We start from the raw sequence: 72,089 nt of genomic DNA, 5'->3' as shown, positions 1-72,089 counted from the left end.
AGAATTTCATTTAATGTTCACAACACTGGATTGAAATAAGTAATGTTATTATCACCATTTACATATGAAGAAACTGAGATTTAAGCAGAGTTAGGAATTTATCCAAGTAGAAAAAGTGAAGAAACCAGAACTCAATTCCAAGCAATCTGAGTTTATATCAAACTAAACAGAATTATTGTCACTGTGAGATGTACATCATCATCAGGGAACCAGATATTAAATATTAACTCCCTTATATTTGTTTCGTTGTGATTTGATTGTAACAATCAATCGTTATATAATTGTGATAAGGGATGAAAAGAGGTATTGCAGGTTATTAGATTCTATTGAGGATGTCAGAAAATGCCTCCCTGAGGGAGTGATACCTAAGCAGAGACATGGATGTTTATAAGGATTTAGTCAGGTAAAAAGTGGGAGTGGTGGTGAATTTCCCAGGCAGAGGGACCCACCGTATAAAAGGTAAAGGAAAGAAGCAATAAGCATTTATTGATGGATTTATGACAACTAGGCTATACGAAGCCCTTTACAAGGATCATATCTTTTGACTCTCACGGAAACCCTTCCAGGTAGATACTATTATCCTCATTTCGCTTACTCAGAAAGAGAAATTGGGCATAATTAAAGTAATGTAGCCTAAGCGTTATATCCAGTAAGGATTGGCAGGTGCCTGGACCTGGACAGTCTAGCTCTAAAATTCTATTATTAAATATATAAATGCAATTTTTAAGTGGGGAGGAACTTTGTGTATAACTGTCATGGCTTGAATAGTATCCCCCCAAAATTCATGTTCACCCAAAACCTTAAAATGTGACCTTATTTGGAAATAGGACCTTTACAGATGTAATTAGGGCCTTGAGAAGAAATCATTCTGGATTTAGTGTATGCCCTAAATCTAATGACTCATTATGCCCTTATAAGAAGAGAGGGCACAAAAGCACAGAGAAGAAAGCAGTGTAAAGTTAGAGGCAAAGGCTGGAATGACAAATCTCTAAGCTAAAGAACTGCAAGGACTGCCACCAACCACTGGAAGGTAGGAGAGACATAGAATGATTTTCCCTCACAGAAGGAACCAATCCTACTGATATCTTGAGTTTGGACTTTTAGCCTTCTAAATTATGAGAGAATAAATTCATGTTATTTTAAGCCACTGAATTTGTGGTAATTTTTATGGCAGCTCCAGGGAACTAATGCAACACCCTTTGCTACAGAAGAGCCTTGTAACAAAGTTTAGGAGGTTTTATTTATTCAACCATTTTTACTGTTTATATTGTGTGTCAGACATTTTGGCAAGAGTTATGGACAATATAGATTATGCAAATATAGACGCAATTTTCAAAGATTGCAAGGTAGAAACTGGTGTGTTATATAAAAAATTTAGATAAAGAACAATAATTGCCACTCCCATATATTAAGTATACTTATGTGTCAGACACTGAGAGGTGGCAGATTTAATCTGAAAATGGTATATATAATTCTTTCCACTTAAATAAATAAAATGAGTCTTAAATAATTTGAATTACCTTCTCCAAAGTTGTGCGTTTCTACCAATGACAGCATTAGATTCCAATTTCCAATGGGAGGATAAAGGAGGAAACTTAATTCAAGAAAATGTATCTGATATGGGTTTTGAATGATCAGTAATGATGGACACTGGTAAGTGGAGGCAAAGACAATGCCATTATGGGTGAGAATAATAGTGAGCTTAAAGACGGAGGATCAGGGCATGGAGTTTCTGTATGTAATAGAGGCTCCAGTTTGTTGGAGTGCATAGAAGAGTAACAGAGAAAAGTGAGAAATCAATTTAAAATTGTAGATTCAGACCAGTTGCTGACTAATAAGCAAATGTCAGGAGCTGGGAAATTTTTCCTTAAAGAGATTAAAGTCCTGTAAGATTTTGCTAAAACAAGTGAATGATCAGGGTTTTCTTCAGGGAGATGAATTCCTCAAGAGTGTGATAATGGATTGGAGACTAGGAGAGATTAGTGACCAGGTATCCATTTAGGGAGACAAATGCTACAAGAGAGGGGGACAAAATCCGTTCACTCCTTGGGAAACAACTCTGTGATCAAACCTCAATTATTCTTTTATTCAAAAAATACCTGTTGAGCCTTTTCCATGCTTCCCAAAGGGGGATCCATCTGACATTGTCCTGCGTTCCCATAGTAACTTAAATGCACACTTTCACAATGTCTGGAGTCCTATAGATGAAGGATGAGGATATTCTCAAATTCCTTCCAAGAATTCACTTTGTTCAAGATGCCAAGAACCTGGACACCCTCCACCAGTAACAAGCCTACCACTGAAGACTGGTCTGCAGCTCCCACTGTTCTGGCCACTGAATGAGTAGGAACAACCATTGAGAGGTGTTAAGCTGTTCTTCCATATGCTGTTAAACAGAAAAATATGAATAAGTTCAACAAAAAATAAGCATTCATTTCTTTAAAAAAAAAAAAAAACATTAAGCACTTCGCAGGGAATATGTTCCATGTGCGGAAATAGAACTCTGCATACGGTAGGCACAGTTCCTGCCATTTAGAAGTTTTCTCTAGTTGACTTAGGAGGGCAGAACAAAAAACAAAGCAAAAAACCAACAGATACTGTGGTAACCAGAATAATAGCCTCCCAAAGATGTTCTCTTCAAGATCCCCAGAACTTGTGAATACGTTACCTGATGTGCCAAAGGGGACTTTGCAGGTGTGATTATGTTAAGGATCCTGAAGTATGGCAAATATTCTAGATTATCTGGCTGAGCCCATTGAAATTAAAGGGGGACTTATGGGTGAAAGAGAGAGGCAGTAGACACAGAGGAGGAGATGTGATAATGAAAGCAGACGTCTTGCTTGTTAACTCGGGGGTTGGTTGTATCACAAGTCAAGAAATGCAGGCAGCCTCCAGAAGCTAAAAAGGCAAGGATAGATTCCCTCTAGAGTGTCAAGAGAATGAAGCCCTGCTGACAGCATGAAATTAGCCCAGGAAGCCCTATGTCAGACTTCTAATCTACAGACTTGTGGCAAATTTGTGTTTTAGTAAGTTACTTAGTTTGTGGCCCTTCCTCACAACAGCAATAGGAAAACAAAATAGACAGTAATTAAAAAAATAAGATACTTTAGATAATGATAAGTTGTAGAATAAAGAAAATTTAAAAAGGATAATATGATAGAAAGCCAGTGAAAAGGCACTAACACAGGGACACACTTGGCCTGTGTTCATGGTATATAAGAGCAAGAAAGAGAAGAGTTAAGATGATGATGGAGAGGTAGCCTTCCCTAGAAAAAAAAATGCTTCAAAATTCTGCATGTGGTCGTCTAGTCTTAGTCAGAATAAGGAAATTTAACACTTGTATAAACTCAAATATTAGAATTTTTCTGTGTGTTATGTTTCTTTTACCCCTGAAAAAGAGATGTTTGCTTCTATGTTTACACATAGAAGTAAAACAATTATCAATCAAGTGTGAAAAGGAAAAAAAATCAATTTTCAGATACACGAGTTTTCAGAGTTTACATCTCTTTTTCAGGGGTAAATATGAATGGACACAGAGTTCCAATTAAATCTGGAAGATTGAGCATATGAGTTTGTGTCCACTTTCTCCTGAGACTCACTAAAATGATAGAAAAGCAGTTTCTGAAAAGCTATAAAAGAGAATGGCAGATGAAGCCATAGCATTTAGAAGATGTTAACAGGATTTTAGAAGATGGAAAGCTGACGGATAAGGGGAAAGTGACCTAGATAGTGAAGAAAGATGAAACCTAAATGCCTTTTGGCAGAAAGCAGTTCAAGTCATGCACAAACTATGGAAAAGCTTGGGAGTTGGAATTACCAGGATTGTGGGCCCAGGCTAAAAACAGGATGGTTTGCTGCAAGTCTACATGAAGAGGATTTACACCTAGCCCAGCCTATGCAGCAAGACAAATAGACCTCACCAATCATGATAGAAATGGAAGCTTATCTCTTCAGAGTGAATCACGTAGACCCAGTCCTCAAGAACGGCAGGCTTGCTGAGGTGTGGGGTTAGATGCCTTACTGAAATCAGGAAGAAAAATCGAAGGTTGCATACTGAATGGTAAGACTCTAGACTCTATCCTTTCTACTTAGTTTCTAGAATGCTGCTTGCCAGATGTCTAATCATCTCTAGGAAAGAGACTGAATAACTCCTATATAGAGAAGCTTATCAACTTCAGAAAAAGGCATGAATTTATTGCTATCTGAGGCCCACAAGTAAAGGACTGTCAAAATAATCCCAGTTAACAAGTCTTATATACCTACAGTGCCTTGCTCTTAAATACAAATGAACACCTAAGGACCACAAGGAAAGACCCTAAAAGAAGCTAAAACAAGCTCATCAAACATGGGAAAATTAATTGGAAGAGACCAGAAAAAAATTAAAATAGTAACAACTAAAATGAACATTTTCAGGGAGAAAAGATAGTGCAGCCTTAAAACAAAAAGGTGCTATTGAAAAAAAGAAAGATTCAAAAATAAACAGCTCTTGCAAATTAAAAATATAATAGCAGAAACTTTAAAATTAATGGTTTGGAAGAAAAAGAAGAAAATTTATGAGAAAATTAAACATCAAAAGAAATAAACAATTAGAAATAAAATTCTAAAAACTGAAGATCAATCCAGAATGGCTAATATCCAACTGACAAGGTTTTGAGAAAGAATAGAGAAATTAGAGGAAAGGAAATTATTAAGGAGATGATGTAAGAACATTTTCTTTTTTTTTCCCCAAGGGATGAAGTCTTGCTCTGTGGCCCAGGCTGAAGTGCAGTGGTGCAATCATAGCTCACTGCAGCCTTGAACTCCTAGGCTCGAGTTAGCCTTCCATCTCAGCCTCCTGAGTAGCTGGAACTACAGGCACCCACCACTAAAACCAGCTAATTTAAAAAAAATGTACACATGGGGTCTCACTATGTTGCCCAGGCTGGCCTTGAGCAACCTGCAATCCTCCTGCTTGGCATCCAGAAGTGCTGGGATTACAGAAATAGACACCATATCTAGCTCACTTCCAGATTTGAAGGATATGAGAGGGTTGGCCTCTGAGTGACAAGCACAAGACTATATATATAAAAAAAAGCCTCTTCTTAAGATGTCATAAGTTTTCTTAACACTAGAGATAGAGTATCATAAAGTCTCTAGAGAGATTTAGGATTAAAAGCATACATGAGGCTTCAGGAATCAGAATGGTACTAGTCTACCCATTAGCAATACTAGAAGATAACAGGTAATGGGACAAAACTGCCAAAATAGAAAAACATTATTTTTCTTAGATTCATAGAAGCAAAACATCTGTCAATCAAGTGTGAAAAGGAAAAAAAAATCAATTTTCAGATACACAAGTTTTCAGGCCCCTGTTTAAGGAAACTACAGCAGTATATAATCCAGAAAGTTATGGGATCCAGAAAGCGAGGAGGTGACATAGAAGAGAGGTGGAGGGGATCTCCCAAGATGATGGTGACAGAGGACCCCAAATCAACAACTGTGTAGCAGGATAGAGGGCATTTAGTTCAAACTGAAGTAGAAGCGCAGAGAGCTCCAAGAGGAAAGCATCTAGTGAAAAAAGTAGAATTGATATATTATCTGACAAGTCTGATTATATTAAGGGAATTTTATAGTTCTCCTGGATCATTTTGAGATGGATTAATGATGGGAATACAGAAACATAGGATAACATTAACAAATAGAAATGCAATTACAAATCCCGGGGTGGGGAAATGCTATATAAAAAAAGAAAATGGACTGGGCATGGTGGCTCATGCCTGTAATCCCAGCACTTTGGGATGCCAATGCAGGCTGATCACCTGAGGTCGGGAGTTCGAGACCAGCTGTACCAACATGAAGAAACCCCATCTCTACTAAAGAGAAAAAAAAAAGTTGGCGTGGTGGTGTATACCTATAATCCCAGCTACGCGGGAGGCTGAGGCGGAGAATCGCTTGAGCCCGGGAGGCAGAGGTTGCCGTGAGCCGAGATCGTGCCATTGCACTCCAGCCTGGGTAACTAGACAGAAACTCCGTAAAAAAAAAAAAAAAAAAAAAAAAAAAAAGGAACAAAAAAAAAGCAAAAGGAAATGAAAACAAAGCAACCCTATGGTTTGGTTGTGAGCAATAAGAAGTGGGCTACCCGAGTTAGAATTTTAACTCTGCCACTGAATTGTGTGACCTTGAGACAATTGCTTAACAATACTAATTATATAAACAGAATTTTGATTTCAATAAAACTAGTTAAAAGACAGAGGGTGGATGTGAATGTCGGGGGTGGAAAGAGAGATGAAGAGGGAGAGACAGTTGAAAGAGAGATAGAGAATTAAATTTAGTTCCTCATCTTTCATAGGAAGATGTCAACAGACATGTAAAATATTGAAAGTTAACGAACAGGCCGGGCGTGGTGGCTCACACCTGTAATCCCAGCACTTTGGGAGGCCTAGGCGGGCGGATCACAAGGTCAGGAGATCGAGACCATCCTGGCTAACATGGTGAAACTCCGTCTCTACTAAAAATACAAAAAATTAGCTGGGCGTGGTGGCCGGCGCCTGTGGTCCCAGCTACTCGGGAGGCTGAGGCAGGAGAATGGTGTGAACTCAGGAGGTGGAGCTTGCAGTGAGCCGAGATTGCGCCACTGCACTCCAGCCTGGGCGACAAGCGAGACTCCGTCTCAAAAAAAAAAAAAAAAAAGAGAAAAGAAAAAGAAAATCAACGAACAGCAGCATAATGATCATAATAGCGAAAACATATAGTGTTAATTCTATGCCAAACAATCCTTTATGCTGTAAGATACACGCACACACACGCACACACACACACGCACACACACACACTTAATTTTCTCCTCCAAAGCGATGCCTCCTAGTAGCAAGAGTTGCCAGTAGATGGAATGAGTGAAATAACTGCTTTTATTTTTTAAAGTATTTCACCTTTACATCTTGGTACATGTATTATTTTGAGAAAATAAAAGCTAATTGAGACATAAAATATGTAATGGATTAAAGAAACTTTTGTGTTGTCTTACTTGCTATGTTAGAATAGTGCTTTAATTTCTGTGATTGCCAAAAATTTCTCTTCACATAATGGATGTAATATGAAGTAATGGGCTATTGAAAATAATTCTCCCCTCTTTCTGTCCCCTCTTTTGATATTATAGCCTCTCAGAAAGCACTGTAAGAAACCCGAGCTCCACTCAAATGGCGGGGCTACTGTTTGACACATTTTGGATGTTCTGATTTTGTTTTAAGATCCATTTCAACCTTGAAGACTTTCTCTAAAAGAATAATACAAATGGTAAAAATATAAATGTCCATTTGCTTACAAATTTCAATTCAAAAGGAGTCCATCATATCAGATCCATGAGAGCATCATCTGCCCTGAGGAGGATATTTTTAGATAATGGGCACCTTCTACCTTGGGCTAAAGTGTAGGATGAGTTAGGGTTGCTGATTGATACCATTTGTCATTGACATTTTTTTCTTTTCTACTCACTAAATAAATGTGTTAATTTTTTTCCTAATGTTTGGTGTTATAACAGAGATGAAATAGGAGACTGGGCTAAGGATAAAGGAAATATGCTTATTATAAATTAAATTAATGCACAGAAGCAATTTCCCAATATTATTTGAGTTATTATTTTCATATTGATTTAAGCAAAAGACCTGTGTTCTAATTCCAGCCCTTGTGTACCATCTGTGTGTATATGGGTAATTTTCCCCACCCCTGAATGAGTTGAAAGCTTCATCATTATATGGGAAAGAACAGTAATTTTAAAAAATATTTTATCAGCTGACACACAGACTATTGCAATGGTCATCTTTTGAACTAAAACCCCTGCCTCCATCTCTCTACACAATTTATCACATAGTTGCCTGATTAAACTTCTAAGAATGTTACTGTCCTTCAGCAAATTATTTATTTGCTTATACATTTTTAAAAAGCTTTTCAATTGACCATAAGAAAAGTTTTACATTCTTAGTGAAAAATCTGAGTTCTCTGAGAGCAAGATCTGTGACTTACTTATCTCTGTTTCTCTGGTACTCAACAAAGACTGAGCACATAGTCATAACTTAGAAATGTTAAATAAAAATTTAATTTAACTAACCCTAAAATTCAAGGCTTTCTTTTGTCTGGGTCTATTTTGTCTTTCTAATACTTTGGTCTAGAATTACTCTTACATGATTCTTTCCTCTTTCCAGTGTTTTAACTTTCTATTCTAAACTTTGATTCTGTTTATCCATCCTTCTTCCATTCATTTATCCATCTATCAAATATCTATAGGATGATATATCAAGATGTTTGCAGTTGCAAGCAATAGATATCTTAACTCAAAATGGCTAAAATATTAACAGAAAAAATGTCATTGGCTCAAAAATTTGAAAAGTCAGTCTAGTTAGCAGGACTTAGTGTGGTTTGATCAGACCTCTGACTCTGTTTCTCCATAAGGAACGAATTGAACGAATTAGCACTCAATATCAAAAGAGCTGCAATGAGTGAACAAAAACTCTTCATGCTACGCAATAAGATCTGCGCACTATGCTTCTCACCACAGTATAATGGTGTCTTTACCATTATTATAAGCCCACCAGCGGGCACAAAAGAATAAGTGGTGGCATGCTTTTTCAATGATTTATCAGCAACCCTTTCTTCTTTGTACTGGGAAAAAAGGCCACATACAATGTTAATATCATGGGAAGCATGTTTACCCACTGACTTCCAAATGATTTAAGTCAATCTTGTAGGTCTGCCTTTTAACTCAAGTAAATATTTTCCATTTTTACCACTAGCGGGCAGCAGTTAGAAAATATTAACAGTGACTACTATTGTATATATGTTTTTACTTCTTCAAAATTACAATTAGCTTGTGCTTACAGCAGTGAAATATTCCGGATCTTATATGTTCTGTTCTATTACAAAACTATGTATTCAGATTTTTTGCTTTGGAAAATTTTACTCTAAATATTATAGAAGTAGAAACCATCCCACCCTCTGCCTCTAGTAGCATAAGTAACTTAGAACATAGTGTGAAATTAAACAGAAACTTCCTAGATGCTAATAGCCAAGTGGGAAATTTCAATAATATTAGAAGCCTTCCTTCAAAGAAAATGGTATTTCACCATCTGTGACAACAAAATGTATGGCAGCCAAAGGAAGAGAATCAGTAATCTAGGATGGTAAAAGTAAAATAGGATCCCTATGGGACCTACATGGAGAGACATTTCAATTAGGTATGTTTTGTCATGTCATTCAATTTATTTATTTATCTGTAAAACACCGTAAGTCCTGGTGGTCTCTGCCTTGATCTCCTTCATACTGAAGTGTATATTTATTTTACTCTCTTTACAGGTTTGCATTTCTTTTCTATTCTTAGATTTTTCTCAAACTTTCTGTATACAATTAAATCTTTTACTTTAAGAAATTTTTTTAGAGTTGAAGACACCAATGCTCTCAAAGTCTTTCTGTAATTTATCATGTTGCTCTACGTGTATAGTGTGGAATTCAAAGTTAGAAATACTTTTCTGGCATTAGAGGAGCAGCATTTGTTCTCCATTCACTTTAAAATCTTAATTTTCCCAAGGCACAATGGCCTGTAGTGAATTAAGGCTATTTTCTCCCATTAATGCAGAAATAAAAGGGTAGAATAAGATATATACACTTTTCTCACTGTAAATTATAAATACAGAGTAGATGCACACAAAAAAGGAACCATTGCATATATGACTACATACATGTGTTTTTGGTAATTAAAATATATGTTTGAGGTAACAATATAGGCTTATTTAATACTTCCTGCTTCCAGTTTTTTAATCAGACAGTTCACAGAGAAGTCAAAAGACGTCTTATACCAGGCCACTAAATATAGCAGTGTAAAGTATTGGGCTATGTGCACAGATTGTCGTTTTTAAGACAAACTGAATTATTTCTTCTATTTCCAGCTCTAAGGAAATTATATAATGATAATTTCTTAGAAACTGTCTCTGAGGCTAACACTGCAAAGTAAAATCAAATAAAGCTGAACTAAAAATTGTCTGCTTAAAAACCTTTGGTAAGAAAAAAGTCACAGATGAATTCTAGAGCTTATTTGTATAGCTTCGACCTGAAAGAAGTGTGTAATTATTAGGCTGAACATTTACTTAGGAATTCAAAGTCAAATAAAGCCATACTGTAAAAAAGCTTTTCAAAGCAGTTTTGTCTTTAGGAATGTCCACTCTCTACATATAATATAAAAAGCTATAAGACTGTATTGAGTCCATTTATTTAATATATCCCAGAAAAGGGCCTAGCCCACAGTAAGTACAAATACCTGTTGGGTGAATATTTTTTGAAATAATAAACTGAAGTTGTTGCATTCAAAATAGCCTCAGAATCAGTCACCTTAAGGTTTGTTTTTCTCTTTTTGAGGTGGGGTCTGGCTATATTTCCCAGACTGACTTCAAACTTCTGGGTTCCAGCAATCCTCCCGCCTCTGCCTTCCCAGTAACTGGGACTACAGATGCACACTGCCACCTTGAGGTATGTACTTGAGGTATTTTTTTAAAATCAATTTGCCTTAAAAATATCCCAGGAATAGTTTTTGAATGATCTTAAATATAATGCCTTTAAAATATATTTGTAGTTTTGGTAATAAGGAGCTAAACAACAAATTTATGTTACTATTTCAAAATATTTATAAAATTATCACAATTTATTCTATTGTATATCATTTTTACCTATGTGATTACCATACCATTACTGAATCTTAATACAGTGAAGTTTCCTTTAGCACTAGATTTTGGTTAACTGGGGGATTCTCAATCAACTTATTTCTAAATACATTTAGTACTAAGACAACTGCAAATGTGTTGCCCACAAAAAAGACTTTATAGTTTCAGATGTAGATTTAATTTAACAAATATCCAAAAGAAGAAAGAAGAAAGAAAGAGAGAAAGAAAGAAAGAAGAGAGAGAGAGAGAAAACAGTAGGTGTAATTGCATAATTAAGGACCACAATTGTCTCTAAAATATTAACATATCCTTCCACCAGAGGGCAACATTTGCAAGACATTTAAATGATTACTCAAAAGTATTTCCTCACACATGGATATAAACAAATAGAAACCTATTACATTGCTGTTGGCTAATACCTTATGTACATCTTGAAAAATACTATGAATACAATTATTTAAACAATTGCATATAAAACTCAATGTATACATATAGTGAAACAACAAATAAGGTAACTCTTTAGATATGTAAAAAGATAGAACTTTCAGAAAGAAGCACATTTCTACATATTAGTATTTTTTCAGTTTATTATTAATCATTTAACTCAAATATAATAAAAAAATCTTAGGATGGGAGAAACAAAAGAAAAGAAGTTTTACATCTTTTTACATCTAAAGTCTTTACATCTAAAGACTTTACATCTAAAGTCATGAAAAGTCATAAAATTTTACAAGCAGAAAGGATAATAGATACTCCACAATGCAAGCCTTCATTTGTGCCAGTAAGAAAACTGGCTTATTAGTGTTCCATGATTGGTACAAAATTGCAGAGATGATAATCAGTGGAACTAGGACCCGAACTCAGGTAAACTGATTTCACATTTCATACTCCGAGATGCTGATGTTCAAAATGTGATCCTTAGGCAAACAGTTGTGGAAACGTGTTACGATAGTTGAATCTTGGGCACCACTCTAGACCTATTCAATCAGAATCTGTATTTTAACAAGGCCTTAAACTGTGAGAAACTCCTCTAACCTGAGCTGTTTTCTCATCACCAGTTACATGACTTCAGGTAATTACTGAATCTCACTTTCCTCCTCAATAACATGGGAATACAACTAGTTTAGTTTAAGGAATAATTATAAGGAATAAATAAGTTTATCATGTAAATAAAAGCTACTCACAAATTGTAATATGGTACACACATTATATTAGTTATATTCAGTGAAAACTTCTCCTTTTATTGCTAACAGTTCTTGACAAGAGGGACAATTCTTCCCCTAGAAGAAAAGTGGTCTAATAATGCAATTTAGGGCTTGTTAAAATTGGATGTAAGACATTGGGGATAAAGGAGGGTGTCAAGAGAAAGGAAGTCTTTTTTGATATGCTTAAATTAATATCTTACATTTAACTACTAGTGTTTCTTTGCATAAAGGTAAATCTGATGAATTTAGGGCTGCAAAACTACACATTCAGCGTTTGCAATTTGTGTCCATCCATGAAGAAAATCTGTTGGGTTAGCAAATGGTGTCTGAATATATGTTTCTTACATTGGGAGCAGCTATGGATTTAAAGCCAGCCTAAATGACATTCTTCAGTCTCAGGTGGTCTAGTAACGTTTCTTGTAATTTTCCACACATAACATTTTTCATTCTTTATGGAAATATCATTAAATACACCCCTACTGGCTGAGGTGCTAGCCAAATACCACCACTCCACCCTGCCAAACTCCACTGGGCTGCCATCATCTTTATAGAACTACATTTCTTTTAACTATTAAGACAGACAAGAAAACATTGTCTCTTGAAATATATTCTGGACATTTTCATTCCCAGGCTGGGTTATTTAATTTGTGTAATTTCACCCATAATTATTTGAAATTGTATTTTATTGTCTATCTCCCATGTAGCTTGTGAGATATTTCAGGGAGAATTCCCAGATCTAGTATTATTCTTGGCACTCAATGAATATTTTTAGAATGAGTAAATCAATATTACCAGTTATTCTGATTCAGTTGCTCACCCTGTTATCAAGAGACTAAAAGAGAGAGGAGGATGACATTCATTTCACTAAAGGTGAATATAACTGTTTTACTCTAAAAAAATGCTTTTGTGTTGGATTTATATTGCTTAGTGTCCCCTCATATCTGTGTATTGTAGACTTAGCTATCATGTTTACTGATGGTTTAGATAGATCTCTAGTCATTTGTGGTGCAACTTAAGCTGGAGTGCTTAGGAAAATCATTTCTATATCATCACCCCAGCTTCACAAATATTTGTTGTAAATTCTGTTTTTTTGTATAACTTCCCAGAATTCCAAAATCATTAATATCTCTAAATAAATACAATTTAATGAACTTAGTTATGAAAGATTTGAAAAATACAGATATTTTGAAAACACCTAGATAAGTCAAGTCCTGAGTAGCTTGAATCTTTTAATCTTTTACTTTTCTTTTTTTTTTTTTTGCAAGGAAATAGTTTAATGAGGAGTTTTTTTTGTCTCCTTATACTTGATCTTGAGAAATAGATAGTATTCTGAGGCATCCTATGGTTTTAGAGAAAAATCAAATTCACTGTTTTATTGAAGATATGTATTTTAACACAAATTTATCAAAAAGATAACAATGTCTTCATTATCCTTTTCTTTATTATATTTCACAATGGAAAATAATTTGACAACTATCAAACTTAATAATGGCAGATGGTTTTAGCTACTTTGACATTTTTTTCCAGCTATCCATTCAGTGAATACATAGCCATTATATCATTTGAACTACTCAGGTAATATTCTTATTTGATTCTCAATTTAGATCCATATTTTTGAGATTTTGTCTCAGGATCTTAAGTAAAATTGACGCCCTCTGTTGGCTTATGTGACATCCAAGGTTTTGACCTTGAAAATGTGGTTCAAGGCCAATCTGTTCTGTAAGCATTGGCCTGAATTGTACTTAAGAAGTTTGTGATTCATGTGAAAAAGATTAATAATTTACGTTAATCTAGCACAGTTTTCTTGCTTGCTTAATGAGATAAATTCATTGATGCTGTACCTATATACATAAAGCCAAAAGTCTTACATGAATGTCTTTCAAAATTTATGCTTTAGGAGAAGGAGATACAAAGAAAAATAAAATAAGATTTGAATGGAATATATGTAAATTAAAATAAATCTTTTTAAAAATAAATCTTTAAATTATCAATTACAATTTGTTGGCAAGCACAAGGTATAGCCACATATTTCATCAGTATATTGGTATTTCAGTAGTGTATTGTAAATTAGTTAAATAAAGATGCTTAAAATTCCAAGGAATTTATATTAAATTAACAGTCTTTTATTTAATCAACTTCACTGAGTTTATAGCTATTCTTTTTTTTCTCCTCTCCATACCTCCCACCTCTTTTTCTTTATCTCTCCTTTCCTTTATTCTTCAATCTCTCCCTTTCTTTCTTTCATCTTTTTCCTGTCAGGAGTTAAAACAAACACACGAACAATGTAATTATGTATTTTGTGTGCACATATTTTATATTCAAGGGAGCCTAGGTGTCTTGGAACACCACAGGTACAAGTTAAATATGTTGAAATCTTTCTTCCCTGCAATACTGGCGTCAGCGTGCTGGACAAAACCTAGCAAACTAGAAGTAACTTGTCAATTTTTAATAAAGTTGTCTTCCCTAGCAGAGCTAAATGCACCATTCTCCCTGCAAACTCTGGAGATGATGACATCTTCCCACATGGTTTCCATAGCATCCGTTCCTGAAGAGCCCCAGTATGGTCCTTGGTCAGGGCGATCCGCCCAGCTCCCCTAGAAAGTTGGCAACCTAGCTAGCCAAAAGAAGAGTCCCCTATTCCTGAAACTTACTCTGTCCGTGGTGCTGAAACATTGTACCGAGACCCGCCCAGACGGGCGCTGTCAGCCGCTGAAAAAAAAAATCTTCCCTGAGGCTGCCCAAATCAGAACTGTGTATCTTTTATTTACTCACGTCCTCAAAGAGCAGCAAGCCTTCTCCATCTTAATTTGACTCTACCGCAGAGCAGAGTTACGCTGGCGTGATGGGAGGAGATCATGGGCAGAGAGGAAAAGCTAATAGCAGCATTGCTCACCTGAGACCTGAGATGCTCCCATGAGTTTTGAATATGCTCTGCTCCTTACAGCAAAGGCACCATTTTTAAAAGTACCATTCTTTTGACTTTGCTGTTACCCAAGGCTTCTGTGATATTCCGGCCCCTCCGTTTAAAAGCCAGCAGATTTGAAAGCAATAAGTCTTCAAAACCGGGAATTTACATTGTTTTTCAGCTGACCGACTTCCAGGACAAGGACTCAACCGCATCTACCCAAATACCATGGCACTGCTTGCGCTCTTTGCCACCGGATCCTCCCCTTCCAATGAGACTTTCTGATTGTGTCTACCAACTCTCCTATTAGGAAACCCGTGGGTTGCATGCAGCTATTCTGTTGTATTCTCATTCTCACTCTCCTTCCCTTCTCTCACTCTCACTCTTGCTGGAGGCAAGCCACTACCATTCTGCTGAGAAGGAAAAGCCCACAACTACTTTAAGAGATTAAGACAATATGCGCAATCCTTGCCTTTCCTAGCAATCACTATTTAAATCTGGCAAGAACTGACAACAGTCTTTGCAAGAATGGAATCCGTAAAACAAAGGATTTTGGCCCCAGGAAAAGAGGGGCTAAAGAATTTTGCTGGAAAATCCCTCGGCCAGATCTACAGGTAAGACAAAGCAAACACTTGCTTACCTGGGGCTCAGCATGAAAAAATCTGCAGGGCCGTTTCCGTAAACCCTGGTGGCTCAGAAAGATTGTAATATGATCGGAAAGTCTTTTTGTTGCCCATTGCTTGGAGCGGGAGTGCTCTGGAAACCTGCTTATTAATGCAGGAATGTTGCACTAAATGAAACTGTCTGGTGTGTGTGTGTGTGTGTGTGTCTGTTTGATTTTTGCTTTGGTGTCTGCAGAGTTTTATCCTTTACTACACAGGATTTATCTTCTTTACAGTTAAGAAATGGCCAGCCCCTCCTCAAACAGCGTTTCTTTTGGTGCTTATAGATACCCCGAATTAAATTCCTTTGATGCAGAAAAATGAATATAAAACACAACCATCTAAAAAAATTATCCAAGAAATTCCAAAGAGTAATGGTTTATATATATATGTAATATATATGTGTTTTATATATATATATATATGTTAGAGAGAGAGAGAGAGGTCTCAGCTTCAAAAGCATAGTAGAGAATCCCCTAGTGAAATATGTCTTCTGTATTGAATGAAGAAGAATCAAAATATATCAATAATTGATAGTTGAAGCAATTCCTTTCTCTGAGCCTAAAACAATGTATATGCATTTTTAATTATTTTCGTCTCCTAGATTCTATTTCTTGCATAGGAAATGTCAGTGCCTGGAAGAACAGCCATAAATATAACAGGCAACATTACTTTGAAAGTCCTAGAAATGATTCAATTATTTAATCCTCCTGTAGTCACTATACTAATTATGCTATAATTTGCAAAACTTTAAATCATTTCAAGTATGTTATATGGATACAGCTTTTCTTAATAATTAGAGCAAAATCAAGACGACAGGGCAGACATAAAAGGAAAAAGAATTACAAAGGAGCACTAATTTTAATATTTGGGAAATTGAAGTCTCTGTAAATGCATGAGAAATATAAAGAAAATGATCAAACTCCCAGATTTTCCAAATCTCTTCAGGTTTGGCGGGCTTCCTGTAGGCACGATTATGCACCTATGCGACAGTAGATACCGCAAGGGCCCTGCAGTCCCACAGCTACCATGGAAAGGGATGTTCTTTCCCAGTACAGCTGCCATCCGGTGCAGAGTTCAACTTTGTATATTTGAGCACACGAAGCAAATGCGGGAAAAGAAAAAAAAATCGCATTGGCTGGGTTTTTTTCTCCCCGTAAAAATAAATTGCAATGTTTTCTAACATTATGATCGGACTTTAAGAATAAACATTAACCTAGCCACAAATACCTTTATGACTTATTCTCCAGGTGCTATTTTATAGAATTCGGAAGCCTGACGTTTTTCTTCTGGTGGCCTCAAACTTCTTGACAGCAGTATTCCAAGCTATGCATATTTGAAATTAGTTTAAAAATTTCACTTGCTTTACCCTTGTGTGTGAAAACAATTGGGTGTGCACATAACACTTAAAACGGCACAGGTGAAAAGCAATTTCATGTTAGATTGGAAAAAATATCTGCAAATTGTAAACGGAGAAGCTCTTTGTTTAAATATCGAAAGTATCTATTGCAAGGGGCTACGTACAGAGATGTTACCTTATACATTCCTTTTGTTTGTTTGTTTGTTTGTTTGTTGTTAATAGAAATTTCATGAATATGTTGTAGACTAGAACACTACCACCTTTTAGTAAAACCATTCCTTTTCTCTGCGTTCCCCTTTTCATTTGTCCCTTCTCCCAAGGATCAAAGCCAAAAATGAATTGACAGTTGAAATCTTATGAAACTCTATGCAAAAACAAATATTTAAGTGAGATCTTCCCCTTTGATGTGGAATATCTTACAAAAGTTGATTTGGGGGAGCCTTTGTATATCTGGGTGTCGCATTTTGCGCCTTGGTAAATGGACCCTTGACATTTTTCGGTGTTTGTAAGAGAGATAGTAATGACGCAAGATTGTGAATAATTAATTATTCATGTTCTGGCAGTAGGAAGCTTAGGTGTCGGCCATATGCTGTGGAGCCCTTTGTCTCCAACTCGAGTAATAAGGAAAAAAAAATAGTAAGAAGTGTAACAGGGGAGTAAGCATTGAATAGAGCCCTGGGGCGGGATGAAGGGGAAGGAGAATGCATGACACTCTCGGCGAGAGCTCTCAGGCCTTCTCCTCAAGCGCAGGCACTAGCCTAGAGAGGCCTTAGTCCAGGGGGTGCTCCAGGCTCAGCTCAGGGGGTGGATTGGGGGGCGGAATACCAGCATCGTCAACCTGGAAAGCTTCAACTTGCTAGAAACGGAAAAGGCAGCGCGGGTGGAAAAGACTCTCTAGTTGGGCCCGCCTGCAGCGGAGCAGCTCTCTGGTGCTGTGTTGCAGGAGGACACCGCGGCAGTCAGGGTAAAGCCCTGCTGGGCGCGGGTAGGAGTGGGAGGCGCCTACTCAAGTGCAGAGGAGGCGCTGGTAACCTCTGCCCTCGCAAAATGCAGACCCTACAGGCCCTGCAAGAAAGTTAGGCCCAAGCGGCCTGTGTATCTGAATCAGAGCGCCCAGGGGTGGATCCCGAGATGGGGACTCGCTACCTTAGGCCTAAAGGTGTTAAAGTTGAAGAGACGCCGCCGCCGCGGCCAAGGGCACCTGCAGAATGTGAGAGAGCCTGGGAGGTCTTGCAGCTTGGTGTCACCGCACCACCCTAATCCCCGAGGGTGGGGCGAGGTCGACGGCCCTCCTCCCAACCCCGATGGGTCCTGAAAAATGGGAATGGGTCAGCATCGGGGGTACCTAAGCCGCCACGTCCTTGACTCGCCCCTGCTCTGCCGCGCAGGGTGCTGGAGAAGAAGCAAGACACCGGGGAGACAATCGAGCTGACGGAGGATGGGAAGCCCCTAGAGGTGCCCGAGAGGAAGGCGCCACTCTGCGACTGCACGTGCTTCGGCCTGCCGCGCCGCTACATTATCGCCATCATGAGCGGCCTGGGCTTCTGCATCTCCTTCGGTATCCGCTGCAACCTGGGCGTGGCCATTGTGGACATGGTCAACAACAGCACCATCCACCGCGGGGGCAAGGTCATCAAGGAGGTGGGCAACATCTGGCCCCCCTGGCTCCTGCCCTTCAGCCATGCGGCCTCGCAAAACCACATCTCCTGTTTGAGCCCCGTTTTCCCCCGCACTGAGAGGAAGGTTTGGGTGCTCCCTAAGCTCCTCTCTAGCTCTGCCGTTCTAGAATGGACCCGAGTAGTGTTACCAGTTCCCTTTTCCCTCTGCTATCTGGGCCTTCCCTTCCTCCTCTGCGAAGTGGAAAAGAGGGTCTAGCTCACCAGGTTTTGTGAACTGTGACTTAATACAAGACGTTGGTGACTAGCAATGTCCACTAAGTCTAAATAGAAGTGTGTTTGTTTTACTTGAATGAATAGTATAGCATATTAATTATAGTTTTCCCAGTACTTCATTCAATCCCCGCCAAAACATTCTTAATATTCACAAGGAAACAAAGAGGAAAACAAAATCAGCTGTGTTCATATCAGCAGGTTCAGCTGAGGGGTCTTTCGGAAGGTTTACCTCCCCCAGGAGGAACCACAACGTAAGAGGGTCCCAGGATGGCAGGGAGTCGCGCCCAGAGAGCGAAGGGTCACGTCAAGGTCGCAGAACCCCTGGGTCCAGACTTCCTTCTTAGAAACCCCAGCTGCCGTAAACCAGAATAAGCAGGAGTTGAGTGGAGAAACTGGGGAAGACTCTTGGAATCCGGAAGACCTTGCAAAATCCGCTGGGTGTCAAAATATTATTTAAAGGAGAAAAAGAGTCCCCAGTTCTCAGGCAGGAAAAGCGCGCTCCCACCTTTCGGAAGTAAATATTGTGCCCCAGTTTACCTTGAGGTTCCCCTCGGGGAGTCACCCAGGCTGATCAGGGCGGAATTAGACCTCCACCTTCAGAAATACCCCTGCCCCGTATTTATTAAAACCCCTGAGCAATGACTCCCTCTCCCTTTAGTCCTCCCAATTCACCGACTACTCCAAACCCTTCAGGCCCATATCGATCCCCATTTGTGGGGACACACTTTCTCTTAGCCACTAAGAGCCCTGCACCTTTCACCTTTCGCTCCCCACCTTCCTTCCCCAGAATTTCCCTATTTAAGTCTCCGGGGTTGGAAGTCACTACACTACTTCGTACGCCTTGGCCGGATTCTTTAAGTGGATCCCTGCCAGGCGTCTCCACATCTGACTAACAAATCCCTTCATGGGGAGTCCGAATTTCCAAGACGGGGGCCCTCTAGATTCCTCCTTCATTCAGATGATTCGATCTGCCTGACAGCAGTCGGGGAGCAAAGCCAGTGCGCCTGGCTTCACTATTAATCACAACACATTTTGTTAATGAGCAAGGTTTTTTCGTTGCAAGAGGCAATTTTGTTAGGAAACGAAAATGAAGCCACTCTTATCCCCAGAATGCATGAAGCGCCCAAGCCTTGGGGGCTTTTTGGCTTGTGAACCACTGAAAGTGAGCCTTTGGCACTGACTCTACTCTTTCCCTTCACGCTTTTTTCCCTACTCCTCCATAGAAAGCCAAATTCAACTGGGACCCGGAAACCGTGGGGATGATCCACGGTTCCTTCTTTTGGGGCTACATCATCACCCAGATTCCGGGAGGCTACATCGCGTCTCGGCTGGCAGCCAACAGGTAATGCGCCAGGCGGGACTGGGGCTCAGGGCGTGTTGTTTGTTTCCTCCGAAGGGGCAGCAGAAGCTGGAGCAGAGACAGCAGCCCAGAGGGGTTTGAGGACTCCCGGGCGAAGTCTTCTAGTTCCTTGACACACCCTCTCAGGGCTGGAGCTGCTGGTGACTCCTTCCTGAATTAGTCGCCTAAACGAATGTAGGCTCTCTGGGACCGGTGCACGCGGCCTCCTTCCCTCTGCTGTGGCTGAACTTGCTTTTGGCGAAATAATCGACGTGCTGTATGGCCTGACAGGAGCTGAGGGCAGACAGAGCAGGGACAGTGCGCCTGAGTGCACAAAGGGGTGGGAAACGGCAGATGCTGCGCTCTCTCCTGCACTCCCCGCAGGCGCCCAGGCTCCCCGAGGGTCTGACCTCCTGGCAAGGAGCCTCGAAGGCCTGGCCCCGTCCCCCGCCCAGTTGGTGTTCTGGGTTTGAAGGATTTGTTTCTAGGGGGGCAGGCACCAGCAATGCGATTCCACCTGTTAATGAGCTGCGTAGGGGCGGGGGTTGGGGGAGCCCTCAGCTGCTTTCAGTGGCCTCCTGCCTTGCTGCGGTGCCCACAACCAAGGTCCTAGAGCCAGTTCCCAGAAGTGCCACCAGCGGCACCTGCAGACACCCCTAAAGCATAAGACCTAAGGACTGATGGGGTGGGGGTGTTGAGGGGAACGCCTGACCACCAGAAGTTGAGTGGCAGCTTCCTTTGCTTCACTGTGTGTATATTGATAAACAAAACTAAATGATCTTCACGTCTGAATTGTTGAACCCACATAGAACACATGCACCAGCTCTTTCCGGTCTTTCTGCTTAGATACTGCAAATAAAGACTTCCAGTCTTTATTGTACCTAAAGCTTCATTCCTCTTCCTACACCCAAAACTCACATTTTAACGGAAGAGGACTAGAAGTTGGCACCTCCCTAATAGTGGTCATATGCAACCTGGCCCTTTGTAACCTGGGCACACCTCATCTCTCAGGCCCCATACTGCGGATTTTGTCAATTACTATCCCTTTCCCTAGTGGTGTCATTTCTGCCCAAGGCTTCTCAGAGTCCTCAGGACCTGGGGAGGAATTCTTGGAAATTTATTTTAGGCTTAAGGATCCCTAGAGTGAGGGTTTTGGGGCAGTGCTTTAAAATGTCAAGAGGAGAGTGTCATACATTAGGAATAATGCCTTTTGAGTATCGTCTTTACTTGAAATACGGATGGCTGACACTAAGAGCAAGTGGTAGACAAATAGTCCCTTTAAAAAACCAGTTTATTGTGTATATGTACGACATTTTATTTATCCATTCATCTGCTGATGGACACTTGATGAAACTCATTAACTACGTGGAGAACCCCTTTTTATGGATGTGATAAATCAAAGAAAACATTGATATTAGGAAAAAATTAAAGAAATATTCTGTCAAATATTATTGATTATGAGCATGTTACATTTTTGGTTTTTAGATCCCCGATATATATAGTCTTCACTCCTTTTTTTTCCCTAAAAAGTATTTCCTAAATTAAAACAAAGTTTTCAGAAAGATACCCTAAACATACATGCATGGAATGTTTTCACTGCAGGAGAAAAAAAAATCCAACAATTCACCAAAAAACAAAAATGATACAAGATGATACAAGATGATGTCAAATGAAAATATAATGTCAAATGAAAATATAATGGTGGTGACTTTAAGGGTTTTTTTCAGAGTCGAAATATTCACCTTGTCAAATATTAAAATGCTAACATTTTCCTGCCAGGAAAAAAAACCAGGGATGCTCCAGCTTTTCCTCTTTGTAACACTAGGAGGTCAGTAAACGGGTTTTTCTGATTATTTAAATTAAAAAAAAGCAAACTCATTACTATCTGTGTCATGTTTAGCAATGAAAAGAGTGATGCTGACTCAGGTTCTAATTTATTAATTTATCTGGTAGATTTTCCTCAAAGGATTTTTTTTTTTTTTTTTTTTTTGAGATGGAGTCTCACTCTGTCACCAGGCTGAGGTGCAGTGGCATGATCTGGGCTCACTGCAGCCTCTGCCTCCTGGGTTCATGTGATTCTCCTGCCTCAGCCTCCCGCGTAGTGGGACTACAGGTGTGAACCACCATGCCCAGCTAATTTTTTTATAGAAAAAATTTTAATTTCTGGAATTCCTATTTGGATCCAAATATATCTTACCTTTAAATGGGTATTCAAGGGAGAGGCCTTAATATTTTCATATATGATATGTTATGTTCTATGATACTGAGAAAATTAAATTAAAAATGTATTGTAAAATATCATGAACCTATAGAAAATTATAAAGATCAACTACCTTATCTTGCCTGAAGATTCTGACATTTTGCTTCATTTTGAAAATATAACAAAACATTGCAAAATGCGGTTAAAGCCTTGTGTGAAAATGGTTTTTAAACATGTATAACATTTTCTTTTCAGATTATAACAGTATTGCACATTAGTAAGAAAAAAATTATAAAAATGATAAAAATTTAATCACCCTGATACCCCTATTATTAACATGGTGAATGTCCAACTAGTACTACAAATGCTACATAGAATTTTACCTTAGAAGGCTTTTAATAAATACAAAATCAGAGATTTTTACAAGTTGTTTGAAAGACGTATATTTCCTATTATGATCTCTTTTTCAAAAACAGTAAAGACAAAGCAGCAAAACCAATCTTCCACTTATAATCATCATGTACCCGTTCAAATAATCTTCTCTATATTCATCACTTAAGAATAGAAAGAGATTTCCCTTGCATGTGATATTGGGGACAGCTTCCTATCCCTCTAGGTGTAAAAAAGTCTCACTGTGGAAAGTGTTTGCCATCACTGTTGTGGGTGGAACTGAGGGAGATAAACTGAGGTGTGTGGAGACAGCCACTCAAGAGAGAAGGGCTCCTGGCTACACCTCCTGGAAAATTTCTCAATGAAAAACAAAGAGCAATTATTTGGCTTCTTCAATTTATTGATTAAGCAAAGATAGCCCCACTCTTGGTCACAATGCAGACTCCTGGTTCTTATACTACTCAGATTCTAAGCACATTTACTTTCCTGATCATTAAGAGGAGGAGTTGGAAGAATCAGGAGGGGAGTAAACCCAGTCCCAGAGGAGGGATGGCTCTTGCATCACTTTTTCCTTTGTCTTCCCTTAAAGAGATATTGCACATCATGGGCTGGAGAATTTAGTCACCTCCAGGAAAGGCCTTAGGGTGGGGGGTCAAAGGAAGATTCCTTACAAAATCTTTAATGTTTTAAGATAAGAACATATTAATATGGTAATAAAAAGATGTGTGGGGCAAATTATTTTTGTCTTTAAATAATACAGGACATGGGCTTATAGTAATCCAGATATTTACAAATATGAAATTCCTAAGGACTGGTTTTACCTTGCATTTAAATTGCTATGAAGAACCCAGACAAGTGTTTAATGGCATAAATAGCATATATATATATAATATATGAAATATATATAAATATATGAAATATATAAATATATAGAATAAATAAATATACTTTTTTTTGCAAAAGGCATAACCATAGAAGGTCAGATACAGCAAAGGGAGTTTGATGAACATTATATGTTTAATGTATAGCACTGTATCACAAAACTGTTTTTGCCTTTATTTAGGTGGTGATATTATTTAAACTCTATTTAATATTTTTAATACCCTGCTCCTGTCCTCTTGATTTCTCAAACCTGCTTTGTTTTTTTACATGGCACTTATCACCACCTGTCATACCAATATTTTACTTATTTATCTGTTTGTCTAATGGTACTTTTTCCCATGTTTTTTTTTTTCATTGCTGTATTACCAGCATCTCAGAGAGTACCTGACTCATGATAAGCACTCGTTAAATAAATAAAATAAATATCACAACAAGGTGTTTGGGGATTTAAAAAAAAAGCAGTAAGATTTAGGCTCTAAAGCCAAACTGTAGGTTCAGGCTCTTGAATGTGTTACTTAGTAACTGAATGATATAAAATGTGATTTAACCCCTTTACACCTTAGTTTGTATTTCTGTAAAGGACGGCTAATCAAAGTACCTACCTCATGTGGGTCATAACAGCTAAATATATGTAAAGTTTTTTGAAGTGCCTGGAACTAGGTAATTGTTTGCTGTTATTATTTAGTATTAATGAAATCTTAACTTTTGGGAAAAAAAGGAAGGAAAAAAACCTCTGTGACTATTCAGCTTATTTTTGTATGAATTTACCTGAAGCATTAGTAATGCAAATGGTTTATTTCTAATGTGATAAAAAATGCCTTTTTTCATGAGTCATATTTCTACTTTTAAAATTATTTTCCCATGTACGTTATTCAAATTGAAATTATTGTTCACTAAAAATTCCATAAATTTTATTTAAAGGCCTTTAAAGAGCTGTTTTAAAAATATTTTTAGCCAAGTGTATAGAGTGCTAGTGATTCAGTACATCCAATCTTTGAATTCTAGCTAAGCATAAATACACTTAGAGAAATCCATTTTAGCTTGAGGTTAGACTTCTCTATTCAAAGTTATAGTTTATTTTCCCCTACCGTAATCCTTTATTTTTGTCTTTTTAAGTATTTCTTGAATTTCTAACTTGACTTTTTCTAAAGAAAAAATACTTCTTTATTTGAATAAGACACTTAGGATCACACTTGGTTGTAGCATATAGTGAACCCCACAACAGGAAGAACCCATATTATTGCTGGACAGCGCTCATCTAATCCAACCCTCTCATTTTACAGAGCAGGAAATGAAATAGAAAATTGAAGGAGTACTGATTTATCTGAGGTCACAAAGGGATTGTGACTAGAACTCACGTGTCTGATAATACATGATGGCAAGGTACCTTTACAATGAAATTTAACATCTCTCTCTGATACTATATGCTTCATTGCAAAGTTTGCTTTCAGCAGTAGGCTGAGCCATCTGCTCTCTGAATGAGTGATTACAATCTATCATGCCCCAAATCCAGGGAAGAATTTCATGAATTAGAGAGAGAAGCCTTTAGCGGGCCCAAGGGATCCTTAGATTTTATTTTGGCAGGAGAATCACACTGAATTTCTTTTTTGTGTGTGTACTGGCTCCCAAGCTATTTGGCGACAACATAGCTGATTCTGCCCTTTTCTCTGCAAAAGGCAAACTCCACACTTGATAATGACTAAGACAAAGAATCTGATACTCTATAACAGAAAGCATGGTATTTATAACTTTTTCTGCCACTCAGACACTTTGGCAGTTTGGGCTCTTAGAACTAAAATTGCAGATATTTGAACATGACTGGGTGTAGATTAGACTTTTGTCTGCAGAAATGAAGGGATTTATCCTTGGGGTTTTGACTGATGCAACTCAATTTATATGCTGTATAAAATAGGAAGTAATTTATACTTAAAAGTGAGCAAACCCAAAAGCATGGTTTTAAAATTTACTAGTGTGCATTTGTATTTATAAAAATAAATTTTAATATACTTTAGGTAAATATTCTGGCTGGCATAATTATGAAAAATCTCGTTAGAATAATTTTCAAAAAGAGAAGAAGACATTTTAAACATAATATCTTCATGTGTTAAGCCCAGAAAGGAGCAATTTTACTGGTGCTGTTCTGTCTTTTTTCTTCAGAGAGATGCAACTATAAAGATGTGCTTTTATTTATTTGTTGGAATAAGCATTGGAAATGAATTCCTAAGCACCATCATCAAACACACATGCACACACAAACACACACACACACACATGCTGTTGGTCTATCTATATAATATTTTGTCCTCTCTACTTACCTATCCATTGCAACCTCCATTGCAAGGAGTTCCTCAATCCTTCCAGTGAGAAATATCTGTGAATTCCTTATGTGTGAGAAAATAATTCAGACTATGAATGTAAGTCCTGCTGAAAGGGACCACCATCCTGTTCCAGTGGAAATGGTTTATAAGCACCCAGTCTTTTAAGGCCAGAGGTGACTTTTTCTATCTCGTGCATCTAGCTGCCAATCAAACATCTAGCTGCCTTCCTATTGTAGGCCCCATAGGTTAGGTATCTGGGGTAAGTGAGGAGAAGCCTGCATTTTTCTGACAAAAGAAAATACCCTTTACCATAAGATGAATAGATGGATTGAGGAGGGAGGGGTCTCCAAGGGCTTGCATGTGCTTTGCCGATATGAGTTTCTCTAGCTCTCTTTTCATTCTTCAATCCCTTACCCCTTACTAGCTCTGGCTTTTCCCGCTGCTGCAGCATTCTGCTACTGCAGTGCAGAGGCAGCTTCTGGAGGGGAGGGACATGATTTGAGGAAGGAGATAGTCATGTGGGCAGCTGGTAGAGTGATGCTCTTACTGCCATATGCTACCACTGGGGCTGTCTAATCTCTCTGTCGTGAGTGATGAAGTCATTTTTACAACTTAATGATGTATCAAGGGACTCAGAGGGTTGGCTCATGTCTGTGTATTCCCTGTTTAATATGGGAGTGGGGGCATCAGATGTGACAAAGGGAGGCATCCAAGCCCTGATTTGATTAGATTAAATAGATTAAACAGCCTGAGTCAGTCTACTGCAGACCCTCCAGGAAAGAATTAGTTCCACACCTGAGGTGAGGAACACTAGTTCCCTGTTAAGCGACAATCCACTGCCCAAATGGAAGTGGATTGATTGATTTAGGGAAAATGAACATCATCTGTAGAAGCGACAAGTCACCAGTGCTCCTTTCACCTCTTCTGGGCAAATCATTTTGGGGTGGGCTTGATACTTGAGGGTGTTTGTGGCTGTGGGTCACAGAAAATATGACTACGAATTTCAAAGCTAACTTATTATGGGCCATATTGGATGCTAATCATCAGGCAGTTTGTGATACAGGTTTTCAGCAGCTGCATTTGCCTTTCCAAACATTTCTGTGTCATGATTACCACTATACCTCTTGATTTTGGCAATCTCTATAGTGGTATAGAGCTTCCTGCCATTTAAGAACATCAATGTGCATAAAATAATGACATATGATTATTTCATACTGTAAAAGAAGAGGAAAGTGTATGTGTGTGTGACAAGTAGAAGAAAAACAGAAATCAGGCTTTAACCTGATAATAATCAGCAAATTTATTTGAGAATGTTATTTGCTGCAGAGGAAATCACAAAAAAAAAACCAACAATTTTAAGTGGTTTTCAAATGGTTTATTATTTTGAAAACATCTTTAATAAGCAAATGGCCCTTATTTTATTTCACAGAGACTGTAATACTGTTCTTTGAAAAATTAAGAACACCCATCAATTTCTACGTCTTTTCTTAAGAAATAATAAAATTATTATTTTACACATTAGTTTGCACATTTCTTTCCTTTTTTTCCCCAGCCCAATTATTGATGGCCCATCTCTGACTTATATTCACACCAGAAGTGGGTTTTAAATCTAACACCTTAGGTGCCAATTATAAGGAGAAAGATCTTAAGTGAAATGAAATACCAGACTGCTTGAGATTCATCTTACTATTTAGAACTTCAATTTCAGCTATATATATGTGTGACTTCTTTATTTCTTCTGGGAAAGCCATGTTTTACTGAGTTTATTGTTAAAAATTGTGTAATTTGCTAGAGTATTTCATTGATAGTTTGTTTTCATATATAATGATATAAATATACTGCCTGATATTATATAGAACTTACTTTTCAATTTAAAAAATCAAAAAATAAATATTTAATTTTACAAAATGTATTTATTTCTAGAAAGTGCTTTTTCTAGAGTGGAAAGAGAATATATAAACTATATTATAAAATCATCTTCATAATCACCTTTGTTTTACATTTCGGGAGGCAGGTGAAATTAGAATTGAATCAAATAATAAGTATATATATATATATATCACAAAATTCGTAATGTACATTATCTTTATCCTGCACATGACTCTATAAGGCAGGCATTCTTCCTTTTATTATTATTTTAGATTCAAGGGATACAAGTACAGGCTTGTCATGTGGATAGATTGTGTAATGGTGAGGTTTAGGCTTCTAGGGTAGCCATCACCTAAACAGATAATTATACCTAAGAGATAATTTTTCTACCCTCACCACCACCCCAAGCACTCTCACACTCTTCTCTTTTGGAGTCCCCAGTGCCTATTATTTCTATGTTTATGACCATGAAGGCAGGCATATTGATACTTCTTTTACTCATGAGAAAACTGAATACAGAATCGTTTTCCCAGATACCACTAGATGGTATGAGGCAGAGCTGGGTTATAGACCCCAGGATGTCTGATTTCAAATTATATCATTCTTTACTAAACACATTTCTCTTATTAAATATCTTTACTGTGTGTTTTCTTTAAAAACATTGTATTTTACAGCTTCTTAAAAAATCACTGTATTATTTAGTGCTGGGCTAGGTCAATAGGAAAGAACTAGCCTGTGGAACAATTTTGAGAATTGATTTACTTGGGTGGTTTTCACTGCTAGACAGGTCTTTTGATCAGAGAATAACTTTAAAACATTTTAATGATGAACATCATTTTCAGGGCAGTAGTGCTGTGAAACCCAATTATAAGTGTTAAAGTTAAGAGTAATCCTAGGGATAATAAAACTCACATGAACATTAAATGTTTCTTGTTATATAATCTATTTCCTTCTGTCTGCTAATATACAGAAAATATATTTAATGCTTCTGACTTCTAGCATCAGACCAAACAAAAATGATGAAACAAGCATAATATAATATATATAACTATATTAAGTATTAATGAATGGTGAGGTTCTTTAAGAGGACACCATATCACCTCTGAAGCATTACTTCCTAATTTAATTTTGAAAGCAGAGCTTCAGAGACAGTGGTTTCAGAGCCTGATGAGGATCTAGTGATGAACAGGCAGTAACAGGCAATGTGATGGCTGCTAGTTTCAGGGGATTCCAGTGTTCCTTGCAAGATGCAAGAATGAGGCCACACTGGGCCATGCACTTCAACTCAGCAACTATCTCAAGTGAGGATTTATCTACAGGAGTACTCTAAATTATAGCCCATAGCTGTCAACCTACAGTTATTCTATGAAAATAACTCAGCTTCCTAGAATTAATAGGATACCCAGAACAGCAGTCTGTCCCCATTAAAAGCTAGAGAAGAAATAAATGATCAATTGCTTGAAATAAATATTCATAGAATAAAGATCTGTTATCACCTACATATACCTCAGGAGAGGAAGTTATAATTACCCTCAGTTGAGAGTCTTTGCACAAAAAAAATTGGATGCTCATTCCTGAGAACATGCCATATGAAAAGCACTGTGCTAGCACCATGGAGTTTAAAGAAGTGGAGACCTGGACCCAATTCTCCAAGAGAAAAAATAATGGGAGGGCTTGGGGAACGTACAACCTCATGAGTTAAGTCTTACAAAGGTGATCTACAGTAGTTCAGCAATATCTGAGAGAGGAGACTAATTGAAAAAGAGGTGTGTTTTTGAGGGTGGGGGCATGGGTGAGTATCGAAGGATAAAGTGGAAGGATACTGAGACAGTTATTGATTTAAAAAAGACTGTGAATTTTCTTTTCTGGTCATTTCCCATCAGATACTTTAGATGGACTATTGAGGCACAGACTAAGAGGCTGATGCCTTTCAATCAATTCCGCATGAATTCAGAATGGGAGACAAAATTCCCATTACATGTCTTCTGCACTTAATGAAAGCTGCTAGAATTTCAGCCTGATATGGAACAACCATGTGTTCATGGGCACAGAATTAACACTACTTAATCAGTGCAAAATCATTGTGGAGAAAAAGATGCGGCATAATCATTCTTTGAAAAGTCTATTAAAGATTAGGAAATTTCTGTATAATAATGGCTAACCTCGACAAGCCATTTATTATGGACCAGACAGTGTCCTCTTTCATAATTGATTTATTTAATCTTCATGATACTTTTTTTGAAGTATGAAAACATTTCCATTATACAGACCAAGAAATGAGGCTAAGAGAATTTAAGTAATGACAACTTGCCCAAAGTCATACTGAGCAAGAAATTGGAATTTTAATTTGGATTTTCACAGTGTAACCAAAAAAAAAAAAAAAAAAACTCTCATTCTTAACTAATACTATATCATGCTATTTAAATGTCTACAAGAAACAGACTGAGAAATGAGGCTAAAAGAATTTAAGTAATGACAACTTGCTCAAAGTCATACTTAGCAAGAAATTGGAGTTGAAATTTGGATTTTCACAGTGTAATAAAAAAAGAAACTCATCTTTTTAACTAATACTATATCATGCTATTTAAATGTCCCCAAGAAAAATATGGCAGCTGCTCAGTAAATTTGGTCAATAAGAATGGTCAAAAGCAGAACAGAGAACTTCATTTTCATTTTTGATCTAACAATCTAATATCAATTTGTGTTTTTTAAAGGACATCTTCCATTTTAGCAATGTTTCTATTCTACCCTTGCCTCTCCCTCTATAATAAAATGTAAGCCCTTTGTTTCCACTATGTCCAGCTTTGTCCAGCTTTGTTTTTTCTAGGTCTGGGTCTTCACCCCATATCTGCCCCTTTTGTGATGTCCTGGGGGAATACCTGGCATGGTACTACTAAACCAATGATTCCCAAAGCAGGACAAGCAATACTAGAATAACCTGGGAACTGGTTAGAAATGCAAATTCTCAGGCCCCAAACACATCTACTGACTCAGAAACTCTGACACCTAGCAATCTGTATTTTAACAAGTCCCAGGTTTATATCATGCATATGAAAGTCTAGAAACTACTGTGCTAAACAATTTATATTTTTTCTTCTTTTTTTTTTTTCTTTGAGACAGAGTTTCGCTCTTGTTGCCCAGGCTGGAGTTCAGTGGCGCGATCTCTGCTCACCACAACCTCCGCCTCCCGGGTTCAAGTGATTCTCCTGCCTCAGCCTCCTGAGTAGCTGAGATTACAGGTGCCCACCGCCATACCCAGCTAATTTTTGTGTTTTTAGTACAGACGGGATTTTACTGTGTTGGTCGGGCTGGTCTTGAACTCCTGACCTCAGGTGATCTACCCAACTCGGCCCCCAAAAATGCTGGGATTACAGGCGTGAGCCACCACACCCGGCAATTTTATACTCTTAAAATTCTTTTTCATATTCAGTTCTACTACTTCTTTCATTTCTTTTTGAAACCTATACTTTGTTTAAGAAAATACAAAACTTTCATAAATGAGCCTCTCCATTTAACTACTTACTTCAAAACATAGGAGAGATGGGGTAGAATTCTGCTTTCACTTCCCACTGCTACTACCATCCATCTTTCAATAAAATTTTCATCTTTCAAAGTTCATGTTATTTTATATATTGCTGTTGGCATTGTTAATACCAGTACTTATTCTGCTGCTATTACAGTAAGTAGATCTTAGTGGTTAGATATCCAGGATCTACAACAGATAAGTAATGTAAACCATAGCTCTCTACTTACTATCTATATGATGTTGGCAAGTCATTTTTACTCACTTGGACATGGTTACACCGTCTGTGAAGTAAAGATAGCAGTAAGAGCTTTCTAATATTGCTGTTCAGTAAAAATGAGAATCTAGAAGTGATATCCACACTAACAATTCAATAACAATTGACAATTACTGTCGCTACCTGACTGGCTCATAGTTATGAATTTATTGTCATATGTCAAGCACCAGACTAAGTCCTTTAGGTACACAATTCTATTTAGCCTAACAGTAATCTTAAGAGATACAATACATTAGTAGTATTATCATGCAAGTTCCAACATTCTTTAAATGCTTAGAGTGTGCCAGCCATTCTTCTGGTTGTTTTACTTCAAATAACTCATAGGTTCTGTTAATATTCCCATTGTTTAGATGAGAAATGAGGAACAGAAAGTTACATAAGGTGCTCAAGGTCACTCAGTAATAAGTGTCAGATGAACTGTGAACCCAGGCAGTCTGGCTGAATCCATGCTCTGAACCATTACCTAGTGATGTCGTTTTTAAAGACAAGGAAGCAGAAGTTTAGGGAAGTTAAACAACCTACTAGTTACATAATTATTAAGTGACAAAGCTGGGGTCCTACAAAAATTACTGTAGCATTATATCAGCCTTTCCCCCCACCCCTCCTACCGTTAGTGACTTTGACCCCTTGCTCCTCTGCAAGCCATCATCCTGCCTGAACTTAGGTGGTTGTTAACCACCTCCTGCTTCCTGGCTTTTAGATCCCTCTCCCCTCAATCCCACTAAGCTTCATACTTACCTCACTTTAGGGGTATAATTGTCACCCTCTGTGGTCACCCCAGACTCAATAATCTCCAAGATGTCACAGACTGGTGGAGTTCACCCTTCACCTTCTTGGACTATCTAACACTTCCTCAAAGCCTCCTCATCCAGCATCCCACTCCAGATGTTCTTCCTTCTCCTAAGCACCTGAGCCACTATGTTCAGCCGTTTTCAATACTTCCTTAGTTTCTGGTACAGAAGGTAACCTCTTCCGTTTGTGAAGCTTTGCTGAGCCATTCCTTGTTTTTGGAAAGTCTTTCTTCTTTTTCATATTAATCTTTGAAAGTTTCCCTACCAAAGGTTTGTGACTTGGTCAACTCAGCTGAGACGAATGTTTTCCTCTGTTGTTTTCTATCTGTACTTCTGTTGTGGCCTTTGGCACACATTGTCTCTGGACTACTGGTCTCTCCCTCTCCTACTACACTGAGGTCCATCCTCTTCTTGTTCTAAGTGCCTGCTGACATCATGTGAATGAAAGAGCACAGATTTTCACGTCAGAGAGCTCTGGATTTAAATCTGAGCTTTACTACTTGCTTTTTCTCTTGGCCACATTTTGTTTCAATTTCCTTATTTATAAAATGAAAGGAAAGTCTAACAACTCAGAGAGTTGTTGTGAGAATTAAATGAGTCAATATAAATGGAGAAATTACAGTAAATGACCTGTAAATCTTACCTTCTCCACATAATACTCTCCTGTGAATATAGTCTCACAGAAGTTTGAAGTGTAAATGCATGAATGAATATTGAATGGGGAGGCTGCTTCAATTTTGGCTGTGTGGCAAGACAAGGTGTAAAGGCTTTCCATTTAGGGCAAGAATTTTGATAATCAGAATTTTAATTACTTAGATATTAATTAGGATAAAAATTATATAAAATTAAATAAGAAGATGAGGTTTGTAAAGTTTGATGGATTCTTAGTTACAGGGAATTCAATGGATTTTGAGGTCAAGTGCCCACTAATAATGAAAAAAAGGATAGATAAAGAAATTAAGAGATGAGGCATGGTGGCTCACACCTCTAATCTCCGCACTTTTGGAAGCGGAAGCAGGTGGATCACTTGAGGTCAGGAGTTCAAGACCAGCCTTGTCAACCTGGCAAAACCCAGTCTATACTAAAAATACAAAAAATTAGCCAGGCATGATGGCGTGGGCCTGTACTCCAAGCTACTCATGAGGCTGAGGCATAAGAATTGCTTGAACCCAGGAGGCAGAAGTTACAGTGAGCAAAGATAGTGCTACTGCACTCCAGCCTGGGTGACAGAGTAAGACCGTGTAGAAATTAAGGAACTTAAAATTAAAACCACTTCAATTATGCCATGATATTGTATAATTAGAAACATTATTCAGAGTAAGAATGAAAAGTAAACATTAAAAGTAATCTATCGGCATTTTATTTCAGAACTAATAGTGTGATATCAAGTGGCTTTGTAAAGATTATCATTTAAATTTACAGTTTGAATGCTGAAGTATATTACTAACTACCTAGTATATGCATAATCAGGTATAAATCCTAGTGGCAAAACTCATTGGGTTTTAAATAAAACAGAACTGTATCTGAAACAGGTTTCCCCTACTTAAAACTAGTTGACCACCTGAACTAGTGATTTTACTTATCTTAGGTTTAGTTTCTCCATCTATAACATTGGTATATGAATAATACCCACGTTGCTGGGTTGTTAGGTGCTTGTGGAGTTTATGGCATGTGAAGTGTTAATATGGTATCTAGCAAGTCGAATAAGCACTCATTAAATTTAGCTCTGACTATAGTGTACATTCAACAAATAATTCATACTTGATTCAGCTTTACTAAGGGGGTGATTTTTCTCATAGGGAACATTTGACAATTACTGAAGACATTTTTGGTTGCCATAACTTAGAGGAGGGGTGTGTGCTACTGGCATCTAGTGAATAAATGCCAGAGATGGTGCTAATTGTCATGCAGTACACAGGACAGCACTCCACAACAAAGGGTTATCTATGCCTAAATTTCAATCATGAAGAGGTTAAGAAACTAAGCTAAAGAATGGGTAATATTCATCTCTCACCAGCTTATCACGAGACAATCGTATTTACAAACCCTTCAAAAAGGGGGAGACAGTGATGATAGAATGTTACATTCACAGAAAATAAAATTTATGCATCGTACCTCTAAAACAATTATAATAAAATAAGACACACATATTAGATAAACCTGGGTAAAAGTTTTTCCTCAAACCTTAGCATGCAAAATTATCTTTGGCTTAAAACAAAAGGACATCTATTTTGGGCAAACAGCACAGAGGAAGAATGGAGCAGAATATTCACTTCATGAGTGATCATTTATCTCAGTGGAGAGAAGCCACTAAGGGAAGGTGGATACAGGCTACATATATTTTTAGACAAAATTATTTGACCAGTATATAATCAATAGAAAAAGTTTTAATTCACTGCCGTTTAGGATGTCATTTCTCACCTTTCTGTAGCCGATTAATAATAATCATTGAGGGTCCTTTTCAGAAATCCAGGTCTTTAACAGTAACATTTAAAAGTGCCCACAAGAAAGATTAGAGCTTCTATGAGGCAACCAACATTGACTGAATTTAAGGCTCATGTTTGACTTGATAAAATTTGCCTAAAATATATAGATTAGCTCATTGGAGTTAGCATGTCCCAAAACATCTTTGCAAGGGAATAGTTATAAAGTAACCGAGCTAAAGGAATACTTTTCTTACTTGGTATAAACATTATAGAAGTGTTGTCTGTTTGTTTGTTTTTTGAGACAGTCTCACACTGTTGCCCACCCAGGATGCAATGGTGCAATCTTGGCTCACTGCAACCTCTGCCTCCTGGGTTCACGCAGTTCTCCTGCCTCAGCCTCCTGAGTAGCTGGGATTACAGGCGCACACCACCACAACCAGCTAATTATTTGTATTTCGTGTAGTAGAGATGGGGTTTCACTATGTTGGCCAGATTGGTCTTGAGATCCTGACCTTGTGATCCGCTTGCCTCGGCCTCCCGGAGAAGTGCTGAGTTTACAGGTGTGAGCCACTGCACTGGACCAGAAGATTTTTTTTTCTTTTTTTAACGAAGGAATGGAATTTTTACTTGTAGATGGACAAAAGCTTTAGCATTACGTTTCTAGCATTTTTTTCTTGAATGGTTGTATGTAGGCTGCTCGAGATGTGTCTCAAACAGAAGAAAAAAATGAGAAACCTGAGAGGGATATACTAAGTATAATTATTTGCATTATTTCAAGAACATGTGCTAAGGGATTTAATCAAGAGACTTCTTGGTTCATTTAAAATACAAGTTCGTTTATAAAATTTCTATGTATGTGCAGCTTCTAGGAAAGCTACAAGTAGTTGCATAATGTGAGGAATAACTTTATTTATGCATTCATTATTTCCAGTAACTCTTCAGTTATTACCAACTGTGTGTCAGGCACTGTGCTAAGTGTCAAGGATACAATGGATGTGAAAAACAAGCTCTTACCCTTAAGCAGTTTACATTGTAGAATGAAATAGAGTCCAAAACATATATTGATTTATTAAATATTTACAATTTGTAATTAAGTCTATAAAGAAAATAATAGTATAACCAAATGTATTGACTCCTTTTATTGTTTGATCCATCAAATATAGAATTTCTAGATGGCCCATGTATGTATTTACAATGGCTAGGCTGTCAAGTCCAGAACATATATTAGAAAAAAAAATCTACCTTAAAATTATTGGCAATTTTTTTATTACTTTAAATGTTTAACTTCACCTGAGAAATTTAGATATGTATACTTAAGATGCAGAATCATTTAAACAGTGTTTGCATCTTTTCTATTTCAGGGTTTTCGGAGCTGCCATACTTCTTACCTCTACCCTAAATATGCTAATTCCATCAGCAGCCAGAGTGCATTATGGATGTGTCATCTTTGTCAGAATACTGCAGGGACTTGTTGAGGTACGTAACTTCAGGATGAAGCTTTTTTAAGATTGGCATTTAGTTAAGAACCACCAGTTTATCTTTGTCTTTATCTATAAATAAATATATTGTATTAGGTTGTATCTAAATAGAGTTAAAATAAAAAGTGAAACACTGGAAATGTTAGACAATCAGATATTTTGTCCATAAGTGATATGAAACTATGAATGTCACTGCTTACCTCCTCTCTAGAATTGAGTGGGATTAAAGAAATATTTTAATGCCTATTTGACTTAAACAAAACAGGGACTTTTGTTAATGTGTCATGATAAGAATTTTAGAGTTTGTCCTTTGCTGCTGATAATCATGAATTAATATCTTGGGAGTTTTATACTAAGTAAGTTCCTGATGGCCTTGAATAATGATAGGAGTTTTCAGTGAAATATTTCACTGAATGCATTTTTGAGGCATCCAATTCTAATGATCATCTCTTGCTCCATCAGCCTGCAGACTTTGAAAGAATTCCACTTAAAAGCTCGAGTTCAGCCTACCAATTTCCCCTTCTCTTTCCATGGAGTATAATGGAAAGAGATAAATAATGTAACATATTAAGGCACTAAAAAACAAACAAACAAACCCTTTCTCATACATATGCAGTCGTAAAAAGGAATCAGATCATGTCCTTTACAGAGACACAGATGGAGCTGGAAGCCATTATCCTCAACAAACTAATGTAGGAACAGAAAACCAAACACCGCATGTTGTCACTTATAAATGGGAGCTGAACAATGAGAACACATGGACACAGGGAGGAGAACGATACACACTGCAGCCTATTGGAGAAGGGCGGGGTAGGGAGAGCATTACGGAAAAGAGCTAATGAATGCTGGGCTTAATACCTCGGTGATGGGTTGATAGGTCCAGTAAACCACCATGGCACACATTTACCTATGTGACAAACCTGCGTATCCTGCACATGTACCCCAGAACTTAAAAAAATAATAATAATAATAAACGAAACCAAAAAACCCGCTCTCCTTCCCCCCCAAAAAAAAGATAGGTTCAAAATAATAGAAAAAGACTACTAATTTTAAAGGTCTTAAATTTTAGACACTGCTTTCAGGAAGTGTGAGCTCCAAGGATCTAAACTTCACTTTTCTTTGTATAGATATTTATATTTGGGATTTATTGAATTTAATGCCCTACAAAATGATCTCCCAAATGTTTTCAAACTGTTCAGAATTGCAGATAAATTGATTAATATGCAGTCTTTTCTTTTACCTTAATCAGAAAAAAAAAAAATTGAGGTGGAAGGAAGTCTGAAGGGTGGGGAGGATTTGAACGGGATACTAAAAAGACTCTTGATCCTAAATGATGACAGTGATGCATATCTTCCCCCATCACAGGGTGTGACCTACCCAGCATGTCATGGGATATGGAGCAAATGGGCCCCACCTCTAGAGAGGAGTAGACTTGCAACCACCTCCTTTTGTGGTGAGTACTGTGTGCAGATGCAGCTATGGTGGGTAAAAGTTTAGGAACAACTTGAATAAGAATTGAAAATTTGGTAAACTCGCCTGTAAAACCATCTGGGTTTTGTGTGAACATCTGTGAGTGGTAAGGTTTTTGACCACCATTTCCATTTCTTTAGTTTTATTGCTTTTCTTAAATCTTCTATTTATTCTTATGTTTGTATTTTTCTAGGAATTGATCCATTTCATCTAGGATTTCAAATATATTCCTGGGTGGTTTTTATAATACTCTTATACTGCAGTACATTTTTTTGAGAACCTCAGTATTTTCTTTTTATTATACCTAGACACAAAGATATAAAAATACAAATTTTAAACACATTTACAGAGATAAAAACATAATTAGACTATGTATTTACTTTTACAAATAAATATTAAATTTACATTGAATTCTGCCTGGGGTTAAAATCTAACAGTTTCTCAGAATTTATATTTGATACAGCTATATGTTTGAATTATAGTGAATAAAATGCCTATAGAAAATAACTATTATAATTTAAATTAATTAAATTAATGTGATCTTTAAGTATTCTCCTAAGCACTGTTGCTGTAATTTCCCATTCATTGGAACTTTTATTTTTGGGATCATAACTGACCTTACTACTATTTTGGGAAATAGAATTAATCAACATGTATTAAAACTTCAATCCCAGCTTTTGAAGTGTGGAGCTCTTTCTGCTAATCTGAAGCTACTTTTTGTTCATCGCTAACTTTTAAAACATTTTAAGACAATCAGTTTAATTTAAGGTCATTTTGTGCCTGCAGAATGCACGTTTTACTCTTTCTACCAGAGCAGTAAGGCAAGAAAGCAATTCCCTTTCCAAATCAGATATTAGAGGACACATGGACACAGGAAGGGGAACATCACACTCTGGGGACTGTTGTGGGGTGGGGGGAGGGGGGAGGAATAGCATTGGGAGATATACCTAATGCTAGATGACGAGTTAGTGGGTGCAGCGCACCAGCATGGCACATGTATACATATGTAACTAACCTGCACATTGCGCACATGTACCCTTAAACCTAAAGTATAATAATAATAAATAAATAAATAAATAAATAAAAAAGAACTGCTGTAAATAATCCTAGTAATAGGAAATTAAGGCTGCTGTGATTTTGCTGTATATTTAAACCATAAGGTTAACAGTATTATTGCCTGTAGCATTTGAATTTACATGCATTTGGGTCTAAATCACAGGGCATAAATATTGCCATTCCTGTCTATATGTCTAAGACCTTTTTTTTTACAATTGCCTTTAATAACCCACTACGTAAAATTCAAAGAGATATAAATTAGTTGATATTCACTAGAAAAGCTAATGAATGCTACCTATTATCATGAGAATTGTCAGTATGTTTTAAACTGTTTTATGGGACAGCAAAGAAAACAAATTTGCCATAGGGGAAAAACGTGATAACTTACCTTGATGACATCTTCTGGCCATGCTTTGAGAACTGAAGCAATATGCCTTCAATCACGGATACTAACAAAGAGACCGCTGGCAGAGAAAAAAAATTAAAATGAAGTCAGAAAAAGCTACACAAACCTGAAACTGCATGAATTTGCTACAAGGAGATACATGCTTGAGGTGGCAAGAATAGATTTTAGGTGTCTGGTTAGTGTTGCCATACTCTGTCCCAAGTCCAGCACACAGACATGCAGGACACATGCCAGTCAGCATGTCTCCATTATTATTTTTAAATCTCTGTTGTGTCTTGGGTAGGAGGTAGGTGTTATCCACTTGTGTAATCCCGTGTTCCTGTGTATGTATAGACATATATGTGTTTGGTGGTGGTGGGTATGTGCATGGGTGTGAGGCCCATGTACCTGAGTGTGCAAGCATCTGTGTGAATCAACAAAGGAATGTGAGATGAAATCAATAATTTCTACTGATTTCACTCACCTTTCTCCCATTCTTCCTTACACTTTAGGTTCCTATGCTGGAGCTGTGATTGCAATGCCTTTAGCTGGCATTCTTGTGCAGTACACTGGCTGGTCTTCAGTGTTTTATGTCTATGGTATGTTATATTTCTATGCAACAGAGTTAAATGAAATGTTCATAGGCTAAAAGAAAATGGTTGCAGACAATGAGATCAATCACTAAATACATTTCTATATTTACTTATTTTCTTCTCTTAGGAATCCTTCCATTGTATTCTGAGAGGATTAGGAAAATATTTCATCTCTGTTATTTTTCTTAGATTGTTATTTCTTGTTTTAAAAAGCAACCACATTGCTGACAGGAACTTTGTCATTTAGTAAATCTATGTCCTTCATTATGAAAAAATATTAAATTAGCTCTTGATTAAAAGCTGATGAAAAGGGAAGAGTTAGGCAGCAGTCACCTCCCTTTGCTATTGCCTTTTGGTCATTTTCCTGATTCTGCCTCTTCAAGATTGAATGGGGGTGGAAAGCTGAAAGGGAGTGGTAGTGCTAATGTCACTATTCAATTCCTTGATGAAATACCAGCAGTTAGCTGCTGTAGCAGCATATCTCAGTCCTCCAGAATTAAAGGCAATTAAGCCTCCACATTGAAATAAAATATGTAATCCTAAATCTAAAACACTCTTGATATTCACTTTGTAACTATTTCAAAATATCCCTACAGTCTTTCTTTCTAAGAGGCACTTTTTAATAATGAGGAAAGGAAAAATAAAGGAAAGCTGGATCCCAACTGATATTGTCATTGATTAATATCATCTTTGGACATTGCCATGAGAATCTGAAATATTAATGAAGTCATGTGGTAGAACAGTATTTGGCTGCTTCTAAATTTGCCCTAATTCATTCCCATTTTGAAATGTTCTCATCAGAACAAATTATTATGCTTGTAGAAAGTTATTAAATGTCACTTATCATAGGGACTCTTTTTGTGGTTCAAAAGCCATGAATGGGTTTTTGGATCCATGAATGCCCTAAATTGCAAGCCATGTAGGTATTCGTGAACAATTTTTTTTCTTAGGGAGATTTTTTTAAAAATCAGATTTTAATTTATACTCTTCATTGGATTTTCAAGGGAGTGAATAATTCAACAAAGTTTAAAAGCATTTGTTTTATAGGATGTATTGTACAAGTTGGTATGGCTATCCAATTAAATACTTTGTTTTGTACCTTTGTCCATTACTTAATTGAAGATATGTGACCTTAAAGTAAGAATACAAATTTAAACAAGGCACTCATAAACAACCAATATCATTATTTTGAGTTATATCTCATTTGATATTTATCATTGAATGATACAAAAAGTAAACAGATAATCTGAAAATACCATATCATAGTACTTTCTTACCTGCTGTGTGTAACAATAATTTGGTCTGGAGTCACACATTCAGTTTTCATATTTTAAAGATTAAAGGGATAAGATCAGTATAGTGGAGTAAGTTAAAAAAGATAATACATATAAAGTAATTAGCAGTGTATCTGGCACTTTAGGTGAATTCTGTTAGTGGTAATGATAACTATATAAAATTACAATATCTCTCATTTTTTGAATTCTTATTTGGTGATTTATACATTACCTCCACTCTGCTTGTTGATTTATACATTACCTCCTTTAACTTTTCTATAATTCCACAAAAATGAATTATTATCTCATTTTATAGTGGAGGTTTAGAGAGATTCAGTTACTGATTGGATCATACAGCAAATGAATGACACAGTCAGGATTTGAATCTGGGAGTTCTATTCTGTAAACACTATATTATACTGAATTTTTAAGCACTATCTGAACCTAAATCATGTTTACTGCAATGTTCTGTAGTTAAAAGGAACACAGCTCATCAGAAGCTATGTATGGTGTTAGGGAACCCTTCTTAGAGATCGAATAGGCCAAAGAAAAAGTGTTGTAAGAAGCATTTAGATTGTTACCCAAGGGACAAAGAGAACAGTGTGAGGGAAAAATGAAATGGCCAACTGCTGGGAAATTAGAATAAATCACTTGAGATTCTTGCTATTATTAATGCTTACAGATTTACGTCGCACAAAAAGGACATGTTTTAATGGAAAGAGTATTAAATAAAGAATAGGATGAAAAAGGATTTACAGTTTAGGGCCTTGGAATTTATAACTTTTGTCTGCCCAAAGAAGGATCAATAGGCAATACTATGTGCTGAAAATAATATGGTATACAGTCACGTAAAGTGTTGTTACCACATTAAGTACAGAGGCCCACTTTTTATGTAATGTAGCCACTCGTGCTAAAATATTCTAGGTTTTATTTAATAGTCTGTTTGCCAGATCTGGAAGTGCTAACAGGAGAGGGAAAAGAGCAATTCTTTTCTCTGGAAATGCAACCACTTTTATTTTTTTTTTTTTTTTTTTTTTTTTTTTTTCTTTTTTTAAAATTTATTATTATTTATATATTCTAGGTAGGCAATAAAGAAAAGAATTCACCCCCAGAATAATTCTTTGAGGACAGGAATTTTTTTTCTTCATTATATTTTTCTCACTTAACCAGAGTGCCTAGAATGCTAACTGCTAAGTATTGTCGGATGAATGAATACCTTCCAAACTACACCATTTTAATAATTATTTATGGCTTATTGTATATCAGTGCTATTTCATAGAGACAAGGAGATAAAACCACAGGACTGGCCTTTAAGAAGTTTGAAGCTTAATGGCAAAAGAAAAGAAAAGATGGCTAACGTCAGTTGGAGAAACATAAGCTTGAATTCTTTTTTCTAATAGAATATGTTTGTCTTGAGATGATTGCAGCTTTATTCCAGCACATCACTGTTAAATGGAAGTGACTTTCTCCTTCTGAACTGTTGCTTGCAGGAAGCTTTGGAATGGTCTGGTACATGTTTTGGCTTTTGGTGTCTTATGAAAGTCCTGCAAAGCATCCTACTATTACAGATGAAGAACGTAGGTACATAGAAGAAAGCATTGGAGAGAGTGCAAATCTTTTAGGTGCAATGGAAGTAAGAAATTTATTATGGTGTATATTCCTATCTTATTCCCATCTCGCCTCCATTGACCAATCAAACTATCTTACAAGTTCTTCCTCAGCAAAACTAATTTGGTATCAATCATAACTTCTTTTATTTTGGTCCATCCATATTCTCTGACTTAGGAATAATAGCTATTTCCTCCATCTGTCATTTATTTTTTTTCTTTATCCTTTCTTAAGCGTTTAAAAATGTACACTGGGTGATAACTATGACTGCAAACCTAAACAATATTTTTAAACAGTTCAATATGGTCTATAATTTAAACAAATACAATAAATAGTGGTTCATTTTACATTAAAAAATCCAAGTCAGCCATGAAAAAGGCAATTTTTGGTTTATTGACCACAGTAGTCCCCCCGCATCCTGAACAAATCTATTCCCAGACCCCCCGGGTTGCTTAAAACTGTGACTAGTACCGAACCCTACATATAATGTTTTTCCTATACACACATACTTACGATAAAATTTATATACTATAAATTGGGTATAGTAAGTGATCGACCACAGTGACTAATGCTAAAATAGAATTATAACAATATACTGTAAGGAAACTTAAGTGAATGTTCCCCCCCTCCCCTGTAAAATACCTTATTGTACTGTAGAAGTAGTAACTGAAACCTTAGAAAGTGAAACCGCGGTTAAGGGAGGACTACTATATTCTAAATGTAGGTTTAATACATGTGTATTTATGTCATATGTGGTTTAGGAGATACTGAAGCATTAGAACGCCAATAATAGACAGCTGATATAAAAGAATTATAACATAATTTAATTATTTTATTGATAAAATATCATTATCTTTTAGGATTATTACTATGAATATCAAGCATTATAAAGGCAATGTTGTGAAGCCCTTTTTTCTGATGATTTGATTTCTTCTGGTTTACCTAAAAAGAGAGAAAACGTAGTTCTATTTCAATAATGCAAATGTTTTATTCCATGTAACACTGATACATTGTACATAATAATTAATACAAAAGCCACCTGATATTATATTTTAAAAAGGTGGCTGGGCGCCGTGGCTGGGCATGGTGGCTCACGCCTGTAATCCCAGCCCTTTGGGAGGCCGAGGGGGGTGGATTGCCTGAGGTCAGGAGTTTGAGACCAGTCTGGCCAACATGGGAAACCCCGTCTCTACTAAAAATACAAAAATATTACCCGGGCCTGGTGGTGTGAGCCTGTAATCCCAGCCACTCGGAAGGCTAAGACAAAGGAATTGCTTGAACCAGAGAGGTGGAGGTTGCAGTGAGCTGAAATCACTACGCTGCACTCCAGCCTGGGCGACAGAGCAAGACTCCATCTCAAAAAAAAAAAAAAAAAGGAAAACACTGTTTAGTAAAATTAGTGTATTTAGACATATTGAGGCATTTGGCGATCTGATCAATGATAGTTTCCTTATGCTAAGAGCTGAAAGGTGTCATACACTAGTTGAAGAATCAATGCCCCTTACATATTATGCATTTGTTCTTTTAAAACAAACACCTCCTGCTCCCTATTCTAGGTGTGTGTTTGATTCTAGCTCAGATTCTCTACTTCATTTGTTAGAGAATGCCTGTCTTTGACATCTCATCATAGGTTTTTTTAAAAAAAAGTCTATCACCCATTATTGTTGAGCCAAATTGGCCTTAATGAATAAGAAAAATACCATATCATATATAATTCAGAAGTTAAACTTCAATGGTTTAAACAAATCTTTACTGTGTAGTTGTTCCATGAGTTAGCTTGGCATTAGAACTTTCCCCTTTGTGTTTCCTTCTATAAATAGACTAATAATTTCTTATGGTGGCTACTCAGAAGCAAGAGGTGATATGGGAGTGGGTGGAAGATTGGTAGTATGCACTGGTGCCCACTAGCTGCAGTTATTTTGAGCAGAAGTTCTGAGTTTAGCCTCAATTTCTAGCCCCAAATTAATGTGATCAGCCTATATCCTATTAATTCATTATGTTCTTTTATTTGCCAGTTCTTGAGAGGTCATATGTCTAGATTAGAGATAAATTTTAAAAATAATCAGAAATTCTGCCTAAGTAAAAACTAATTCCTACAAATGACCCCAGAAGGAACAGCAGGAGAATGAAAAAACAGCATAATCTTCAGCTCCCCACTTCCTATACCTCACTGCTTTTGTAAACACAATATTTTACTGCTTACTGATGTTTCATATGTTCCTGTAGCTTCAAAGTAAATTTTAAAATGAGATTATGTGGGAATGGAACTTTTATTTTAGTTAATTTGAACTTTTTTTATTGTGAATGAATTTAATATACAGCAAAGGAGAAAGAATACTGACAGGAATATCATATACTCATCACATAGGTGTAACAATTATCGTCTTGTCATATTTATTTCACTTTTGTTTCGATGAACTATTTCAAAGTAAATAAAACGTCAAAATACTTTATCCATAAATACTTCATATGTATCTCTAGAAAAATAATATTCTCCTTCACAATCTCAGTACTACTATCACACCTAACATAATTAAAAACAATTCTGTATCATCATTTAACTCCTACATCATATTCAAATTTTTAATACCGTCTATATTCTAATATCTAATCTATATTCAAATTTACTTTTAGCTATTTGTTTTGAATCTGAATTTGATTAAGAATCACACATTGCAGCTTATTGCAGTCTTTTAAATCTGTTTTTCTTTAAAAATATATTTAAATATAGCATATGTACAGAAAAAAATCACTAATATAAACAACCAGCTTGCTTAATTTGTATAAGCTAAACATAAACAGCGAGTTCAATAAATAGAACATTATCAGAATACCATAATCTTCCCTTTAATCCCCCAATAATTTTTTAAGGCATAAGGTAAGATATTTTTCTATTGCTTTTTATGAAGTGCTTTACCATGTAAAGAATAAAGTTCTTAGGAAAGATGATCCTGGTATGAATGAAAGGATCTTTGCCCAGCAGGGAAAAGTTCTTTTAGTTTTAATAGTATTCTGGAGTCATTTCTTATGCTAACATAATACCATAATGCAGACATTTCTGTCTTCTGACATTTTTATTATCTCTGAAATAAGTGTACTCATCTGGAATTATTTTCCCAGAAAATATTGATTTCTTTTTAAAAACTGTATTTTTGGAACCCATTTATGTCACTGCCACTAAAATTGTTTATCCAAAGCCACAGAATTCATTACATATTATTAGGACAAATTTTTGTTTTTGTTTGTTTCTTTTTTGTCTTGCATATATTTATGATCACCACATCATAACTTCCTACTGTGTTGCATTTAAAGGATCTTTAAAGGGCTTAATTACAGCCACAACCAATACTAGCAATTATGAAGTTTTCCATTCAGGAATAATTGTTAAATCCACGTGAAAGATGTTTGCCTCCTCTTTCAGTAATTTAGTTAGGTCAAGGATCCCAAGTTAGCTTTTAACAAAGTTATTTTAGGCTACTGTTTCCTCACCAAACAGTATTTTGGTGTTCAGAATAAAGTAATTGAGAAATAACTGGGGAATATGAAAGATATTTTAATGGCTAAAAATATTAGTCTTGGGGGAGAATACATACTTGCTTGCATTTTGGCATACATTGAAACTTTAAGTAAAATTAGGTTTAATTTTTTAAAGGGGTCATATGCAAAGCTGATCATATTTAGGTTGTTAATGTTGAATGCTTTGAATATTTTAAGTAACTAATTATGTGCCAAAGGTACGCTGGGGGTAGACAAATGCTTTCACCCAGCTGTTCTGAGTTTTATAGAACCTTGAACTCCAGTGTCACAGAATTTATAGTGACAGCTACTAGCTATCAAGAGAATTTATGATTAATTGATAGTAGAATAATTGACTTAGATTGATTGGTAGTAGAATAATTGACTTCAGGTAGGGTCTAGAATACTGTACTCTTAAGTTTTTGTATCTTTCTTTTCATGAATACATTGGATTTTCAACGTTTTAAATGAAATGTTTTGGATATCACAAGCTCACTGATGTGGCAGTGAGTTTTTGCTGAGATACGATCTATCACCATTAAAAAAAATAAAACAAATGGAAAAAAAACCTTAACCAGGACCTATGCTTTTGGAATCAATTTTCTATAATTAGGTAATCCTGTATATTCCTAAAGCTGGAACAATCTAATAAGTTGCAGTGATTGAGATCTTATTTTTTTTCTCTTCCAATGATTATTTATGTAGCTAAGGTTAACTGGGTGGTTATAATTAATGCTTCACTACATCTTCCTACCTCCTACTTACGACCTGTCATATACATCCTGAAAATGCAAAGCACCTATTATTCCCATTTAAGTTGGAAAATATTTAAAATGGTCATAATGTCTCTCTTTTTGGAATTTCAGAAATTCAAGACTCCATGGAGGAAGTTTTTTACATCCATGCCAGTCTATGCAATAATTGTTGCAAACTTCTGCAGAAGCTGGACTTTTTATTTATTGCTTATTAGTCAGCCAGCATATTTTGAGGAAGTCTTTGGATTTGAAATTAGCAAGGTATGTAAAATGTATTCATATATAAATTGTGGATTACCTATGTATTTAAGTGAATACTAAATCCATTTGCAAAAATTTTTATCTTCTAATTTTCAGAGATTATTCATTTATTCATCAAACAAATAACTTCTAGGAAATAGAAGCAAAGTAAAATGTTTCATTGTCTACTGTATTCTATTGTCTGCTAGAATTGCTCTCTGGTACTGAGAATACAGGCAAAACAAACCTAGTTTCTGCCTTCATGGAACTTAGAGCCCAATTGGGGCGAGCAGCGGTGTAATCTTTTCCCTGTAAATAAACATAACTCCCTTTGAGTCTCAGGTCACAGACAATGTAACAAACAAAAAAAGTATTCCATTCAAATAGAATTGTACTTACTAATTTCCAATCTAATTATTCTTCAATGCTCTTAGAACTCTCGTCCAGCTACAAGATATGAGGATTGTAAAAAGAAAATCTGAAAACACTCTTACATTTTGTCCATTCAATCTATTAATTTAACAAGTATTTGTTGAACACAATGTGCAGAACTTTATGTGAGATGCAGAAATAAAAACATGGTTTCTGTCCTCAAAATGCTCACAGCTTGGTGGTGTAAACATGAAAGTAAGTTACCAATTAGAATACGGCATGCTAACTTCCACAGACATTTGTTCAGAGCTATGAGAATATAATCATTTTGAGATTTTCTATAAGGATAAAATGAACACAAAAATACTACTCTATATTTATATAGGAACTCGAAATTTAGAAACTACTCTCATATTCATGAACAACCTTTGCTGGTTGACCTGTTGAACAACAATCGTCATTTCTATTGAAATGATGGGGAAACAGAAACTAGGGAAAGCATTTAAATTGCTTAAAGACACGCTAGTAATGCACAACAAAATCAAGTTTAGACAAAGATTCTTTGATTTCTATTTAATTATCTTTACTATGCCATTCAAATTCAGGTAAATCATATATCCATTCAAGTATTTAGTGAGTATCTGCTCAATGCCATCTCTGTGCCAAGCCCTTTGCTAAGTCCTGAATACATTGTCTGTGCTGGCAATGGTCTTGCTATCTCTCTTCATGTCATTACATAAGTCCAGCTGGGCTCGCTATTCATATTCTATCTCTACTTGAAAGACTATCTGAAATCTGGGACTGAAGAAAACCTCAGTTTAGGAGTAGCTATTCTAAGAGCTCTTTTGTAATTCCTGTTTCTAAGGAAACTGTTTCCTCCATCCCCGAGAAGAATGGCTGCTTTAGACAGAGCTCTTCTCTCTAGAGCTAATCAAACATTCCAGGGTAGCCTTTGGGAACTCTGAGAGGTGTTATACTTCTCAACAAAGGCTGCTGGAGGTGTGAGTCCATTTTCATAATCTAGGACAAATATGATACTGACAGGCTATTAATAAAGCCAGTTCTCGGGGGGAGAGTGAGGAAGCCGACTGATGTTAATGAAACTGTGTGGTCATTTTGGTCCTGTAGCTCCAATTAATTGAGAATGCTTGAGTAAAAGCAATGGTATTTTGCAAAAAGTAATTATAAATCAACCAGCAGATGGGTTGATTTATTTCATTCATTAGTTATATTTTTAAATAAAACTGTGGATAAATTCACACACACAGATTGGTCTTCAGATACTAATTAGATTAGTTTAAAAAATTCTGACTTAGCTGAAAAAATTGTGTAGGAGATGATGGAGAACATAGAGAATTTGCTTTGGGTCTAGACTGACATGGCTTCAGATTTAAGTTCTACAACAAAGTATTGGTATATAATCTTAGGCAGAGTTTTGAATAATTATTGGCTTCAATTTTCTTATCTCTAAATAATGGTATTAACTTAATACCATTAAATAATAACGATATTATTTAAGAAGTGCAGCCAAATTTAGGTAAAGTAAGTAAAATATTTACATGGAAGGTCATTCTCTGCAACTTTAGTTAAATTGGGTATCCTACAGAAAAAAACACGAATGCAATGGCTTAATCCTCACTCTAAGTATACTGACTTAGTTCAGACAGCACCGTATATATAAATAAAATTGTAACATAGATTTTATATCAGTTAACTATATAAGTTAATTATATTAGTTACTGAGATATACATATATATCATTATATATTGGCATAGGCTAATACAATATATATCAGGTAAATACTTTTTTTCATTTTTTAAAACAAGTATATATATATATATATATACATACACACATATATATATAATTTATTATATCAGCCTATGCTTATATGTAACATTTCCAGGCCCTTGAAAATGGCATATCAGCGGGTCAGTGCTAGGATTAACCAGCACTTTCAAAGGTCAGATTATAGGGGCAAGCCAAATGAGAATAGACATCCATTCCTTTTGAGCTTCCTATTTAGGGGAGGAGAAGAATAGTGTTGGCTGGCTGTGCTTTGCTGCTATTTCTGAACAAGACGTGGATCAGATAGGATGACATACGATCTAGACTATGACCGAGAAAAGCTAAAAGAAGGATGAGGCAAAAATCGAATTACCTGGAGTTTCTATGAAGAATAAATCAATTACAAGCTCAAAAACATTTATCCTAGCCTTGCAAAACCTTAAAATAATAAGCAAACTTGTATGTGATTGACATGATCTTTAGGAAGGTTTTGATCATTTTGATCATGTGTCAAGTGATTACTCATGATAAGTCCCCAAAAGCCAAGAAGACCACTGAATAGCTCATAAACTTTTGAAACCTCTTTGGCTCTTTTGAGGTCAAATACAGAGTATATCCACATATTGTTTAAGAAACTAGGAGAGTCAATACCCTTAAATGTTATATCAATATGCTAAAATAGTCTAAAACTTGTCTCATTAACCCTGTAGGTTGTTAGCACCTTGCATTTTCCATAGTTCTTTGCACACCCTTTGCTGAAAGTGTGAAAAAATAACCATAGCTTTGTTCCTTTCTTATCCAAAGTAGTCAAAATGATTGTTCAAATAGATAGTAAATAACAGAGGATTTTCAATTAAAAAACTTTTCAGAGTTATTAAATACTGGGTCAATATGCAAGTCGTTTATGTGGACTTAGGCAATGTGGTTACTCCCAAACTTTTAGCCTGCCTTTATAAATGCCAAAAATACGCCATGTAATTCTATACAAATCCTAACATAGTGTCTTTCAGAATGTTTTTGTTGTTGTTCGAAGGTTTCTGTCTACACATTGACTGCTTGAAATATATTTACTCCATATTAAGAATAAAAAGCCCTGTACTTTTCTCAGGATGCTAGTCCCAAAAGCAATAATGATTTTTTTTTCTAATGTCAGTTTACCTGACATCTTTATTTAGGTACCTGTTGAGCCCCTGCTACATACCAAGTTTTGTACTAGACTAAGCACATTAATATATATTGTCTGATTTTATTTGATTTTTTCTTCTCATGGCAGTGGTGCTAAGCATAAAGGCTAAGAGCCCAGTCTTTCGACTCACGTAGAACTGATTCAAAACTTGGCTCTCACAATCACTTAAGTCTTCTGACTCTAAATTTTTTTTATTTAATAAGAACACTATTAAAATCATCCATCTGGGATGGAAGAGATCATTATATAGGCTGAACAGTTAACCTATTGTGAAATCATTTACTGTCTCAATTAATTATTACAACTCAAATCCATGGTTGTGATACCATACTATACACCAGTGTAAAATAAAATGGAATCTTTGTCTCAAACCTTCGATAATCTAATTGGAAAGACATACTTAAACACAAATTACGAATGCCAGCTGCCAACAATTGTTCTTCAAAGTATGCTTAGTAAAAAAACTTCCTTATATGTTTACATTCAAAGTTTATTAACTCCACGTATGTGGTAATACATAATTTAAATGCATTTTATGTATACTTACTGTCCCCGTAATGCTTAGAACACAGTGCTTTGTGTGTAAGTAACGGTAAAAATATGTGTTTAACTGATCTTGGTGGGTAAAGTTATAAATTAGGCTATTTAGCATGAAATTAATTCAGAAACTATATGCCACCATAAAAAATGTGATCAAGTATTGATATTTGACACAGAAAATACTTAAAATTGAAGAAATTATCTGCATTACCTGGGATCTTACTCTATAGAAATTATGTCTGTGCTATAAAACTCATGATATACATATTTAAAGTGCAAATATGCATCTTTCCCATATGAATTAAACATGAATTTAAAATACAGCCTCTTCAGGATGTGACAAATGTATTTTTCCTCTCTCTCTCACCACTTTTCCTCTCTTTCACTAAGGATGTATTTGTGCAAACACATTTAACAACATCAGAAGAGTTGATTCATACTCAAAATTTACTGATGCATTACATAGCAAAAAAAAAAAAAACCTTCTAAAGGAATCCAAGTAAATTTAGCTTTTCTCATTTATTCTGTGGAAGGCATTACTTTTTCTAGGAATGAGTAAGTGATCATTTGGAAAGAGTATTTTTCCTTCCTTTGTCCATAAAGATGTGATGACAGATTCAGAAACAAAGGCCATTAAATTGCCCATATTATTTACGGTTATGTCTATTTCTCCCCCTTCTTGTTTTTCATCAGGTTGGTATGCTATCTGCTGTGCCACACTTAGTAATGACAATTATTGTGCCTATTGGGGGACAAATTGCAGATTTTCTAAGAAGCAAGCAGATTCTTTCAACTACGACAGTGAGAAAGATCATGAATTGTGGTGGTAAGTACATAAGTGGCACTAAGGACATGTTTTTAGTTCAATCAGTTTAATCTACATGAGAGAATAACTTTTTCTACGCATATCAAATTACTTAGATGCAATTACATTTGTGCCTTCATTGTTCACTTAAAATAACTTCCTCATATTACATCAAATTTTTCATAACTCCTAGTTTTAAGTAACAGCTTAATAATGCCATTTGTGGCCAGGCACGATGGCTCATGCCTGTGATCCCTGCACTTTGGGAGGCCAAGTTGGGTGGATCACGAGGTCAGGAGTTCAAGACCAGCCTGGCCAATATAGTGAAACCCCATCTCGACTAAAAACACAAAAAATTAGCTGGGCGTTGTGGTGGGTGCCTGTAAGTCCAGCTACTTGGGAGGCTGAGGCAGGAGAATTGCTTGAACCTTGGAGGCAGAGGTTGCAGTGAGCTGAGATCACACCATTGCACTCCAGCCTGGGTGACAAGAGTGAAACTCCATCTCAAAAAATAAAAAAATAAAAAAATAAATAATAATGCCATTTGTATTTATTGTAACTAACTCACCTCTTACCATCATTGAAATTTTAGGTTGTTTTGGATGTTTTTCTTTGTTTGTTTTTGTGTTTTTGAGATGGAGTTTCACTCTTGTTGCCCAGGCTGGAGTGCGATGGCATGATCTCGGCCCACCACAAGCTCCGCCTCCCAGGTTCAAGCAATTCTCTTGCCTCAGCCTCCCAAGTAGCTGGGATTACAGGCACCTGCCACCACGCCTGTCTAATTTTGTATTTTTAGTAGAGACTGGGTTTCTCCATGTTGGTCAGACTGGCCTCGAACTCCTGACCTAAGGTGATCTGCCCGCCTCGGCCTCTCAAAGTTCTGGGATTACAGGCATGAGCCACTGCATCCGGCCTGGATGTTTTTATTAAAACACAAGGAAAGCTTCATGAATCTCTAGGATAAATTATTATTATTATTATTATTATTATTATTATTAGTTTTGAAGATAGACTCTCTGAAGTGGAATTTCTAGGTCAATAAGTTGGAACATTTTTAGCAGTTTTGGCTCATTGGTAAAATTTCAAAAATTTCTGAAGAATTTCTATGTGTTTGCTTCTGAAGGTTTTGGCATGGAAGCCACACTGCTCCTGGTCGTTGGCTATTCTCATACTAGAGGGGTAGCAATCTCATTCTTGGTACTTGCGGTGGGATTCAGTGGATTTGCTATATCTGGTAAGATATATATTTTTTTCTTTATACTTGGGACATTCTGATTTTGACTGCTGATAAAAGACACATACATTTATCTTTTTATAGATATCTTCATATATATCTTTTATATGTTGAATAATAGTCAAATATTTCCACTAGAAAATGAAAAATTAAAATATTTAGAAAACATTTAGATTTGTTAATACTCAATTTCCTCCTAGACTGCTTTTTTTTGTTGTTATTAAGAAAACATTACCTCCTCTCTGTGGAGTGAACATCACATATTAAGTATTGGATAAGAATTCATATCTCATTCTATTCTCATTATATCCCCGAGAGAAATTATCACAAAGTAATTAAGCACGTGTTCTGTACCCAGTATATTTTAAGGAGTTGTGATGTGTGGTTCTATAGGCACTTACTTCTAAGAAGTTTAGGATGCCCTGAGTCAAAACTTATGTGTGTATTTCAGGTTTCAATGTTAACCACTTGGATATTGCTCCAAGATATGCCAGTATCTTAATGGGCATTTCGAATGGCGTTGGCACATTGTCAGGAATGGTTTGTCCTATCATTGTTGGTGCAATGACAAAGAATAAGGTAAGATGGTCAAAACAGATGTTTGGTCATAGAAGACAGTTTCTCAAAATGATAATCTTTTTGGAAAAGAGTTAAAATATTATCCTTAGCATTTTCTTTCTTGTCCAGTCACCACATCTCTGAGTGGGAAATATACATGAGGCTCAGAATACGGTATCTTTTTAAGAATTCCAAGAAAGTCCATTTCCCTAACGAATAAGCAATATGTTTCTCAACCCTTTTTGATAATTCTGATACCCCTGATGTTATAAAAACCCCTTTTGTCTCTAGCTTATTAAAATACTCAAGCAGATGTCTTCTGAGCTTTGTTTGTAAACCTCAATTCAGACTCCTCTGCAGTTGTCCAAAGAAGAATAATATCATCAGCTATTTGTACTTGCATGTGTATGCAGAGCTTTAAAATTCTGGTTTACTACAAGTAAAGAAACAAAGGAAATGGAATAAAAAGATAAGTAAATCAATGGAAAAGAAAAGAGATTAAGAATATTTTAAAAATCAGCAGACCATAGATATATTTGGAATTTTATTTCTAAACTTTTAGATTTAAAACATTAAATAATAAAAGTAATAGATTTACAGAAGTGTTATATAGAGTGTTTGCTTTACATAATCAGGACATGGATTTTCCCAAATATAGTGTTTTATGAAAACTCAGTGATGGTGCATTCAGAGAAGATGTTAGGCATTTAAATCATGAGGAGTCTGTTCTCACAGTGCTGCTTTTTGTCACTGCAGTCACGTGAAGAGTGGCAGTATGTCTTCCTGATCGCTGCCCTAGTCCACTATGGTGGAGTTATATTTTATGCAATATTTGCCTCAGGAGAGAAACAACCCTGGGCAGACCCTGAGGAAACAAGTGAAGAAAAATGTGGATTTATTCATGAAGATGAACTCGATGAAGAAACAGGGGACATTACTCAAAATTATATAAATTATGGTACCACCAAGTCTTATGGTGCCACAACACAGGCCAATGGAGGTTGGCCCAGTGGTTGGGAAAAGAAAGAGGAATTTGTAAAAGGAGAAGTACAAGACTCACATAGCTATAAGGACCAAGTTGATTATTCATAACAAAACTAATTACTGGATTTATTTTTAGTGTTTGTGATTAAATTCATTGTGATTGCACAAAAAATTTTAAAACACGTGATGTAAACTTGCAAGCATATCAACCAGGCAAGTCTTGCTGTAAAAATGAAAACAAAACAAACCCATGAGGTTACCATCAAGTGCAATCTGTAAAATTGTGAAGTTCCATCATTTCCACTCAAGTCATCCATTCTTGCATTTGTGACTTAAAGGTTGACTGGTCAAAATTGTAGAAACAAGTAGTTACCCACTGGATTCACATGAGCTAAAACTCATCACTATTTACTAAAGCACAACATATCATCCTACAAAAGTTAAGAAGCCAAAGCTACTTGATCATTCAAAATGCACTTATATATTTGTTACACTGTATTGCAAGATAGCACACAGAAGTTGGCTGCGTCAAGTAGAGGCGACATTTATTAAGTGAAAATCATGAAGTTGGGATATCTCTCAATTAAAGAAGTACATTGTGAACTATCAGCTACAAAGTTGTACTAAATAACTATTAGAATTGCATAATGTGAGCTATTTTGTTAGTCCTCAAAAGGAATATCTTGCAGTGTTTTCTATGAAATGCTTGGGCACAAACACTTATTTCTGTGAAAGATAACATGTAAATTGAGGGGTATGCTTCATGTTCTTCCATCCATTTACGTAACAGTATGAAACAGTTCACATTTCAATAAAATCAAACTTTTCATGTAGCATATCACATAACTTTTTTGCAAAAAATATAAAAAGAAATAAACTTCAATGTATTTTTTATTACAACTTTGTACTGGTTGTAATTTGCATTAGAAAAAAAAAGAGATATATACACCACAAAGAATCTAATAAGAAATTTATTATGGAGATATAGCCCTTAAAATGCAATATTAAGAACAAAGAAATAGAAAATGGTTTAGATATCCTTCTTCCTTCATAATTAAATACTATATGAAACTTGTGCCACAGAGCTATATATAATATGAAAAGATTAACTTCATAGAGATATTGTAAGTAGGTAATTTTATTATTTAAAGTCCTATTGAGAAATATTTGTCTTAAATATATAGGACAATACATTATATTAAAATGGTCTCTCTATATATATATCTATATATCTTATACATGTCCATACACAGAAACATAATAAACAATCTTCACACAAAACCAAAAATAGCATACACCTAATGTTGGGTTAGGGAATTGCAATTTCTACTTTCATAGAGTCATAGAATTTTAGGTGGGGAAGAGGCATTTTGCTTGTCATTTCTTAATATAACTCAACAAGAATTGCAACATTTGTGTACCAAGCAATAAGTGCAATGCATAAAATTTCCTGTCTGTATATTACCTTCATTTTGCTTGTAGTAGCTTTTTGGGTGGTTGGAATGATTTTATTTTTCTTTTAAAAAAGCTAACATCAGACCTCTTTATAATGTCCTAAAATTATGATAATACATTTCCCAATTCAACTCAAAATATTATTGGTGTATTTTGTCTATTCTGGATATTTGATCTGTTCATTGTATTGTGCTAGTGACTGGAGGCCCTGCTACTGCAAATATAAAACATAAAGTTTGTTTAAAAAATGCAAATCATTCTTTACCTTAAGAAAAAAAAAATACCCTTTGCTTTGTGCCTCAAAGTGATGTAATGTGATCACAGCTTTTGTTGTGTTGAATGAAAATATGTGGACTGTCATTTTGTTGCAGCAAAAAAGTGTTAATAAAATGCTCTATTTATCCTTTTTTAAAAAGCAGTGCATTAATCATACATTAATTTGGGTTTATTTAGTATTTAGCTTTAATGTGAATTTAGCTGGTGGAGGCCCCAATGAAGCCAAATCTAGGCTTCAAGAACAACAACCACCTTTTGAGCCATTGGGGATTTAATGAAAGAACACGGCATTCTTTAGATTGTGTGGAATGTGGTTCCATAGAATTTTAAATCAATAAATAGGTCTCTGAGTCAAACTCCAGATTTCAATGAGTTTTCTCACAACTGCTGCTAAGTTTAAAGAAGAATTTAGGAAAAAACTAAAAACAGGTCACATCAATATTACCACCTAATTTTAATTGCTCACATACCCTGTGCTAGGTAACTGTCCTAGTCATTTTTTGGTATAGGATCTCATGTAACTACACAGTGATCATCCAAAGTAGGTGCTCTTTTTATTCCCAGCTTGTAAATGAAGAAACAGAAATTCAGACAGTTTGGATAGCTTTATCAAGCTAAAATGGTATAATGACATTATATTATAATGTTTCAGTCAAACCAATGAGCAGTAAGCAAGCTTTATCAAGGCAGCCAAAAGAATGTCTTTGTCACTGGAATGGAAATAATTTAGCTCAGATTCCCTATCTTATAGATATGTAAAAGACAATAGGGGTAAATATGTATAGAATCTATGTATAGAATCTATAAAATCTAAGACTCATAGAACTTTACTGCCCAGAGGATTTAGGAGATGATTTAATTGATATCTGTTGTTGAATGAATGAGAACACTGAAGGCCAATAAAAGGAACAGACTTGATCAAGGGACACAGAGATTGTTATGGAATTGGAAAGAAATTTTGATGATTAGCTGTGCATTTATTTTTACTTTCTCTTTAAAGAAGGTTTCCATTTGAGTTAATTAAGTGATCATTTATTGCTTCTACCACTACACCCATGTCCACCACTCACATCTTCCAATCTTCTGCATAAAGAAACAATGGCCAGAGACCCAGCCTAATTGTTAAGGAGGCTCAGAAGCCATTCTCTGCAGAACTTGGTAATAGGAATAAAAATGACCTGAATTGAACACTATATAATTTCTCCAATTCCATAACAAAAAGTTTACATTTCTCATAAGAAAATTGTTCTTACCTGGGAGAGATGCAGCATGCCTGTAGTTCCAGCTACTCCTGAGGCTGAGATAGAAAGATCACTGGAGCCCAGGAATTGGAGGCTGTAACACACTGTTTGTGTCTGTGAATGGTCACTGCACTCCAGCCTGGGCAACAGAATGACACCCATCTCTGAAAAAATTGTTCTAATGATGTCTCCAAATATTACCACTAGCCACATTCATTTTCTCATCTCTCAACCCTAAAAATTCATTGTCCCCTTCTCCTCTTCCTCTGCCTTTTCTTCTCAATTTCCTCCCATTATCACGTGTCTTTTTTTTGCAGTTTGCAAAATGCTTTCCCATGAATTGCCACATTTTGTCTTCAATCTGCCTTTTAAAATTAAAAGGCCAAGTATCATTATTGGTATTTCTATTTTCCAGATAAGGAGGGCAGGTCTAAAAGAGTGTAGTAAACTTCCTAAAGATTCCCCAGGCAAAGATAGAACTAGAATGTCGACTATGTGGCCACAGCAAGAGAGCATTTTCTTTTTAAGTCATTTTATTACTTTTCTGATTATAAATGTAGTATTTGGAGAGTAGGGGAGCTTCATTAGGTGTAGGACAGCATTAAAATCAATGAAAATAAAGTAATCAATAATTATTCTACCCAGAGATAAGCACTGTTAACATTTCGAGAATCCTTTCTGTGAAAAACACACATAAAACTTACATTCTATTAATTAAATAGTATTACATATTATTTAGTTTGCAAGTTCAAAATTATACTTGATTTACTATTGCTACCTAATGTTCATTTAACAGTAGAGACTGTTTATTTTCCTATTTGAATAATAAAGTTCTATAATCTAATATTTGATTATTTAATAAGAACTGTATTTCATCTATCTATCCCATACCTTATTTATGAACATTTTAGTTATTTCCAATATTTAGCTGCTGTAATCATTGGTGTTATGAATATCTTTGTGTTATCATCTTTGCACCCTTTTACCTTTATAATGTATGGACCCTTTTGGGAAATGCAAAGTGACATATACACATCTTCAACCTCTATAACCATGATGGATAATCAAGTTACCATCAGTGGTTTATTATTCCTGTATTTATCTACAGGAAATACTACTGGCAAATTGTATTTTCTGGGGTTCACTTACTAATTAATTTGTTCAACTCAATAAATGTTTTTTAATCACTCATGCTATGTGAGGCACTGAGGATTCACAGGTGAGAAGATGACCCAGTTTCTGAGGCATTTATTTACGTGGCCCCTAGTTGCCCAGCAAGACCACACAAATGTGACTGAGAGAAGCTTCTGGACACAGGGCCCTAAGTAACAACTCTGAAAAAGGAATTTTCTTAAACTTCCATACTCCTGAAGATGAATTGCTTTCAAATGGCTCCCCACATCAAATTGATTGATTGATTGATCATAGTTTCAGGTAAGGAAGCTTCTCTCAGCCTCAGAAAGCCTCATGCTGCAGGAAGTCTAGGTCATGGGACATACCAGCATCCAGTGTCTCCAATACCTGAGTCTCTGTAGAAGAAGAGACGGTCTAAACTTTTAAGTGTGTTTTCCAGTTCTTCAAATTTGTTTTTGTTGTGTTCCTTTTCTGGGCTTCTCATGAGCTGTAAATTTTCCCTTTCCATTTCTTCCTTCATCTACTCTCAGTTTTAACCACAAATAGAGACTACTAAGATTTAATTCTTTTGGTAGTGATATAATTAGCAGGGATTTTAATTTTTTTTCTTTCTATCTTCATTCAAGAACTCAGACCTGAATTTTCATTCAGCTACTGTCGAAAACACCTTATTTGTAAAGGTTTGTCTAACACTGTTCAGTCCCTTAAAGTGTTCAAGCTTCGCCAAGGTTTTCCCCAAATGCAGCCAGGCATCTAAAAATTGCATTATCTGGATGTATCATCCTGACCTCTGCCCATATTCAGTATCATTGATTGAATGAAACCCTTAGCTTTCACCAAGAGCAAGCAAAATGAAGAAATCTCTTCAGTCTTGTTAAACCACATTTGAGGACGTGTTTTATCACTTTGCCCAATGTGCATTAGATAAAGAACCTTGCCTTTCTAATAGTTTGAGGAATGCTTTTTGTGATGCACTCGTGTGCTGTCAACAATTAGACATGAAAGACATGAAGCCCGTCATGTTTCCTTCTTTGTTTCTTCTAGGGAGCTCCAAGATACACTTTTTGACTCAGTTGTTATTTGTTATCTCCCTTCCTCATTTACATTTGGTTTCTGTCTTTTACTGTTTCCTTGTTTAGGTGGTATTTACCTTTGACTTAATTTTAAAAAGACCATGTGAATGAGGTATTCAAGAATGATTATAATAATAATAGAAATAATTTTATAGGGCTTTTGAAATGCTAGCCACGGTTCTCAGTTAACACACACACACATATACACACACACATATATGTATATGTATATATGTGTGTGTATATATATATATATACTTGCTTTTTTTGTATATATATATACAAAAACAAGTATATATATATATATACTTGCTTAATCTTTACAAAAACCCTTTGTGGTAAGTACTATTGTAAACTTCATTTTATAAATAAAGGAACTCAGGCACAGAGAAGTTAAGGTACTTGTCCAAGGTCACAGAGCTAAAATGCAAAGTTTGAATGTGAACGCAAGCCATCTGGCTTCATATCCTAAACTCTTTATCACTACAGTCCATTGCATCTGATTAGTTGTGTGACTTTTAGAAGTTGTTTAATTTGGCCGGGCGCTGTGGCTCACGCCTGTAATCCCAGCACTTTGGGCGGATCGCGAGGTCAGGAGATCCAGACCATCCTGACTAACACGGTGAAACCCCATTAGCCGGGCGCGGTGGCGGGCTCCTGTAGTCCCAGCTACTCGGGAGGCTGAGGCAGGAGAATGGCGTGAACCCGGGAGGCGGAGCTTGCAGTGAGCCGAGATAGCGCCACTGCACTCCAGCCTCGGAGACAGAGTGAGACTGCGTCTCAAAAAAAAAGAAGTTCCTTAATTTATCTGAGCCTTGCTTTTTCATCCATAATATGGTACTTTAATACCCAATTAGCGGTTAGTTTTTGACTAAATCAAATAGTATGAAATGCTTAACACAGCACCCCGTGTGTTAACAGTGTAATAAATGCTTAATGTATGTAAACATGTAAGTGTTTAACAAATGTCATTTCTCTGCACCCTTTCCTTATGATGCTAAGTAAATATAAGGTATGAACTCTTCAAGTATGCTTACAACGTCAGATCCATCACAATGGACCATTTTGGAAACTCTCTTGAGGTATTTTTATTTTTAACACTACTAAGTAACTCAGATTGGTTACCTAAATTACTTTTCTATTTATATTTTATAAATTTTATATGACATGAAACAAATACAGAACAATAGGCACTATAAAATACTATACTGATTTTTTTTTTTTTTTTTTTTGGCTGAAGCCAGAAAGCATGAAAGAAAGTTCAAATTTGGCCTTTTTTCAATTTGAAAGAATATCTGAAGCAAAGAATAAAATATCAATATTTCTTTATTCTGAGAATCCACATGTCTATTTTTGTTATATTTTATGCTACTTTTCTGTATTTCAAAATACAAAACCCAGCAAACCAGATATAGTCTTATTGCTCTCCAGTCTTTTATTTTTAATCTCTGTGCTGCCAATTAAGACATTGCCATGATCTTCAAGAACATTTGACAGTTTTCTGGAGCCATAAATTTTAAAGCATTGGCAGAATGTTTTCATTTTATTAAAAAAAAAGGTAAAAAAAGGAGTTATACACATTTTTGAACAGGTTTATGAATCCAAATGAAGTTCTTTTGCACAAAGCCAACAAAAGTGTGCATAAGAATAAATGTCACAGATAAAAGCCATCTTTCCCACAGATCTCATCAGAGTCTATTGGACTGCTTCTTGAGGATTTTAAAAAAGGGGGGCAGTGTCGGGGCGGGCTGTCTGTCTCCATAAATGGAAGGTGGAAATTAGTATGTCACCATTAGGCTAAAGGCACATTAATTGTCTCAATTTCAGTTGCAATGGGGATGGCAGAAGAAACAGAGCTGTTTGGGTTTGAGCCCTGAACCTGCCACTTCCGTTTGGTAAATACAAGGCATGTCATAACAGACCTCTGAGCCTCAGCTTCCCCATCTGGAAAATAAGGAATTGGTCTGCTTCAATGGTTCATAAAATCTCAGTTCCAAAATTTTCTGGCTTTAATCTCTCCGACAAATTACTGAGTTCCTCAGGTCAACTTGAAGAAATATAGTAAATTGTTCTCAGAATTCAATCAAATATGAGACTACATGTTTACTTTCTGCCTATATTTCTACTGACTTTATTAGCCACTCATTTTGATAACTAATAGGATAGACATTATGGGAGAGAGGGGCTTCTTTCAACCTGATAGGATTCTTTGTGTGATACTCCCTACTCCCTGACTTGTCTAGGAATATCTTGTATATTTTTATAGAATTTTGAATTTTAGAATTTCAGTAAACTCTTTACTACCTAAATATTTTCCTGTGAGTTGGGATACTTGTATAAAAAAGCATCAGTCTGAGTTCTAATAACTGGTCACACTCAACTTTTACTAGTTTAATGGAATATATTATAGCACACTAGCATGCTGGAAAGAATGGAAATAATATGAAAATTCTTTACCTTTTTTTCTTTTTGAGATGGGGTCTCACTCTGTCACCCATGCTGGAGTGCAATGGTGTGGTCTTGGCTCACTGCAACCTCCGCCTCCTTGATTCAAGTGATTCTCCCGCCTCAGCCTCCCGAGTAGCTGGGACTACTGGCATGTGCCACCACGCCCGGGTAAATTTTGTATTTTTAGTGGAGACTGGGGTTTCACCATGTTGGCCAGGCTGGTCCCAAACTCCTGACCTCATGATCTGCCCACCTTGGCCTCCCAAAGTGCTGGGATTACAGGTGTGAGCCACCGCACCTGGCCTACTTTATAAATGGAAAGGCTGAAGTCAGAAAGGTGAAGTGACTCTTCATATCACCCAGCTAGTTAGTGACAGAAGGTAACTCAAACCTACATTGTGGGATTCACAACAGTGTTTCTGCCATAACTGAAAACCACTTTTTTATTCAGTAAGTCCATAAATTTGCCAAACAACAAATATTTGTTGAGAATGTATCATGTGACAGGTACCAGGAATATTGTGGAGGGAAAAGACTAAGTGGACCCTGCCTCCTCAGAACTCTCAATGCAGTGTGAGTTACAGATAATAAAGAAATAACCAGAAAAATCTATTATAATTCTGGTAGATGCTATAAAAGAGAAGTTAGGCGTTTTAAGAAGGTTAAACAGGGCACATGACCCAGTCTATAAGTTGGGAAAAATTTGCTCATGGATGTGACATATACCATGAGACCTCAGAGATAAATATGAGTTAGCCTGGCATAGCATGACAGGTAGAAAGTTTCAGAAACAAGAAATGGCATGTGAAAAACACCCTAAGGTGAAAAGAGTTAGATATGTATTCGGTATTTTAGTGTTAGCACTACCCAAATGATAGTGAGTATGCATATAGAGCAAGTGGCATTTATTTAATAGACAGAAATGCTAAACAACTGAACTTAAATGTACAATACTAAAACATTATTTCAGGAGCTACACTCTGCCTATTCATTACTTCATTCAACATCTATTGAGCTATGTGCTGGCCTGTTACTGCACTACGGGGATACAAAAATGAATGAAACATGGTTTTTGCTCTTGAAAAGCTCATGGTTTAGTGGAGAAGAATGTAAACAGAGGTAGGAAGAGAATGTCATCCACACAAATGTAAGGGATTTTTTTATACATCTCCTAATTGGGCAGCAAATTCCACATATCAACAGGTAAATAATTTCTTACACGATTATACTACTTTACAGTTTTCAGAGCATTTTAACACAGTGTTTATCATAATTTGCAACGAGGTATTTTTTTTTTTAGGAATTTAAAGTATTTCTCCTACTAACACGTAAAACTCATATGGCAGATCTTTTGTTCTAAATGCTGCATACAGGGCATAACATAGATTAGGAGCTCAATAAAAACTTTACGGATGAAAGAAAACGTGGTTATATTTGATTTGGCCAGCAAATTATAGAGGTAGGGAGAATGATATTATCCTCCTCATTAAATTGACCTTTCTGAAAGAAGAAAGGTCTGAAAAGAGGAAAAGAGAAGACATTGAACTGGAGTTTGAAAGTGAAATAGGTGTTTGTCCATCTTATAGGTGGAGGAAAGGCATAGAGGTAGAGACTACTTCATTAACAAATTGTGGAGTCGTGTCAACCATACTGTTTGGAGATAAGTGAAAAGATAGTGTGATTGGAAGATCAAGTATGCTTAGGAGCAGAAACAAGGCTGGATAGGACTATTAAGCTGGTTGTGCAATGCTTTGGATGCCAGACTAACTTGTTCAAATTTTATCTTATAATTGAAGGGATTTTAGGTGGGGACTAAGATGATCAGATATGTCTAGAACATTACATGAAAGTGGAGAGAGACTGAAGGTGGCTTCTGTATTACAGTGCCAAGGAAGACATGGAGGGGGAAGGTGGTGTATCCTGGGAATGGTGGCGTGTTTCCAGATGTCAAGACAGAACTTGACATATTTATTCCTTCCTTATCCACCCACTTACAACTCAAACCCCAGAGCAGAATGTAGATAATCAAAATAGACTGACAAAGACATAATTCATGCTTTCTGCATCTTGCATAATGATTCAAAGGCACAGTGATCCACTTGTCCCTGACTTCCATAACTCTGGACAAAAAGAACCACACACAATATTTATTATGAGAACACTTCTGTCTTTCTCTTTCTTCTTTTCTGAAATCCAGTCTCAAACATTAAGGTTATACACAAGGAGAAGAGAAAGTGTATCAATATTATTTTTGTTTTCCGTCTCATACCTAGAGACATATTTATGCTAGAGATATCTCCAGTTTAGTCTCTTTCCAAAAACAAAAAACAAACAACAAAACAAACAAACAAACAAATCAGTGCTCTCAATCCTGGGAACAACAGACTCATCTTAACGGTAACAGTAGATTTAACTTAAGCTTCTGACCATATCCCCATCATTTTTTGTGCTTTTAGAAAGATTTTCTTTCTTTCCTTCTGACAGCATAGCTCTTTATAATGTGCCTAAAAATATGTATGAAAACTTGATGTGTCATTGGAAGGCTTTCAAAGTCAAAATCTCATTATTCATCTGTATTAATGAACATTACTGTTGCCTTTATTAAGGATTTATTCTAAAAACCATAGAAAGGCTGGGGTAATACAAACTACCCTCTCACTAGGGGTTACAAATGCAATATGAGAAGCATTGGACTTGACTTCACATCACTACCTCTAGTCATGTATGAACAAACTACCTAATATCTCCAAGATCCAGTACATTCATCTGCAAAACAGGCATAACAATGCATAACTCACTGAATTGTGGTAAAAATTAAATAAGATTATTTGATTTTCAAGCTTTGTAAATCTTTTTAAGGTACCAAACAAATGCAAAATCTTCAAATTCTTCCATCTGGTTGAAGGTGGTAGGTCCCAGAGACTTCTAGTAAGAGATAAATATTTAATTGCATGTAAACATATTAAGCTAACTGCAACTATGAATATTTTATCATATATGGCAGATTTTCAGAATACCTTCAAACATTTTCCTTGATTTCATCCTTGTTCCAATGATTTGACATATAATGGAGAAGAGTCATTATTCCCCCTTTTCCAAATGAAAAATAATCAAGATTCAGGGATTTTCTATGATTTGTCCAATTTCGGACTAGAACACAAGACTAGTGCTAATTCAGATACAACACAGTACTCATTCTTGGGATAGAGCCAAGTGAAATGAATCCCACGAGCAGTGGTAATTGGAAAGAGCTGCTTTCCAGAAAAAATAGGTCTTAGGAACCTACTTAGAAAAAGGGTGTCCTAGGAACACCCTTTGTGGAGGGCAGGAGCAGTCACATGACTGCATGGAAACCCTGTGTAGGGTGGTGAGAAAGGTAGCACTAAGAAGGAAGGGAATGGGTCTAGAGGGCTTGTCTATCATGCTTTTTTCTGTTCACTGACAGCAAGTTATTATTATTTTATTATTAATATTTTATTATACATTATTTATTATTGGCTTATTATTTTGCTCCCCAGCAAACTCACTGAAGGTAAGAACCATCTCTTAGGTCTCTCATATTTTCCCATGGTTCCCAAAACTTTAACTTCTATCTAACTAACAAACAATTGCACAAAAGAGAATAGTGTCCAGTCCAAAATCTGCAAACTCACAACACCTCTATATTAGTTTCGAAGGGATGTCTTAACAAAATATCACAGAGTAAATGTCCTACAACAACATAAATTTACTGTCTTAAAGCTCTGGAGGCCAGAAGTCTGGAATCAAGATGCCAACAGGGTTGTGCTCCTGCTGAAGGTGCTATGGAAGGATCTGCTCCAGGCTTCTCTCCTAGCTTCTTTCCTAGTCCCTTGGCTTATGGCAGCATAACTCTAATCTTGACATGGTGTTCTGCCTGTGTGTATGTCTGTCTCTTCACAAGCACTTCGTTTTATAAAGATACCAATTATATTGAAATAGTTACTACTGTACTTCAGTATGACCACATCTTAACTAATTACATCTGCAGTGACCCTATTACCAGATAAGGTAACATTCTGAGGCAGTAGGAGTAAGGACTTCAATATATGAGGTTTTAGGGACATAATTCAACGCATAGAATCCTCCTCCTGTTCTTAAGATAATCTATCATGGTCTTAGTTTTTAAGATCTTGTTCAATTAGTGACCACAAACAGCTACTCTTCATAATCTCTCCATTTCTCTCTCCTCTACTATGGGTAGTAAGCTTCTTGACCAATACTGTTATACTTGGCTTAGTATGGACATTGATTTTCTAGCATTGTCTCCAAGATGTGCAGGAATGTGAACATCTGATTTTACCATAATACCATATGAAATGCAGAATGTGAAATGCTAGTCAGCAATGGAAAAGCGAACATGAATTCTTGATGGTGAGGAAGACATCATATTGACGCTACACTGCCACTCTTCTGACAAGAAATCTGTCTGACAAGACACGTTGTCGGTTCCCTAAGGATCAAATGGCAGAAGTCCTATGTCAAAGGGCAATAAATAAAATGAGCACTGGAGACAAGGGCATAAAACAAGTGTACTCGGCTGTGTGACTGGCATCTCAAATGACTCAAGAGTCCGATTTCTTCCACTTGGCAGTTTGTATCATAGTCTACATTTAACTTCACTCAGAAAATTCAGGGAAACTATTCAGTGTAACAGCAACATCAGTCACGCAGAAGGCAGAGCTATTACTTGGGGTAATGTATTTATTTGAGAACCACCAACTATGTATATCTCAATGTGAGATCTGCAGAATATATGAGACTGAAAAGTTGCCTGAAAAGCAAAACCAGAATCCCCATGAGTCATTCTGCTTCTAGGTTCTAATGCAGTTACTTAACAGTTAAACCTGAAGTCTACTCCTGTCTCAATGTCCAGTTTTCCTTTTGGGGAGCTTCCCATGGGCTCTCATGTCTATCTGAGCCACTACCTGGGCCTTTGCTGCATTAAGTGCTTGAGAACTGATCCCCAGCCACAGGCCACTTTTTGTACAACTACTAAGAGTTTCAGCAAGGACTCTTTTTGCTACTATCATGCTGTCCTAAGGGGTCATTGACCCTTACCTGCTACATAGGACCCACAATTGGCCAATGAATTACAAAGAGGCAGATGATTTTTGAAAAGGACACCCCTTCTTCTGGTTGAGGCAGTCTCATGCTTGGGTACATTGTTTGGCATGTAGAATTCTGGCTGAGTTTACACTCTCAACGGATCTCTTCTCCTAGTCCCTTTGTGCAGGGTACACCTTACACCAAGATATGGGGTTCTTCTATAATCTCCTGTTTACCAGTCAAATTTTCCCTTTAGTTACTCACAGTACAGTTTAAGCTTTAAACATAGGTTATTCCCCAAAAGAACATGGGATTGTAGAAAAAGTTCTAAATACAGTGATTTTTAACTGTCACTGTGAGGATTACAAACTCAAAGGCATATAGGGACCAAATATATTATGCGATAAAAGAAGAATGGCTAGTGGGGATATGGTAACATTGAAAACACACCCAGCAGAACAGGGGTAGCAGCACCTCAGTCCCAGCCGATTGCGGCCATGTGGGAATGATATCACTTATTTTCAAAAGAGGCTAAAAATCTAGATGTTTGTATGACATTTCACATTTATTTAAATGTTGGCTTTTTTTTTTTTTTTTTTTTTTTTTTTGAGACAGAGTCTTTTTCTGTCGCCCAGGCTGGAGTGCAGTGGTTTGATCTCGGCTCACTGCAAGCTCCGCTTCCCGAGTTCACTATGTTGGCATTTATCTAAATGCCTCCAGGCCAATTTGGCCCTCAGATTTGGACTCAGAAATATCTGGGCTGGTGCATGATTTGGGCCTTCCTCAGGCATCTCTTACAGAATACTCCAGGCTGATTTCCTGGCAAGGCTCAGGGCTAATGTCATGCCTTCTTCTTGGTCTATGTCCCTGAGGTAGAGATCACCTTTTTCTTCTTTACCTGCAGCTATATTAAAAACATCTACCTACCTCGGAGACCAGGATTAAGGGATTGAAGTCCAGGAAGAGAAAGCCTTTCCCTCTTCATCTGTATTTAAAGCCTGCATTCCTTCCATTCAATAGATATTGACTGTGTGACCACACATAAACAGGCACTGTTCCAAACATATGTATGTATGTCATGACATATGTATGTATGTCACATATGTATGTATGTCAAGACATGCAAAGTTTATTACATGTCTTGGAGGAAGATTTTTCAAAGTAAATAAATAAGAAAAAGTCCCCAAATTGTATATATTTGGTCAAAAATAAAAGAGGATAATGAGATAGAGAGGATAGTGGTGGGTTGAGGTTAGATTGGGTTGTCAAGAAAGCCTCTCTAAGGAGGTGGCTGGTTAATATACATATATATATATATATTTATTTTGAGATGGAGTTTCGCTCTTGTTGCCCAGACTGGAGTGCAATGACACGATCTGGGCTCATCCCAACCTCCACCTTCCAGGTTCAACTGATTCTCCTGACTCAGCTTCCCAAGTAGCTGGGATTACAGGCATGTGCCACCATGCCTGGCCAATTTTGTATTTTTAGTAGAGACAGGATTTCTCCATGTTGGTCAGTCTGGTCCCGAACTCCCAACCTCAGGTGATCCACCCTCCTCAATCTCCCAAAGTGCTGGGATTACAGGCATGAGCCACCGTGCCTGGCTGGATGGTTAATATTGAATATCAACTTGACTGGATTGAAGGATGAAAAATATTGTTCCAGAGTGTGTCTCTGAGGGTGTTGCCAAAGGAGATAAACATTTGAGTCAGTGGGCTGGGAGAGGTATACCCACCCTTAACCTGGTTAGGCATTATCCCCTCAGCTGCCAGCATGGTTAGAAAAAGCAGGCAGAAGAACCTGGAAGGAGCAGACTTGCTGAGTCTTACAGTCTTCATCTTCCTCCTGTGCTGGATGCTTTCTACTCCCAAACATCAGACTCCAAGTTCTTCAGCTTTTGGATTCCTGGACTTATACCAGTGATTTGCCAGAGGCTCTCAGGCCTTCAGCAACACACTGAAGGCTGCACTGTCGGCTTTCTTACTTTTGAGTTTTTGGGATTCAGACTGGCTGCTGTGCTCCTCAGCTTGCAAACAGCCTATGGTGGGTCTTCACTTTGTGACCATGTGAGTCAATACTTCTAATGAGCTCCCCTTCATATATACATATATCCTATTACTTCTATCTCTCTAGAGAACCCTGACTAACACAGGAGGAATCTTGAGTAGAGTTTCTGAGAAGCAGAGCCCAAGATGGGGATTCCTATGAGTGATTGTTGAAGGTACGCTCTCAGGGGAAGTAAGAATAGAGACAGGAGACCAGCTGGGTTACTGCAGTGTTCAGTTGACAGACAATAGAGACTGGACTAGGAAAGTAATCATAGAAAAGATAAGAATCTATCAGAGTTGCAAAATGTTTTGAACAAAAAGCAGACAGGATTTCCTGATGAATTGAATTATGAGGTAAGGGGAAAAATAAATCAGGGATAATCTTCAGAATTTTTGGCATTTGTTAGTTGACAGTATTATTAGCTAACTTGGGTTAATAAACAAGGGAAAGAGAAAACAATGTGGGGAAATGAATACCTTTTGGACATACCACATTTGAGATGCTTATTAGAATTCTAGTATAGTTGTTATGTAAAAAGTTGGACAAATAAGTTTAACGCTCAAGAGTGAGGTCAGGGCTACAGTCATAAATTCGACAGTCATTTACCAATTGATAATATTTAAAGTAATCAAAAAGGTGATATCAACCAAGGGAAAAAGTATAGAGGAGAGAAGACGGCCCAGAATCAAGCTCTGAAACATCCAGTATGTACAGCTTCAACGGAGGAGAGCCAGTCATGAGCACTGAGAGATGTGTGGTTTCATCAAAGTTGAAATAGGCCTTCTATTTCACTGTCTTCTAATTCATTCCTTCTTCCTGGTGTGGTAGCTGTGGAATTTGGATGGGATTGATCCTATCCTATCTCCAAAAAAGGTCCCAATTAGTGCAAATCTGTCAGGATAATATTATCCCCCTTGACTCCGGAGTTGGTTTTGGTAGTCCTGGCTTAATTCAAATAATGCATGTCATTATCTTGACTATATAATTCTATTCCAGGCTGTTTTAATAAATATAAAACTCAGGGTTTTATTTTTCCACAAATAAAGAAAAGCTATCTTTTCTTCCAGGTGTAGGTGAGAAAGCAATTTGCCCTAGATTTGGCTGTAAGCTGTCTTGAAATTATAAAGAACACACTCATGGATGAAATTGACTCTTGGAGGAAGGGCAGAACTCAAAGGACTGTATATAAATGGAGCTAGAGGCCAGACCAAACTCTGTTTGAAGGCATCCCATTTTACTCCTGATCTTTTCATATTTGTATTTTGTCAATGACCTGATAAAACCCCTCTATTTTTTAAGCCAGATTTTCTAGAGTTCAGTAACTTGCAATCCAGGGCCCTCCCATGGATGCAAAATTTAGAAGAAAAGAGTACCTTAGGAAGAAAAGGGTGACCACAGTGTCAAATGCTGCTGAGATTTATTTAAAGGAGGAAAGAAATTAATGCTCAAATTTGCAACATAGATACTGTCGATGACATTGATAAATGGCATTTCTCCTGTGACAAAGTAGTTCAAAGGAAGCACATATAATTTTACAAGATACTTGGTATTTTGAATGCATATCACTCTAAATCCATACTTGGAAATTAGACCTTCTCTGAAGGAAACACAGTGTGCAGATATGCAGCTCTTCCCAACATCAACAAACACTCAGACTAGCACATCAAGCAGTTTAGCACCTGAATTCTGCAACTTCTGAGACACTTCAATTTCTAATAGTCATCTCCATAGAACAGTTGTACAAGTAAATGCCTGATTTGTGTGATTTTCCAAGACACAAGAATGATCTTCCACAAAGGTATATTTAATTGTCATAATAATTTCTCACTTGATCTTAGCCAAAAGGCTGAGAAGCCATTAATTGTCATAATAGTTTCTCAAGATTTTAACAGTGCCATTATGATTTAAATGCTCTAAGAGGTAGTACTGGTCACATTTTAGGTGTAAGCTACCATGTATTCATCCAGAAATCTGTGCTCAGGCCCATGATACAGAAATGCATCTAAGCTCTGAGATTATAGCAATGGAGAATCCATTTTGCTTTTCCAAATCTTTCTCTGGAGAATCACTGCCTTTTCCCTGGGTATTTGTTAGCTGACCTTTTTGCCAAGTCTGCACCCACTCTCTACTCAGGTTAAGCTAAAACACTCTGTTAAATTTTTTTTTGGTAACTTGAGATATGAAATTTAATCCTGTCATAAATGGGCTATGTTAACTTGAAACTTTAGGATATGCTCCTGTTTTTATTGGTGAAGCTTCCTAGCAATGTGAAAAAGGATACCATTACATCATGATACTCAATATTCTTGGAATTAATTACTTAACCAGCTTTCAAGCTTTATCTTTTCTACAATGGACTTATTTTTATACTCTGATCATTATTTTATTCCTCTTTTGCTGTACTTTTCTACTTTACTGATTTTTTCATTAAGAATCTTTTTCTTATTTGAAATATGTTCTGTTGCTTCCTGGATATCACTTTTTTTTCTCCTGGAGTGACATTTCAATGAACTGAAAAACCTGAATCACTCCACATGTTTTCAGGCTTATGATTAGTTAGAACTATTTGGTGAAAGAGAAAGAAGTCTAACTCAAATTAGAATGTAATAGTTTATATAAAACTGAAGAAAAGAATCAATTGGTGTACAGATTTCAGGAAAATATTTATCTAATCTTTCAAATGTTGAAATTAGGTATGTATCGACTTTGCTTTCTTCTAAGGTTTAGCCACTCTCAAGGAGACTCTACTTTCCTTGAAATAACAACTTTGGAAAGGAAA

The 72,089-nt window shown here is 36.5% G+C and overlaps 1 protein-coding gene across 4 annotated transcripts; it reads left to right on the top strand.

Annotated features, from left to right (window-relative positions):
- Window positions 1-12,421: 12,421 nt before the first annotated feature.
- SLC17A6 (solute carrier family 17 member 6) lies at window positions 12,422-56,434 on the top strand. 4 transcript variants are annotated; one of them, XM_063671062.1, is made up of 13 exons: window positions 12,422-12,757; window positions 15,274-15,406; window positions 18,203-18,455; window positions 19,930-20,048; window positions 36,083-36,197; window positions 37,565-37,652; window positions 39,623-39,709; window positions 42,468-42,610; window positions 46,968-47,117; window positions 51,677-51,809; window positions 52,912-53,022; window positions 53,474-53,601; window positions 54,337-56,434. In XM_063671062.1, exons 2-13 carry the CDS (start codon window positions 15,321-15,323, stop codon window positions 54,670-54,672), a joined length of 1,749 nt encoding a protein of 582 aa, XP_063527132.1. In that variant the 5' UTR covers window positions 12,422-12,757; window positions 15,274-15,320; the 3' UTR covers window positions 54,673-56,434. The 4 variants fall into 4 exon arrangements, with proteins under 4 accessions (XP_063527132.1, XP_054297315.1, XP_063527131.1 ...); XM_054441340.2 differs by having other exon boundaries at window positions 14,974-15,406; XM_063671061.1 differs by having other exon boundaries at window positions 14,358-15,406.
- The last annotated feature ends 15,655 nt before the right edge of the window (window positions 56,435-72,089 follow it).

Source organism: Pongo pygmaeus, chromosome 9 (assembly GCF_028885625.2).
Source record: "Pongo pygmaeus isolate AG05252 chromosome 9, NHGRI_mPonPyg2-v2.0_pri, whole genome shotgun sequence".
NCBI lineage: Eukaryota > Metazoa > Chordata > Mammalia > Primates > Hominidae > Pongo > Pongo pygmaeus.
Note: the sequence above shows the minus strand (reverse complement) of the source record. Positions and strands in the feature narration are given on the sequence as shown.

Excerpts from the sequence above, each read along its gene's own strand:
- SLC17A6 (XM_063671062.1), top strand. The coding sequence starts at position 15,321 with ATGGAATCCGTAAAACAAAGGATTTTGGCCCCAGGAAAAGAGGGGCTA. Across the intron at positions 36,198-37,564 it reads TACTGCAGGGACTTGTTGAG|GGTGTGACCTACCCAGCATG; the intron begins GTACGTAACTTC and ends CCCCCATCACAG. Across the intron at positions 37,653-39,622 it reads TGCAACCACCTCCTTTTGTG|GTTCCTATGCTGGAGCTGTG; the intron begins GTGAGTACTGTG and ends CTTACACTTTAG.